This window comes from Crocodylus siamensis, chromosome 4, assembly GCF_052110815.1.
Source record: "Crocodylus siamensis isolate JL-2025a chromosome 4, ASM5211081v1, whole genome shotgun sequence".
NCBI classification, from domain to species: domain Eukaryota; kingdom Metazoa; phylum Chordata; order Crocodylia; family Crocodylidae; genus Crocodylus; species Crocodylus siamensis.
The window spans coordinates 105,995,205-106,067,293 of NC_143398.1; the positions used below are offsets into that span (position 1 = coordinate 105,995,205).

Consider the following 72,089-nt stretch of genomic DNA (forward strand, 5'->3'; position numbering starts at 1 on the left):
AAACAAACCACATGACAGATGTTCAACACACTACTTTGGGCATTACAGCAATGCAGTCAGTAAAAGAACCTCTATAAAACAGTACAGAAGAAAAATTATTTGCAGAATCAGGACAATAGACACATTAATTGGATCTACGCCAAGTCCCACTATTAATTAAAGAGACATTGTCGGACTCAAATTTAGGCCTCAATGCTACAAATATATAAGCATGCATACAGTTAAAACCCCTTCAAAAGGGTGGGTCTCTCTTTGGGTACAGGGTTCTATGCCTGTTGAACAATTGGCAGGGTTAGGAGCCTACACAATGGAGGAGTGGAACAAATGGCCATGCAGGAAAGACAAGAAGCACCAGCACACCACAACCAAGCTCACATCTTGAGCTGTGGCTAATATCTAACACTTCAGAGGCATAATCCCTCCTCCCCCTCAAAAAAATCCATAACAAAACCAGAAAGGAGTATCACTACCACCAGTCACAGAATCATGGACAAGTAGATGTAGAAAGGATCACAGGAGGTTATCTAGCACAGCCATCTGCTCAAGGCACAGTCATCCCTGTCTAAACCATTCCAGTCAAGTGTCTGTCCAACCCACTCCTAAGAGACTCAACTTCTCTAGGTATCCCATTCCAATGGTTAGCCACTCTCATAGTAACAGAGTTCTTCCTAATATCTAAACTAAATTTCCTTTGCTGCAATCTGAGATCATTGTACTTTGACTTGTCCCCCATGGACTTGTCCTCCAAGAAACAGTTTATCACTATCCTCCATATAACTACCCTTCAGTATGAGAAGATTTATCAAATCCCTCCTCAGTCTATTCTTCTCCAAACTAAATAATCCCAGATCTGTCCACCTTTCCCCACAAGTCATGTTTCCTAGACCCCTAATCATTTCCATTGTTCTTTGCTGGACACTACAATTCATCCACATCTTTCTTGAACTGTGGTACCCAAAACTGAAGACAGTACTCCAAATGAGGCCCCGGCAGTGCTTAAATAGGGTGGAAAGATTGCTTTCTTGATTTGCAAGTAACACTCCTGTTAATATAGTCCAATGGACTTTTTTTTTTTTTTTGCAACCAGAGCATACTGTTAGCTCATATTCAACTTACAGTTCACTGTAACCCCCAGGGCCTTTTCTGCTGTACTACAGGTTAGCCAGTCATTGCTCAGTCTGTATTTGTGAATGAGATTCTTCTGTCCTAAGTGCAGGACTTTGCATTTGTCCTTATGGAATTTCATTTGGTTGAGTTCAGATTACTTCTCCAGTTCATCAACATGATTCTGAATCCCAATACTGCCCCCTGAGAGTGTCTGCAACTGAACCCCACTTGATGTCATTTGCAAATTTGCTAAGTGTTCACTCAATCACATCTTCCAAATTAAACAACACTGAATCCATGATAGACCACTGCTGAATCTGACTCAATGCCTTCTTTTACTAGACATTGAGCAATTGATGACTACTTGTTGAGCATGATCCAACCAGTTATGTATCCCAGATGCTGCTCCTTCCGTAGCTCCTGCTAATACTACCACTGGGATGTTTGGGCTCCCATTCCTCCTCCAGATTCTAAGTCATGCCCCTCCGCCTGCTACTCAGAAGTTGGACAACCCAGGTCTAGACTGCATTTCCTTATCTTACTATTGAAAAAATCATGGGAGACAGTGTCAAAAGTCAAAAGATTGGTAAGAATCAAGGTACATTATAGCATGTTATCTTGTCACAGAAGGAAATCAGGTTGGTGACACAACTTGGTCTTGATGAATCCACACTGGCTATTCTTGATCAATTTGTTCCCTTCCAGGTTCTCAGAAATAAATTCCATGAGGACCTGCTCCATTATCTCTCCAGGTACTGAAGTGGGACTGATTAGTCTGTAATTCCCCAGATCTTCCTTCTTCTCCTTTGTAAAGATGGTCACTAAATTTGCACTTTTCCAGTCATCTGGGATGTCACCTAACCCCTACAAATTTTGAAGAATAATAATGGCTGTACAATTATCTCAGCCAATTCCTTCAGTTTGCTAGGATGCATCCCATCCAGCCCTGCCAACTTGAAAACATCCATCTTCTCTAAGTAATCCCCAACCTGTTTTTCAGTTATTCTAGGCTTTTTATCTCCTCCCCTATCTTTGCTACCAACTATACTTGTCAACTGATAGCTGATCTTATTTGTGAAAACTTGAGTAAAAAAGGCATTAAATACTTTGTGAGAGGGTGAGGTCAGTGAATGTCTTCCTGGGCCTTCTGGTGATCAGCAGAAGCCCTGAAGCATAGGATTACCAGACATCTTACAAATAGAAACTGATTTTCCTTTCAATCCCATCATAAGGATACCAAACACTCAGATCCACATATCCCTCTCTTTCATATTACCATTCCATAAACTTGTTAGGCCCCATCTTGACACAGTGTGAGTGCTTCCTCCCACCACTTTGTTAAGATCATTCTAAAACTTCACTCCCCCTAACAGTTAGAAACCTTTTTCTGCTTTCCAGCCTTAAATTGCTCATGACCAGTTTGATTCATTTTGATCTTGTGCCAGTATTGTTCTTTAGCTTCATTAGCTCTTCTCCCTACTTGTTATTTGCCCCTTTCATCTTACACAGATATACTATTTCATTTTTTTGAAGTTTTCTGATTGATGGAATGAAACACCATGACATTTCAAGATTTTCTGAAGGTAGTTCCCATGCCATCAGAACATCACTGTGACTGTTTTAGCAGAACTCAGACACATGGATAATCTGAATGCTTGATCACTGCCAGAAAGGGTATTTCATGATTCAGTAAGTTCCAGCTACACCTATTTGAAGGGATTTCCTCAAGTTGGAAAAAAAAAGTTAAACTTCCATTTAAAAGGTCGAATCTACTATAACTACAAGTAACGTCTAAGACTACTGTAATTGAAGGAAACTAGAAAAAAAGTCTTCTTTCTCATGTGAGGCAAGGATTTTGGGGTGATATCTTTTACTGGGCCAACTGGGTGAGACTTTAGACAAACTTTTTGGCATAAGGTGACCAGAGGAAGAATACCTTGTGCCCAGAGGTTTATCTGAGATCTTGCTCAACTAGATGGATGGTACAGGAAAAGATATCACCCCCGAAATCCTTGCCTCTTGCATAGTTTCTAGACCATTACAGCTATAACATCACTCCAACACTTCTTTAATTATTTGTTTGTGTCACGGAGGCACTGGGGTGCCCCGTGCCTGAGAATGAGGTACGGCGAGCTGCCAATCACCAGGGCAGCCCAGCTGCCAGTTGCTGGGGCAACCAGGCAGGTCATGTGGCCAGAAGGGGGCAGGGCCAGGCCTTTATAAACAGCCCAGGCCAGAGCCTGACTAGCAGTTCCCTTCTGGCAGCCGCAGGAGCTCTGTGGCTGAGCTGAGCAGCCTGAATTGGTAGTGGCAGCCTTGTGGTGCTGACTGGCTGCGATGATGCTGGGGATGAGAGTCCCTTGACAAAAGGTAGGGTTGGAGGCCCTGGTGGGGGCTCATTGTTTGTGTTGTGAGCAGGAGGCTCTGTGTTTTGTGTTGAAGCCAGGTGGCTTGTGTTGTGTTACAGTTACACCGGAGGACCGGGTGAGGCTGTAGGGGAGTGAGGAGGCCTCACAGGGATTCCCCAGCAGCTTGGGGGTTCCCGGTGCCCATTAGGGGCACAGTGCCACAGCGGGCACAGCATAAGGAGTGCCAGGAGGGTGCTCGCTGAGTGGGGGTTGTAGCCCCAGAGTGGGGTGGGAGGTGCGGCCCAGGCCCCAGAGTGGGGCGGGCTCTGATTGATAAAGACCCAGTAGAGTCGGGGAGACCAGGTAAGGCTCTGGCTGCCTGAGCCCAACTCGATATTTACCAGTAGCAGGACGCTGGAGTGAATAGTAAGAGCTAGGGCGGCGGCGACGCACCAGGCCCGGGGGCGCCGGGAGTGGGCTGGTGGATAGGAGCCCAGCCCAGGGGGTGCCAGGCGGGTGACGAGCCCAGGGTGCCAGGGAGAGAGCACCTGAGGGGCAGGGGACTGTACAACATCCCATGGAACAGCTGTGAGGCTTGGGGCATGCTAAAGGGGAGGTTTGGAGGCATGCATACTCCTTAAGGGAGGGGCGCACAGAGGCACCCCACTTGGAGTAGGGGCAAGAACACACATACTGTTCACTAGGGGAACAAAGGCAGCCTCCCATTTAACCTATTAAACAGCAAAGTCATGGCGGGCGAGGATTCAAGGGTGCCTAGTCCACCCTAACATTACAGTAGGGGGTGCTAGGGAGTTCACAGCTGCTCCTAGGCCCCACTTCCTCACAGTTTGCCTTATATAATTGTTGGCACTGTACTTAATCACCTTCACTAAAGAATCAGATAGACCCAGAGCTACAGAATTTGTGCATAATTAACTTCAACCCAAAAAAAGGAATTGTATTGAATTAAATAGAACTTTTAACATATGTGAGTACAATAACAGGACTCACTGTCTTCAGCCAGAATTTCACCTGCTGAAGAAGTCTGAAAGATACCAACAGGGTTGCAGCAAGAGCAAAACACATATTTATTTTTAAAGAAATTTTAGATATTCCATGACATAACACTGAAAAGATGCTATACCAAGCACTGAAACATTTTTATTAGCCAATTTGAAAAGTAATCATGTTGATAGTGTTTCTCTATTTAATTCTGAAATGCTACATAAAAGTTTTACAATGCAGTGCCTACTCTGAGGTCACCCATTTGTTAATCCACAGAAGCCTCTGAAAGATACTGAAAAACAAACCAAAAGTTGGAAAAGTACATTTTTTTTTCCTTCTTCACATTCTCCAGTAATTGCTCTATAAATGTTTATTAACCTAGTTATACAAGATCTAACGTATTATCTCAGGCAACTAAGTCATTGCAACTCCCTCTTCCTGTTGTAACAGGCCCCACCAATTATTCTGGGTTCCCTATCCAGCTCTGCCACAAATGTCTCATGTGATCTTAAGCAAATTACTTATTTTGCATATCTCAATTTCTTCATTTAAACTGCAAATACTATAACTTTATTCTTTATAGCTTGTGTTGTGTTACAGTTACACCGGAGGACCGGGTGAGGCTGTAGGGGAGTGAGGAGGCCTCACAGGGATTCCCCAGCAGCTTGGGGGTTCCCGGTGCCCATTAGGGGCACAGTGCCACAGCGGGCACAGCATAAGGAGTGCCAGGGTATAAGTTAACTAATTAATTTTTGCAGAGTATTTTGAGATCCTCAGATGGAACGCATTCATAAGCACAAAACTGTATATTATGTCGCAGCACAAGAGAACATGTGAGGCACAGAAAAATGGTATAGCAGAAGTAGCTACTCCTGATGGAGGACTGGGAATTAAATTGAATAAACCTATTATCTTAAGATAAAGATTAAAATGATAATACAATGTTTAGAATGTGACCACAGTCTAGTCCTCAGATCTGGAGAAAATCTGATCAGAAGGCATTGCAAAACATTTTGAAATTTCCCAATTATTTAGTTTGAACAAAATTCAGTGGTAAAATAAATAAAAAGGAAAACAAAGGGTGGGAAAGGGAGAGAGGCAAGACGGACATGCTTTTGTTGTTGTTGTTGTTGTTGTGTGTTAGTGGGGGGGAGAGCGGGAGGACGGGGACCAGGAAGGCCATTTTTTAATTTGAAAAAAAAAATATTGAATGAGAAATTTTGATCGGCTTTAGATATCAGGTGATGGTCAAGGAAGAAAAACCTGAAAACAATAGAAGATTCCACCTCTGCTACTGCCCAGGGTGATAAGACTCGGGTGTTTGAATGGAATATTAATGACCACACAAGGCAACGACCTTAGTGCTGAATAAGCTTCTCTATACTAATCATGCTTTCCTTAGTCACTGAATCTGAGGTAGCCCTCCTCAAAGACAGAAAGATGCCGCATGATGCAAGCCACATGAAATGTGCTATATCAAACAAAGCTGTGTTGCTTCACCTTTTAAAGCCTGTGAGCACTTTTTAACAATGGACCAAATATACTAGCATGTGTCAATGGGTACTAAACTTTAAAAGCTGTCTCTTTAAATTGCCAGTCTGCTTATGAGAGCACTTCCTCAATGGCAAAAGGCACTAGCACAATCTATGATGCTGCTTACCTCTGAAATCGTTGAAGTAGCCACAGGAAATGCTTTCAGTAAGAGAAACCAGAAGGCTTTCAAACAGACTTTATGCTTACCTGCAAGGCTTATTTTACAAGCCAGCGACTTCCTTCTACTGGCTTTGACCCAAGAACATTAAATGCAGGGACTCCAGGATCAGGGGCTGAAGTTGAATGGGAAAGTGCTGGGCTCAGGGGAAACTGAAAGCTTCAGTAGCCTCATAATTCAGATGCTTTTATCATTTTCACAGCCACTTGTACTAGGCAGAAAAAAGAGAAAATTTAAAGCGTTTTCTCATTACTGTTTTTTTGGGCCTCTTGTGCCAGGCATTTTACTGGGGACAGCAAGTTCTGACCTGTCTACTAGTTGTCGCAATAATAGCATAGGTAGGAACTTGTACTTACCGTTTAGTGAGAGTTCTGGTATGTTTATTAGTGGAGATAAGGAAAAGAAACATATGTTACCTCCCCCTCAAGATGCTTAAGAAAATCTTGAAGCAGAGAATATTGAAAACACTTCTATCTAGAAACACTTCAGTACAAGAACGTGGGGGACAATACATGGAAAGGCCACCCTAAGCTCAACCCAAAAGAATTATTCAATAGAATTATAAAGATGTAGGGGAAACATGGGGTCATGGCCAGTGAACAGGGAGTAATGCCTAAGCCAAAATGAACTCCCCTTCTTCCACCCCCAGCTTTGCAACAGAAGAATCAAGCTGTCTCCCTTAACTGCAGCAAGTGGAGTTCTGGTCATGCTTCCTCCTCTTTCTCAAGAGTCTCATATTTGTAATAAGGGACTGACATATAAGAATACCACTAGGAATGAACAATTCACAAAGTCTGTATCAGAGTGGCCAAAGTCATTACTTCAGCTGCATGATAATAAAGAGCTATTAACTGCAGTTGTAAACCATTCTTTTTGAAAATAAGACCTGGCCGTAACAAAACATGACCACCTCAAGTTGCTACCAATTGCCATCTCTGCACCAAAATGGCTCCAAATGAGTAACCACTTGCTCTCAAACAATTTATTCTGCAGGAGCAGCCAGAGCCATGTGTGTACTGCTCTAAGTGATTTCTGGTGAGACGCATGTTACTTTGGTCAGCACTGGGGCACTGGCAATGGTGTTTGGGAGGTTGGCACTTGTCTTCCAATGTTTCTCATAGAGAAAAAAAATGTTGATGATGATACGTTCTTCAGTTTGGTAGTCTGAAGTGTAACACCCACTGGACATCTCTATGTGTTCATTAAGGTGCTTTTGCTAATGCATGTTACATTTCGAACCTCATTGTGACGTACTAGAAAAAACCTCATTAGCCTATTTTAATGAGCATTAGTGGAAGCACTTGGGGTTCCTATGCACATGCACAGAGGCTGCTCCAATGTGCTGTAAATCCAGTGCATTGGAGCAAACTTGATTAATGAAGTCTGCTGGAGTGAAGAAATGAATGCACTCCAGCAGTCTCCAGCATCGCGTGTATCCACATCTTAGTGCTGAAAAATAGCAATGGGGCATTTTGAACTAAAGTTCATCAAACAAGTTTTAGTTCAAAGGGCTCTGCTGCCAGTTTTTCAGTGTGGGGATGCTGATACACATGATGATCAGGTGATTTTAAAAGTGCACATGTAGATGCACTCCCATGTGTCTAGAATCCTACAGTCTTTACCAACTGCAATGGGAGGCATCGCATTGTAGGATCACTTTTGTTCTATTTTTCTGTGATGAAGCTCCTTCATAATTATTTCAGAGACTCTCTATCTAACTTGTAGATATATGTTTAAGAGTCTTCCTTTCAGACTTGCCATAGTGCTTGAGAGGTACAAAAGCAGGACTTGATATCTGTGGAATTCTGGGTGGGGTGGACATTTTTGTCAGTGATCTGCTGATTTCTGGGGAATGCTGGCATCACCACAATGGGAGACTCCATGATGCCAAATAAAGGAGCTTCAAATCTGAACAGGAACAAACAGATTGGGTTGCATGAGGGAAGTCACACAGGACACACATCCAGTGATTAATACTATGCCCTACCCTATGATAAGAGTCTATATCCTGGAACTCCAGTAGCTATTATTAAAATGTTGGCTTGAGCTGGACTTGTGGGGAAAGAGTATGTGCTGCCCTGAGGCAGCAGAGGCAAGGGCAGTCAACATGCTCCAGCAGAAGAGGATGCGGAGCTAAAGCTGAAAGAAAGGAACAGCTGCCAGAAGGGAGTGGCAGTAGCACAAAGCAGGCTTGAAGGAAGCCACTTTTTTGGTTATGAGCAGTAGGAAATGGGGTAAGTCTAAACAACAATGTGTGGACAGAGCCCTAGACCTGGGATGAACTTGAGGCACAAGGAAAAATATTACCTCCAACTATTTTAAAAAGGATGCTTGTTAGTCCAGAAAAAAAATGCCATCATTCAGAAGATGTTTTGTATAAGGGCACAAGGAGCACTGAAAAACCACCTCTCCCCCTATAGAGGACAGCCCATCAAAGGCTGATTTTCATGTCAAATCATTGATGATCCCTATGGGCTGGCAGGGAAAGTTAGCACTCAGAAGACAAATGGTTGAAAGGAATCCCTTGAAGGGCAGCATAGTCCAATGGGCAAAGCAGCAGGGTAGAACTCCCTAGCTCTGTTCCCACCTGTACCCACTGACATATCGTGTAACCTTGGACAAGTCACTTGACCTCTCTTTCCCCCTCCATTGTTTCTCATCTGTTTAGATGGTAAGCGCTCTGGGGCAGTAGTTCTCTGTATCTGTACAGCACTCAGCCCAGAGGATGCTTCTGTTACTATAATAAATATTCAGCAAAAAGCAGCAGATGAAGCCATCTAACACGCACTCCCCACTCATATAAGCCCTTGCCAGGGCTATTCATGGATGACAGCCTGCCCTCAGCACAAGTGAACTGTGGTGCTGTGAGACAAGGAGGACTGCTGCATTAACACCAAGCTAGGTTCCATATGTGCAAGGGAGTATGCGGGTTCATTCCAGACCAGGCACATGGTTGCATCTATTACTTTTGCATTAGTGCTGTGTAGTGTGATGTGGTGGCTGCTCAGAAGAAAAGCAGAATACACATGTCTACTCCAACATTACTGTGAAAAGCCACTTCCTTCTCTCAACATTGTTCTAGAGCAGGAATAAGTCCTTCATTGCTTGAAGCAATGACAGTACAGCACACTTCATCTGTTGGCATTTTTTCTCCTCTCACCTTAGGTATGTTTCTGTGAAGCACAAGAGGCAAACTTTCACATTCCCCAATTCCCTTCACAGACACAGGTTCTAGCTATAATTCCCATTGCCTCTCCTGCTCCAGCCTGAGACCAAACGGAAACACTGTTCCATGGCTGAAAAAAATGGCTCAGGTGAAAACAGCCTAGAAGGCTGAACACTGGCTCCTTGGTCTTGCAGTGGGAAGGGGCAATTAAAATTAAGTCAACTCCAGAGTTGCTCAAACCACCACTGAGAGCATCAGCCAGAAGCAAAAGCAGCAACTGTTGCCAAGGTCAGCTTTTGGAGCCTTGTGATTTGCTCCTAACCTTTGGGATCAAACAGTGATTTAACTTGGCCTCACAAGAGTTTGATCCTCATTGCTGGACCGATTCTGCAGCTTCATTCCACATGGCTGTGCCTCTAAACCATGAAAGTCTATTTTTTTCTTGAAACCAGGCCTGGGTTCATCTTGACTGGGTTTGTGAATATTAGCAAGCTTTTCAACAAGCTTGAACTGAGGTTTCAGTTTGTCATAAAAGTAGGAATCAGCATGACATGAAGAAGAGTGTCTTGCAGAGTTCTAGAAGCAAAAGGTCTGGTTTACATTTAAACTTTGCTCGCAAAACTATCCTGGTTAGATGCATGCTAAAGAAATATCACACCTCCAAACCAACATCACTGTGCTAGGAGGGGACCTGCTGAAGATGTGATCCAAGAATCCTCCTGCCTTTCTTTATACCTTATCTTATACCAGCAAAAGGATTTGTTTGCCAATGGATGCTGTGTCTCCACTAGAAAAGCTTGCCAGACTCAAACAAATATTGAGTTTCCTTCCTTTTCTTTAGGAGCTGCTTGGTACTGATCAGATTATGGATCTGACTATTCTATATGGATAAAGTAGACAGCATGGGAGGAGTGGAGTGAAATGGAAGGCAGCTTTTGTTCTGCTGGATCCCTCCCTACTCTTTCCCTTACCTCTCCCATAGGTAGGAACTGCTTACCAGAGGTAAGCTCACTCTTTCCCTTCCCTCTCTTTAATATAAGCTGCCATTTCACTCCCCACCTCCCCGACATGAGAGGAGTAGTAGGCCTTGGTGCAGCCTGTTCACAGGCACGTAGCCTGCTGCTCTAAAAGGTTACGCTCTACTTTTCTAAGACCTTATCTGCATTGGCACTTTCACCTATCACTGAGTAGCTAATAAAGCAGTGGCATCTGTGCAGAGCTCTAGTACAGAAAGTTGCATATTAGGCTACCCCATGGTGAACGTACTATGTCAAAGGATGTCACAATGACAAATCTGCTGTGCGGATGTAAGTTTAAATAAAATAATGATCAAGTTATAACAAATAACAAAGCAGACATTTTGATTTTCAGTTGTCTATACTCCCCAAGAAGTCAGTGACTTTACCATGTAGTCTGCATGCAGTGGAAAATTTACAAAAGTGTTTGTGTAGAAGCAGCGTAGGAGGCCAGGTATATCTCACCTTTTAACAAACCCTAGGCTGTTATTGGTGCCATAATCAGCCACAGTGTGTAACAAATAATACACTCAAAGGCAAAGTTGATATGCATCCATGCATGAGTAAATCCTTAGTCATTAAGGGAGAGATTACACAGGCAAATATATAAGTTATCTCATTAAGTGTCCTTGAGACAGAGGCCACAATATAGGAGTAGCTGGGGTGGGGAGGATAGCTAAACTCCAAAAGGAAGGTTTCACAGAAGATAAAGCTGAAGTAAGAAAATACAAAATATCTATTGTAGTCTTCATTCAGTTAGTTTCTTCTTTGGGAAAAAGGTGATGACAAATTAAAGGTCTCATAAATTCACATTAGGCAAAAGGTTGTTTCCCAAAGTCTTTAAAGGTTGGGCTGGAGGCTGTCTGTCTCTGGAGATGCCATTTTATCATAAACTTTAATAGATTTTTATTTGTATAACCTAGATTTAAGAATCAGCTAGTGATCAGTAGGAGTGTGCACAACAAGAAAAAAACCAGGAACTCCTGTCATGAGCTGTAGCGCCTCCAGTCACAGCTAAAGAGCCCTCTCACTATCTGTTAAATGCCTGTTGATAACATGGAAAACATAGTCATTTAGTTTCAAAGTCTGAATTATTAAAATCTCAGTTAAACATTCAGATATGTAAAGCCAAATTTTAAATAACTAGTATCCAAGTCACAAAAATATACACTCCAGAGATGGCTATGCACAGAGTAACACAATATAGCATGCAGAAAGTGAAAATACAATAATGTTAAAAGTCTTCCTCTCCAACCAAAATGTATAAGAGTGTAAAGAACTGGTTTTAAATAAAACCAAAATTTTAAGCACTAAAAATTAACAACAGCCAGAAATCAACTATACTATTCTATGAAATGATGTATAAACACATACAAGACACTAAAGATGTTTGTTTTTCATTCATTCTCTCAAAACAGCAAGTTGCTTGAATCTCAAAAATATGAATCCCTCGAGACCTTTGTCAATACCTCTTGGACTCAGTAGCAGCCCCCCTTCATTTTCATGCGTCCCAGAATTAAGATGTATAATGGCTTGCTCCTTCGCATGCTCTTTTGGAGGTTAACTATATTCTGTTCAGATAAGGACATAGTAGGAGTATTTTCCTGGTGCTAAGTTCTCCAACTTGCTAACAGTGGGGAGAAAATGACTGCTCTACACTTTTTCTCTGAAAGCTATTAGGCAACACTAATCAATACAAGCTACTGCTCTTCATTGCCCTCTGACTGTTGCCTGATTTCTGGCTGTTCCTAAAATCCTGTTTTAAAATCCTTGTACCCATATTCTGTCTGGCTCACTTCCCAGTGGATTCTCATATGCATATTTTAAAAGCCTTACTGAACGGTTAACTTTACAAAAGTGCTGAAGTCAGCCTGAAACCCGACTGATTTATTTATTTAGGGAATAGACTGCACTGTACATGAGATACCGAATAGTTGTTGATTAGCAATGACTAGTGCTCAGACTTTCAGGAACTCTTACTACAGAGATCTTTACATCGTTTTCGGTCAGAAAAGTTAAATGCTGTGCTCCTTGGAAAATCTGACCAATGTATTTTGATCCCTACATTGGAATTATGCTCCCTTGAAAATTCAGTCCTTTAGTGCTACTAATCTGAACTATGTGGAAAGGATCCCAATCACATAAAGGTCGGTGATGATTTCTACACTTAACTCTGCCATCCTTTGTTTCTTTTAGATGGTATTTATGCCACTTTAAAGCACAGTATTCCATCTTCAGTGCACCAACAGGATTGTTGTTTGCCCCTGAATAGCCTGATAGCTTAGTTGAGAATTGCAGTTTTTCTGTCTTCCCTAGCTAAAGGTGGTGGCTGTAGTTAATCTATGAAGGCATGCAAAGAAGTAAGGTGGAGCAGCAGGTTACAAGCATACAGCTGCAGTGTATTGCAAAGTTTAAAATAAATAATACATGTAAGGGGGGGAAATATTCTTCAATATATTATATGGTTATGCCAAAAATGTAAATATCCAAATGTCTCTGTTTTCTTTGACCATTTTATTGACTGAAGTCTGGCATGCACAATACTTTGATGTTGGCAGATGGTCTTCTGATAGCAATACAGACCAGCTGTAAATACTGATAGCACTATTACCATCATCTGTTTTTGATATTCTGCTGCTGAGGTGATGGTGTTTGCAGTTCTGATAGAAATGGTCAGCTTGATTCTTTCTTTCTGGCTGAGTGATCCTAGTGGTTGTGATAGCTCTTTTTTTTGCTCCAAGTATTCCTCTGATACAGGGCATGACAAGAAAGTAGCTAGTTTTACCTCTCACCTGGAGCTACATAACTGACAGAATTATTGAGGCAAAACCAGCTCAATGACCTTTTCTTTTGAATGAAGGCTTAATCACTTTTAAGCTATGAGAGTGTTGTGTGCCTGGCATTATACCACACAGCAATATAGAAGATAAAACTAAAGTAAAATTCTTAAGCAAATTACCTGTGCTCTGGGACTGTGAACTGACTACCTGTTAACCTTTGAGTAGGGTTCAAGATGAATTCTGATCTATAAAGGCATCAAATAGCTTCAGCCTGCAAAGGCAACCTTACTGCCACAACTAAAATCAGCACAAATGCTTCTTTATGAGGACCTCTGTGCCCCTCCCCCAAATTCAAACCCAGCATGGCCCTATTGATTCTCAAGAATTACAAAGATACGCACTTATCTTGACAGACTCATTAACCGCACTAAATTGCATTCCAGCAACAAAGAAAATACGCGGAATTTAGAACAGATAAACAACAAAACAAACTATGTAGTACAGGCAAATCATTATGATCAAGGAATTAAGTTCTACTGGACTTAATTTTAATTTGATAGTGGAAGAGGTCTACAAACTGTGACTATGTCTAGTTTGTTTTTCATAGAAAGGGCAGAATGTATCTAGACTATAACTGTGGAAGATACAATATCCAGATGAAGCTGGGAAATCTATTTTCAGTGTGGATAAGGGCATAACTGGGAGCAAGGTGTGAGAGTTGAAAGGGAGTCAGGGGCTGGATTTCAGAAAAAAGGAGTGTCCCTTCAGGCAGTCCTCAATATGTGGAGTCATTTTTTATGCCAGAACAGGGACTGATTGTTAGGGTCTTTAGAATCCTGTGATTTTAAGTGGAAAATAAATCATCCTAGTCTCTATAATCAACCATTTGTTCATCTCCTGTACTCTAAACGTGTTCTGTTCTGATCAGAAACAGAAGCCTTCATCAGGCTATTTGGGGGGCGGGGGGGTGGCTGCAGGCATCTGTGACTGCAATGCCAACATTTCCTTATTGGACACCATGATCAATATCCAAAATGGTAAAATTCGAACCACCATATACAAGAAACCTACAGACAAAACATACATATCTACACAGAACTAGCAATCACCCTAAATACACCAAGAAAGCTGTAATTTACAGCCAAGCTCTCTGATACCACTGAATTTGCAGCGATGAGAATATCTGTGATCGTCACCTCAGAAATCTCAAAAGGGCCTTCAGCCAACAAGGGCACTCCTCCAGAGAGATAGATCACACTGTTGAAAGAGCCACCCAGATACCACGTGAAGATTTGCTGCACTACAAAAAGAAAATCCTCACAAATTGCACATCATTAGTTATGACATACCACCCTTCCCTGGAACCTACATGGAAAATCCTCAAACAATTGCAACCCATACTAGAAGACAACCCAGTTCTTACAGAGATCTTTCCAAAACCACCCATCCTAGCCTTTAAACAAGCACCAAACCTCGCTAACCTCATCACCACAAGCAAGCTCCCTATGACCCAAACTACACCTAATGGATCCAGACCATGCCAAGACAAGAAATGCAAAACCTGCAACATATCTCCACTACCCCGACAATAACCACACCCCACAACAGAGCCATCACCATTCCTGGATCTTAAACCTGCACCTCCAAAAATGCAATATATTTCACCCAGTGCACCAAATGCCCTGATGGAAAATATGTTGGAGAAATCAAACAACAACTGCGCACCAGAATGAATGCACACCAAAAAACTATCAAAGACAAGAATACCCAACTACCTGTGAGGGCGCACTTCTCACAAGACAATCACTCCCTCTCCAATCTCTCAATTTTAATTCTCAAAGGGAACTTACAAAACAGTTTTTGTAGATGACCTTTCATATACAAAAAATCATGGACTCAATATAGACATTGGATTTATGGCACATTATAACATGCCTGACATCTGATTCAGCAGGTACTATCAGACCTGACCTCTTACACTTCCCCACCTCCTCCTCTCCCTTCCTCTCCCCTCCTTTTCTGCACTTTGTCTTCCTAATTTCCAGCTATTTACTTTTTCAGACAGCCTCTTTTCTACCTTGAATTGTAGACTCTACTGTAGTCTCCCTTACTCACCTTCCCCCCCACACCCTGTCCCCTCCCCTTCTCTGATCTACTTTTTGTTTTTCTAATTTCTACCAATTTATATTCTCACTGACATCCTGTCACACTTTCAGCTTCTTTCATTGTTTGAAGTCTTAGAACACCAGACTTCCTATGCCTGAGGAAGGGTGATTGCAACCAAAATCTTGCAAAGAACTTTTTCCAACTACAATTCTCAGTTGGTCTAATAAAAAATATCCCATCTACCCAAAGAACCTTGCCTGTCTATGTCCTTAGTCTAGGATGGCCATCATAGAAGACACTCCGGTTGTGCTCTGTCCTCTGCTGATGCAAAACCGGGTGCCTTAATGTCCTCTATTTTTCTCTTGAAGAACATAATAGAGGACATAAAGGCATCAGGTTTTGTATCAATTGAAGACAGAGGACAGAGTAGCAGAAAACTGGAATTTCCTTCCAAACTTGGACCAACACAGCTACAACCAAAAACCCAGCAGCATGCCTTCAAACAGACACTTGAAGTGCTTAAAGCTAGGTATATAGAGCCATGTTTAGCCATCTAAGTATGCTGCCTAATGTTTCCCCCTGCAAAGCACTGAGCATGCAGCCCAGCAGCTCTCACCTGCATTAATGGAAGCTATCCACATGCTCTACACTTCTGAAAAACCAAGCTAATTGGGCACCTAAACATAGATTTAAAGGCCTAGTCTGCCACCCTTCAAACACCTCTGCCAACCATAACGGCCTTGGTCAGTGGCACTCAACCTTTCGGCCATGCAGGCCAGATGAATGGCATGTGGCTGGCCATGGACTGGACCTTGTGTGCCAGGACTGGGCCCTGGGGCCCTATGCTGTTGTGGGGCCCTGGGGCCACCCAGCCCCACAAGCCAGGATCAGGACCCAGGGCCCTGTGCAGTCTCCTCCTGGCCTCACCTGTCAGGATTGAACGCTGGGGCTTTGCACCACTCTCATCCATTCCCACATGTCAAGATCAGGCTGTGGGGCTCTGCGCTGCCCCTACCCAGCCACGTGCCAGGATTGGGCTCTGAAGCCCTACGCTGCCTCTGCCCAGTCCAATGCGTTAGCTTGGGTTCTGGGGGGCCTGTACTGAACGATCAAGCATACAAGACCATGGCCCACATGGTTCCCCATGGGCCCTTGGGTAGTTAAGGGGGTCGGATCTGGCCTGTGGGCCAGGAGTTAAGCACCCCTGGGCTAGGTGGAACTCCATGTAAGGGTACCCACATTGACTACTAAGAGGTATGGGAACTCTTAATCGCTGCTCACATTTTTCAACTAGTGTTTGGGCCTGAAACTTCCCCTTGGAAGGTCACGCCTCTTATTCTGCAAATAGGGATATAGGGTTTTCCTCACCCAGATGTGTGGAGGGCAAACCACCTGGACCTTTCTTTCTGGCCCTGATCCCCTATGGTTACCTTCTGTTTGTATAAGGACGGGTGGCTTGCAGCTGGACAGAGGCTTATACTCTGATTATGAAAAAGACTTTAATGAGATCCAAGGATAGAAGATTTGTGCATGGAGAAAAGAACAAAAAGTGTTTGTGGAAGTCTAGCTACAGAAAGGGATGGATACTGCATACATGTATAATGGGAACAAGTTAAACAAAGCAAGAGGGGCCACTGGTACAGGTGCAGCTCTCCTAATAACCTGAAGTGCAGGCCAGGCCAGCCTGGACAAAAGCTGCATCTGCAGCAGCAATAATAGGTCACGGGAGACACAAAGGGCAGATGTGGAGTTTCCAAATTATTCTGGCCTCAAGGTGAACTCAGGCCATTTAACAGGGATAGGGATAATCAATAGTGAGAATTGGGAAGCTCAGAGTCTATGGCAGTGATTCTCAACCTTTTTAGCCTCAAGGTACCCTTTGGGATAGAGTCAGTTTTTGACTACAGGATCATAATAGAGTAATGCTTCTGTTGCAAAGAACCCAGAAAGCCCACAACAGGGGAGGATGTTCCAAAACCTCAAGAAAAGGATACAGAAGAACTAAAGGAAGTCCAGAGAAGGCAAGGATGGCCAGCGATACAAAAGGGCTTCCACACAAGGAGAGACTAGAGACCAGATCTGTTTGGTTTAGAAAGGAGATGCATGCAAAGGGGAGCAGGATCTTTACAGCATCCTAAAGGCTGAAGAGAAAGTCAGCAGGGGTTGCTTATCTCCTCTCTCCCCCAGACAAGAACTGGGAAGGGGGGTCCACAGGATGAAGCTGGGTGGCAGGCAGCTTCAAACCAGGGAATAAAGCTCTTTTTCACACTGTGGGTCATTCGGGTGCCAGACTCACTGCCACCTGGCACTGGCACTTGTGCTGGATTCATCAGAGACCAAACTGTTCCAAACAGGAAGTGCTCCCACACCTCCGGCGCTCCCATGAGATACGTTCTTTTTGTTCCTACCTAAGAAAACTTTTACAATCTTGTCTCCTACACCTACACCTATAAGTTTATCAGGGGTGCTCATCAGGATCTAGGGGAACGTCTGTTCACCAGAGCGCCCCAAGGGATGACAAGATTGAACAGTCACAAACTCCTCCAGGACCGTTTCAAGCTGGACATAAGGAAGAACTTCTTTACTGTCCGAGCCCCCGAAGTTTAAAACAGACTGCCTCCAGAGGTGGTTCAAGCACCCACTATGAACGCCTTCAAGACACATTTGGATGTCTATCTTGCTAGGATCATAGTTTCATAGTTTGTAGGGTCAGAAGGGACCTGAGCAGATCATCGAGTCCGACCCCCCGCCATGGCTATGACCCCAGCTGACTTCCTGCCCCTCGGGCAGGGACTGGACTCGATGATCTTCCGAGGTCCCTTCCAGCCCCAAGGCCTATGAAATCCATGAAATCCATGAAGGATGCTTGTGCCTCAAAGCTTGCAAATAAAGAATCTGGGGGGGCTGCAAAAATCTAGCTGTTCTAATAAATAGGGTGGCCACCATAGAGGCCAGTCCGGTTGCCCTCTGTCCTCTATTGAGATGAAACCAGATGCCTTTATGTCCTCTATTTTTATCAATAGAAGTTTCATCTCAATAGAAGACAGAGTCGCAGAAACCCGGACTGCCCTCTACATGGCCACCCTAAAGATGTCACCCTTACCACGAGTCCTGAGAGACTGGCCACGCTCCTGGAGGATGAGGCTTTATTCTCCCTGGGGGCGGGGGGGGGGGGCACACCAGCCTCTGCCTCAGTTTTGAAATCTACGTTTAGGTACCCAGTTGGCTTGGGTTTTCACGAGTGTGGAGCTCGCGTTAAGGCGGGCGAGAGCCGCAGGCGGGAAGGGAGGCGGAGGGGGAGGCGCGTGTGGGGCAGCCGGCCGGGCAGAGCGGCCCCTGCGGGTCTTGCCCCGCGCGCCAAGAGGGGCGCGGGCGGCGGCTGCAGCTCAGCCCCGCGGGGAGGGGGAGGCACCTGCGGCCGGGCCCGGAGGAGGCGGGGGCGCCCCGGGCCGGGGGGAGGAGCGCGGCCCCGGGCCCGGGGGAGGCGCCGCCCCCGCCCCCACTGCTACTTCACCGCGCCGCACCGCCGAGCCCCGCTCCCGCTCCCGCCGGCCAGCATGAGTCTGACGGCCGAAAGCCACCGCGTGGCCCTGAGCGACGGCAACAGCATCCCGCTCCTCGGGCTCGGCACCTACTCCGACCCCAAGCAGGTCAGTGCCGGCCCCCCCCGCCGCCTGGGTGCAGCTGGCAGCGCCCGGCCGGCTGGGGCCCCCGGGCTGGGGGAGAGCCCGGCCCTGCTGCCAGGGGGTTATCTGGGCACCCTGGCTGCGGGTCCTGGCAGCCCGGCCCAACCCTCGAGGGAGGCAAGCGCGAGGCCGTGCCACCTGTGCTCTCTGGGCAGAAGATGTGCCAGCGGGCGCCGGAGGCAGGCAGAACGGCTGCACTGAGCTAAAGGCTGAGATTTGTGGGGGGGGGCTTTGGGGAAGGACTTGGCCCATGTTGCCGCCAGGCTGAGGCACTTTCAAAAGGCATGCTCCTGCAACAAAGCCCCAGATTTCTGCATCCTGACTGCTGTGGCGCCCAGAGCATCCGGCCAGCAGCAGCCGAGCGGGGCCAAAGGGGCTTTGTTCCTCAATGTCCCTGCTGCACATCCCCTCAGCTTGTTGCTTACCCTTGCTGTATCCAGTACCTTGAAGCCTACCCATTCTGCCTGTCTGCATGCTTTGCCTGAACTACTTAGCCATTTCCCCCGACCTTGGTTGGTGGACTCTTACTATTATCTGTCCTTTGAGGAATGTTTCTTCTGTTTGAAGAAGTAGTGGAGAAACCATGGGTACAATCCGGTGCCCCATTGTAACAGAACTGGAGTGAAGATCTGTAGCTCCCCTGCCATTAAAATATGCCTGAACCAAACTTTCTTTTCTCTTCTTTTCTTTTCTGCTTACCTGGCCAACAGTTGTAGCTTCCCTGTGGCACATGCCTACAAAGTAAAAACATCAAGTTAAGCACAATAGAAGGGGGAGTAAGCAACACCCTTGTGCACCCAACAGGAGTGCTCCTTCCTAGTTTGGAGACTTAAAGCAGATTTCCTTAGCTGAGAAGAACGGGTTTATGCACCTATTTGCAGAATAAGAGGTGTGATCTTAATCTAAGGGGAAATTTCAGGCCAACGCACTAACAGAAAGAATGCGAGCGGTGATAAGAGTTCCCACACTTCTTAATACCCAATGCTGGTGATAGCTCCTTAATGGTAAGTGAAAACAAGATCATATTTTCTAACCACACAATGCTGTGGCAAAGCAGGATGCTCTATTAATCAAAGAGAGCAACCTGGAAACTCTGATTAACTGCTTGTTAGATGTTTGAAATGCTGCTTGAATCTTCAGCATGAACCTTCCAAATGTCTTCCAGATAGACCAGCCTGGTAAAGTAGGAGCCACACCGAGATGTCTGTGGCAGGGAGTCAGGACTTGTGTAGACTATCAAAACACTTGGTAATGGCCAGAACAGAACTGAAAAGTGAGGTGGTATGAGGATAGTCTTGTTGAAAAGATTTCACTAGGTCACAGAGGATTTTCCCATCAACTGGATATAGAATAGAGAATACAAATTTATCCCTCACAGGAAACTGGAAATCCTCTGTGCAACAGGTTTTTGTTTTTCATTTTCATAATGTGTAATTTGGAGGGAATGTGTTGATTCATTATCAGCCAGGCTGTGGGTAGCAAAGAACGTTCCTCTTCACTGGAGTGTATGTCAAGTTTCTCTCTCTTTAATCCTGTTATTTCCTATATGTTTTCTCATTAGTGCTTTGCTATTTTAATTGATACTCCCAGTTCTCATTTTTAGAGAGGCTATCTAAAATAATCCCTTTAAAACTACAAAGATTAGACAGCTTTGTTTTGTGTGGCTGCTTAGTGAAGTGAAGGGCTACTGTAAAATGATCATAGCTTTGATCACCTGCAGAAAGAAGAGCAAAATGTACTGGAATCTTGCCTAATCTTGCACGTTAGGATGTAAGCTGATGGCCTGTCAGTTTAGATAATAAATCCTTTCTCCCAACCATTTAGAGCATAGTACAGTACAAGAACCAGGGAAAGTAATGGGCTCCCTCTTTCCATCCTGTGGCATTTGATAGCATCTGCTGTCAGAGACAACGTAGATGGAACAATGCTGTAGTCTAGCATAGCAATTCCCTTATTGTTTTTCTTATGGCTTACACATCAGAGTGGGTTACACACAGAACGTGCAACCAGCAGCACCCTTCATTCCATTGTTACTGATCTTTGTTAGCTTTTGTAGGGATCATTCTCCGGGTTTTGCTTTCTGATTGAGGTCTGCCAGTATTTCCTTTCCTGGGGACAACAGCCAGATCTTCCTGCAAAAAAGTTGGATATATTCTGCTGGTTGCATTTTCCAAGAAAAAGATGTACAGGACAGTTTCTCCTTTACAATATTAAACAATTCTAAGAATATTCCCTTATCCTCTGACTTTGTGGACTCAGCCGCACTTCCCTACAACATTTTGCTTAAACAAACACTGTTTTCTACCCAGCTTCAGTTTCTCAGACACTTGTTTTACCAACTTAAATCCAAAAACAGGCAAAGGAAAGACAGTTAGGCTTCTAGAAACCTTAATGTGAAAACCTGTTTGCAACTTCAGGACTACTGTGGGGGAGATTTTGAGTCTCTGGATATATCTACTTTCTCATTCCTATAGCTAGCTAAGATTCCTAAATAACTACTTTGAATTGTAAATGATTGGTTAGAACTAGATTATTTTATCCATAGCTTGGCCACCACAGTGTGTGTGGTGCCTAACATGAAATTCTTTTGAAAGATAGCTCTTTTATCCCCATCAACTCGGAGTCCTCCTCCAGGCCTCCCTTCTTCAACTGCAGTGGCAGGATTCCACTGCGTGGGCCAGATTAGGGAAAGGAACAGTCTTGAGTAGCCTAAGTCAAGAGTGCTCAACCCCCAGCTTGCGGGCCAGATTCAACCAATTAAGCCATGTCACCTAGCCCATGGGGTTCCACCCAGGTCTGGAAATTTGGTGGCAGGAAAGTGGTGGCACTGCCCCCCCTACATCCAGGTTTGCAGATCTGTCGGGAACCCTGGGACCTACATGCTAGATCTGGTGCCCAGTCCCACCAGCATGCAGGGTCTGGCAGAAGCAGTGCCAGGCCCCAGGGCTCAATCCCATTGTGAGGGGCAGGGCAGGGCAGGGGCAGTGCCTGTCCCTGGGATCCATTCCTAGCATGCTGGAGTGAGAGGGGGCAGTATCAGGCCTCCTGGGACCAAAGCCTGCTATGCTCCCAGCAACTGAGGCAAGGTAAGGGGTGCTGAGTCCCAGGGCCAGATTCTGGCATGAGAGGCTCAATCTGGCCTGCAGACTGGCTGCACCCCTAAGGTCAAAAGGTTGAGCACCATTGCCTTAAGTTTTACCTCCTGAGCTCCTAGCTGCTGCCAGTCTGTGTGAAGCTGGCAGCACTGATGCAACTCAAAACTAAGTGAAACAAGATGTGACAAGATCTGTTAATTCTCCTTTGGCTGGATCTGCCTTCAGCTCCTGATCAACCTAGTACCGTATTTAATCTAATCCAAGATGACCCTGAATTTAAAACAACCCCCCAAGAATTGGCTTCTGTATATTGAAAATTTATAAATTTGTTAAAATTTTCCAGGTATAGAATTTAATTGTTGGAACATTGTCTTGAATTTGTCATCTACTCCCCCCCCCCCCCCCACTGCTACAGCAGGGAAAGCAGTGACTGGGCAGGTCAGGTAGTTGGGGGGGGGCAAGTGGCCCCCTTGCCCTCTGCCCCTTCACACTTCTTTCTCCTGCAGCCTTCTTGACCTCCCCCCCCAGCCTGTTTCCTCCCTACTTCCAGCTCCTTGGTCTCTCCCTCCCCACCCCATTATAGTAAGATGCTACTCAAGCTATATTTCCTCCCTGAAACACAGCACTCGGTCTAAGTACAGACAGTCAAAAAGCCAGAGACTGAATCATTTCAATCTTTGCAGGTTAGTCTAAGCTGTGTAGATTGAACCAATAAGCAAGTGAACAGACATTCCCTTTTGATTCCAGAAATGCATCCACTTTCCAGAAATAGCCCAGACCAGAAGATGGGGGGGCACTAGAGCACACCTCCCTGCTCTGCTGGAGCAGGCAGCTTGGGCCAAGGCTAGCCCACCCACCCTGCAAGAGAGGTTTTGCAGGGGAGGTGCAAAGCATCCTGGGATGCCGGGGGACTGTGAGCCAACTTGAATTTGGAAGGGATCTAGGACAGAAGTTCAATAAACTGATTTACCCTAAGTCAGTTAAGTCTGATACTACATCCATCCAGGTTTATTTTAAATCAGTTTCAGACATTTGGAAGATGGTTTATGTGCACTGAACTTCTCTTAGATTGCAGATTCAAGCCAGTTTCTGATTACCTATATTAGTTTATGTGTAATTTCTGTCCCTAGCCTTTGAAGTGCAGCCCTTGCCAGGCCTTGCAGCAGTGACCACACTGTTGACTGGCCAACCAGGGGACAGTTTCCCTGGACTCTGTGCATAGGAGAGACTCCAGCCTGAGCCAGAACCAAACTGTGCCTGACAGTAAGGAGGAGGGGTGTGTGGAAAGGAGGAAAGGGGGGAGGCAAAAGCTGCACAGGGCAAATGAAGCAGGGGGTAAGCAGTTGCTGTGGATCTGACTCTGGCCCCTCTGCACTCCCATCCACTCTGTGAATTTAAAATGAGGGGCCTCCATTTGCCATTACTCATCTTAGATTTGAGGAAATCCAGTAAATGGGGAGTAGTGTAACTATGTTTAAAAGACACAGCAAAAGGACTAGCTCTGATGGTATAAGCAAATACAGGGGAAGAAATTTAGGCTCAACCTAGCAGTGCTCAACTTATCCAGCCCTGTGTGGATCTGCCTGTAGGGTCAGTTTGCAGGTACAATGCAGTGCACTGGGGCAATCTGGAAATTTGGCAGTGGGGGTATAATGGTAGCATTAATTGCCACAACTCTGGAAGCAAATAATGTTGCTACCACTGCCAAATTTCCAGGCTCGTGAGAAAAGTCCCACGGCCCAATGACATGGCTCCACAGGCTGGATCTGGTCCATGAGCTGCAGATGTAGTACCACTTACATAAGTAGCTACAGCTTGATGGGCAGAATAAAGGAGACACCTCACATATCATCTGGAAAGCTAATCACAAATAGAGCAGAAGAGTCACCCCAGACTTCCTGCTTAAAGGTAAGAAAGTGGAGTTGAAACAAGGAAGAACAAGTATAACAAAAATAAGAACTGTAATCAGTGGGGCCCCATAGTTATTGCTAAACAAATAATGCATTGATAAATACCAGTAAATTTTGCTGGTATATGTGTAATCCTCTGAAAACGAAAATGATTTTTTGGTTTGGGGAAGGAGAATAACATCCCCTCCTCCCCTGCCCAGCTTCTTGTATGGAAACTTTGTATCATTATCTATTACAAAAGCTATTACTAAAACTCAAACTGTTGACTACCCAGAAAATTGTTCTCCAAAGACTGTGAACTGATCTTGGCAAAGGAGACTGACACTTTCTCAGACTCAGAATTTAATCCCTCCATCTTCCTCACTTTTTTTCCAGTAGTTCCTCTAATAACAGGAAATATTCCTGACTTCTTCAGCCTACTCTTGCCTCTCCCCTAGATATCAGGTCTTCAGGCCTGATAGCCAGAATTTCAGGTGGTCATCAAGGAAAGGTGTGTCACTGTCTCAGGCATCTAAAAAAATATTTCTATTCATTCCTAGTGCCTAAAGCTGCAGGAATCAACCTGAACTTATTTAAAGTCAAACTGAAGCTGAAATTTTAGTCTTTTTATCAAAAGGGGAAAAATTTGTTGACAATTTAATTTCTTTTGACCCAAGCAAAAATGTGGTTTTTTGTTTTTTCAGCTTTTTTAAAAAACATTTAAACATTTAGGTCACTTTTTTAAATGAAAAATGCTATTTCAAAATAAATGGTTTTGTTTTTTAAATCATCTAAACAAATTTTTTGCCAATTAAATGCAATGTTTCATTTCATAATATCAAAATAAAATGTAACTTTAAAAATATGGTCCTTTTTTGGTCCAAAAAACCCCCCAAAAAACTTTTACCAGCAATAGTTTCTGTCCCCTGCCCCAAAAAGAACTTTCATTTTTCAGGAAAATTACTCTTTGTTGAAAAAATAGTGCTATGCAAATCTATACTAAAGATGCTACAACTGATCTCAATCAACATAGCCAACCTGAAGCTTACACAGGCTGAGCAGCTCTGTATTCCTTGGTTTCTATCAGCTTGCCAACAGTGGGGGCGGGGAAGGGAAGGGGACATATAACAGTGATGGAGAGCCCCACACCACCAGCTGAGAGAGTCATTTTTAATTTCCTGAGTTCTAGGTGGAAACCCTGCTTAGTGTAAACTTTGAGGTTGCACAGCCAGATTGCTCAATCTTCTGGAAGAAATGAGAACTGAATGAATTCATGAATTCTAAATTCTCTTGGCTTGCTAGTCAGCTTAGAGTCTGAATTTCACCCTAGAAACTATCTGCAGTGTATTCTAGCTCCTCTTCCTTGCATTTCTGGAGTGCGTTTTAACAATTACTTCCTATCTTTGCAGTGGCTGGACATTGACAGTGTCCTTGTCCCCCCTGCTTTGCCTGTGGCAGGTTAGGGTATTCTTGGTGTTTTGGGGTAATATGCCTGGTAAATGTGTGACAGGGTTGTTTGTGTAGTTTTAAGAATAAGTTAGATAAACCTTTGTATAAAATCATTTTTCTATGGTTATTTAAGCTTTGGGCAAGGGGTTGTACTAGATCAGTGTTTCTCAACCTGTGGGTCAACCCAAAAGTGGATCATTTGGACATGTCCAGAGATTACTTTCTTCCTAGACTGTAACCACCAGAGACTTAAAAACCCATTAAAAAATTAATAGTAATATTGTTTACTACTTAGTCTGTACAGTGCAAATCGACCCTGCCTTCTAAGTACAAAGTAGATAGCTCACTTCATCAAATTCAGACTAACACTGCTAACTACAACTCTCTTACTACTACTACTTAGCCAGATTGCAAAAATATTTGAAAGGGTCACAAGCAAGTCCCAGAAAAACGTGGGAAAGCATGGGTTTCCCCTTGCAGGCTGGCAGCATTTCAGCCTGCAAGGAGCTGCCTGGGGCAATTGGAGGTATCAGGCGCCTGTGCATCTGTGCATGCACATGCATGTGGCTGGCATCCTGCCAGGCAGGGTCATGGGAGCAGCCCTGGCAGCTGGATACAGGTAAGTGTATGAGGAATGGGGGTTGGAGGTCCAGGACTTGGGGACTGCCTGTGTGTGGGGTGAGGGGGAATGGGGTGCCTGCTGGCTCTGAGGGAAGGAGGCTGGGTGCCAAGGCTGCATCAGGACAGGGGAGGTTAGAGGGGAAGGCACCTGCCCCTCCAGTGGGGGAAGGGAGGAAGCTGTGTGGCTGGGTCAGTTGCACTGGGCCCAGTGCCCATATTCACAGGGGCAGGGCAACCAGGAGATGCTTCTCAGGGGGCAGAAGGGGCCATGACCAGGCTGCCTGTCACGGTGCAGCAGCCCCAGCCCAGAGCGGGGGGGGATGGTGTCACAGGCCTCTCCTCTTCCCTCCAGCCCATGCTGGGGCCAAACTCACTTCAGTGCCACCTGAATGAGCTGGAACAACTGCAGCCACTGCACTCTGGCTCGAGTGGGACAGAGGCAGCAGGTTGGGAATTAGGGGCACCAGCATGGCCGAGGGGGGGCAGGGCAAGGAACTGTGGGTCAGGAGTGAGGGCACCGTCAGGGCCGGGGGACTGTGGGTCAGGACTGACCATCAATCTTTACAAAGGGGTCCTGGTACAAAAAAGGTTGAGAACCACTGTACTAGATGATCTCGTGAGGTCCCTTCCAACCCTACTTTTCTATGATTCTAATAATGTATACCTTCAAAGGACAAAAATTGCAAGTATACCAGTTTTGGCTCATGACTTCATTAAATGCTGCCCTTGCAGCTTTAGACAGCATACAGTGCGTGTTTGAATATGCCATTATTCCGTTTGGGGCCCCTGAAGCACTGACTGATTATACTCATCATAAAAAAAGACAGTTTGACCTGTTCTCTTCAGCTTTGATTTCTTAGCAGATGACATCTTCCCTGTGCCCTGGCATATACAATGCAGGAACAGACTGTCCCTTTGGACCTTCATCTGCTTAAAGACTTAAGCAAGTGTTTCTATGTCTATACATCTTAAGGAATGTACATCTTCTGTGCCTAAAACATTTTTGGGTTATACCGAACAGTCAAATTCGGCTCCATTATCCATCCCTCAAGTTCTCAACCAGCTAGGGTAAATTCTAATTGCTAACTTCTTGCATTTAATTATGTTGAAGTTCTTAAAGTCTCCTAAATCTCACATCACTTAAATATACATACATACGTACATATATACATATACGTACACATACACACACACACACACACACACATATTTATATATTTACAACACGCACATATTATATATATTTAAGCATCAGATACAGTCCAAAGGTGAAGTTAAACTGTGTCAGCAGAATGACATGTGCATCCTTTGATCCACCCCTTATTACACAAAGTGTGGCAATAGTAAGCCATCATTCAAAGCTACCAGCAGTGATAATCTCTCTCTTTCACCTCTCACTCTTAAATGAACAGCTTGCTTAGTTTGGTTTAGGTGCATTTTTAATGCCAAATTGGCAAATGGAAAAAGACTGAACTATTCTGAAACAAACCCAAACTTGGTCTGAGTTTTAGCCAGAGATGAGTAATCATAGCTGCTCACAGGCAACAGGAGGCTCAAAGTAGAGCCAAGATGTAGCACTTTTTTCATTTGGACATGTCCAGAGATTACTTTCTTCCTAGACTGTAACCACCAGAGACTTAAAAACCCATTAAAAATTAATAGTAATATTGTTTACTACTTAGAAGGCAGGGTCGATTTGCACTGTACAGACTAACCAAAGTAGATAGCTCACTTCATCAAATTCAGACTAACACTGCTAACTACAACTCTCTTACTACTACTACTTAGCCAGATTGTGAATACGCTGCCCACAAGTGCTATGTTAATCACAGGGGATCAAATTGTTCTCAACCCAGAGTTATGGGATAATTTCTAAGCAGTTAAACTCCAGAGGAGTTTAATGAGGGGAACTAAGGCTATATCTAAATGCCTTTTCTCCCCTCCCCATTAAATCGTACATGTATATGATAGACTTCAGAGCAATAAGAGTGAAACCCAGATTAACTCTGGTACTAGAAGCAGTCTAGATGCAGAAGTGGCAGAGCTCTGTGCCAATCAGTTTACCCTGAGAAGAAGCTCCACACACAGAACTCTGTGCTGCCCTGGCTGGACTACTTAAAACCTCCTAAGTGCAGGTAATGCAAAGCCGGCTCAGAGATCCTCACTATACAGCAAAGTGCAATGTAGATATATTTTAAATATTCCAAGAACACGTGGAGAAAATGAGAGTTTTGTCAAGTTTTTTTTATATGTATATGGGAAATCTTGATTTTTTTTTTTTATATGTATATGGGAAATCTTGATATTTTTTTTGGACAGATTGGGCTGAAATCTCTTCTATTTGGTAGTTTAGTTTTGATTTTTGAAAACATTCGGACATCTCTCTCCTTTACTGCCTTCCAGAGCCAAAAAAAGTGCCCAGTGAGGTTTCCACATTTCCTTCTCTTTGGTTTCTACTCTATTCAAAACTCACACTAAATTTGAAAAAGATAATGGAAAAAGAAAACTGTCATATCAGCTTTTCAGCTTCTGAAAAAAATATGTATGAGGGGAAACTTAGGCATGATTCAGTTATGTTCTGTGGTGAAATAGACATTAATTTTTTTCTGGTCTCAAATAAATTTCTCTTTCAGTTGCTGTGCTGTCCTGTCCCCACCACATGTACTTTTTGCAATCTAAGTTCCTGGAAAGCAAACAAACCTGGTGAATTGTAAACTATAACTATAAATATTTGTGTTTTCTCTCTTTGGTATGTTGTAATGCCATTCCCATGCAGATAAACTGGTCTGAAATTGGAACCATGTTGACAATCTCTCTTGGCATATTACAGACTCGCAAAGGTGCATGTGCAGAATCAGTGAAAATTGCCATTGATGTTGGATATCGTCATATTGATGGAGCCTTTGTTTATAAAAATGAGCATGAGGTGGGGCAGGCCATCCGAGAGAAGATAGCAGAAGGAAAAATAAAGCGTGAAGACATCTTTTATTGTGGCAAGGTGAGAAATTGCATCAAATTACTTACTCTAATTAGTCCTGCAACTTATATTTTGTGAGTGTGCTGCATTCGTGCTTTTTGTAAACATGTCAGTTAAACTAAGCATTCTGATATTCTTCCAGATCCACTCTTCTCAGGATTTTTTTTGTCTAAGAACCTCCTATAGTGCCTAGGAACCATAGTCTTGGATCCAGATCCAGTTGTGCTAGACTCTGCACAAACACAGAACACAGACCCTCTTAGCCTGTTGTTAATCCTGTTTCAAGTTTAAACTGAAACGCACACTGTAACACTTCCCATGCATTGCAAATGCATGCTAGTTGCTTTTGTAGGCCTGAGAGCCGGTTTGAATGAGTAGATTGTTGGGAGACTTCATGAATTCACTTGAAGCATGGGGCTATGAAAAGAAAGTCTGAACATTACATGGGCTTTTTTTTGGCAAAGAATTTTATAGATAATTTTATACAATATTTCAAATCCCATTACAAAATTTGTTTTCTCTCAAAGTATTGAGACAGAAGCCAGTGCCCATGATACCTTAAGAGACCAACTGGTTCAGAGAGATGCAAGGTTTCATAGGCAACAATCTCTATAATGAGATGCAGATGCAGGTTGTCTACAAAAGCTTCTTCCTCTCTGAACCAGTGAATAACCATGGTGCCACCCTCCTTTGCCTTCTGTATGACTTCAGATTAAGACAGTTTAAAGTATTTAACATATGGAAAACTTTATCTTGCCTTTGACTTTTTACCTTTTGAAAAAGTTGCTAAAAATTACTCATTCCTAGAAAGTAAAAGAAATAAAAACTTAAATGTTTTACCAACAAAAGGAGTAAAATGGAAGATATTGATGCTAGGTATGAGTAAAAGTGATTGAGTTCGACCTGTGAGTCAAGAGTTAGTACCCCAAAAGAGGGCCTATCTAATAGGCAGACATTAGCATTATAACGTCAGACACACCATACATATGCCCTTATAAATATGCCAGACAAATAGCTCCCGTTCTCTGAACAGAGAGAGGTAGTTAGCTGTGTTAGCTTGAGGTCAGGTGGGCACCTTAGAAACTAGCTCGTTCAGAGAGGCATAAGCTTTTGTCAGTGACAGCCTAACAAAGTTAGCTGTTGCCTACAAAATTTATGCCTTTGAATTGGTTAGTCTCTAAAGTTTCATCCTATCCTACCTTCTGCCTTCTCTGAATGGTGAAGAGGCTATGTCAGTAAAATCCGTGTTTTAAACTGAACAGTTTTTCTCTGAGCACTCTGCAAACTGGGTCACTAGCCCTAAAACCATGTAAATCTGTGGGTTAAGTAAATTGTCAAAATTATGGCACAAGTCACTAACATTCCTGTAGTTTCAGCTGAAACATGAAACAAACTCCTTCTTGTGTCATCAGTAGATCTGTGCAGGAAACCATTCTTCCATTCTGGAAAAGGTCTGGAGGCTGAAAATTCTTACCACCCTGAAATGAGGACCATAACTCAAATTTGACAAGCCAAACACTTTGCTTTGGGTTGAGGAAATGTTTTTTTTATTTTAATTTTTTAATAGTGCATTTGCATTGCTGTAGCTTTAAAAAAAAAACCCAAACTTTGTATCAAATGTTAAAATAGGACTCCACTTTGAAAACCATAATTTAAAAAAAACCCACAAAAACAGGAAATCTGCCAACCAGTTCTCTCAGACAGCTGCAGATTTGTGAAATCCCTATCTTTTGACAGAAACATTGTGTTAAGTCCCAACTATCTCCATTCATCAAGTCTTCAAAACATCCTGGAATTTAATTTAACCATTTAAGGCACTTTGTCAAGCTGCATGTAAAAAAATCTAATTTAAATTGAATCAAAGAAAGTTCTTCTTAAGGAAGGTCAGTGCTATTAATAAGGTTATCCCAAACCTATTTAGAATATAACTTCTGTTGAAAGACACAGTGGCTGTTGTTGGTCAATAGTTCGGCCCTTGGGTGCAACAACAGGAGATTGGGAAGACCTCTTCTACAACTGTCTCTCTCATGTAGTATCTAGTCCCTACTTGATAAAATGAGGATTAGCTTGGATTTTAGAGATTTAAATAGTTCGCTAGTAGATTTACGCTACAATCCTTCCTCAGTCCTTGGGTCAGAAAGAAATACTGCAGTGATTCCATAGTTGCCAAGATTTTTATGGCTGTCATTCTGCATTTCTCCAACTCCTCAGAACTTTGCAGCAAAAGTGGGACTAAAACTCTGCCCCCATTGTTCCCAAAACACAGCTTTACACCAAGTGAGAAAAAGCAAATATCTGGCTAACCTTAATTCTTTGCATTATCAAAGAGACAGTAGTAAACAAAGGAGCCTACTCTTTACAACAACAGCATGAGAGGAAAAAAGTTATGCTCGTTTCCAACTGAGCAAAAAATAGTAAGTATTAGAAATCCCACAAAAAAGATGGCTTCATTATGCAACCTCACAAAGGAGCTCAGATAAAACCTTAAACATCTAAAACAATGACCCATCAGTGGTGACTAACAAGAACAGGCTCACTGAGTGGTGGCATTACTGAAATAATTACTCTGTATAATCATACAGCATGTGCTAACTGAAATCATCAGCACTTGAGCTTGGTCTTTGCTGTTGGCTGGTTGATCAGACAAAGTAGCTGGGTATCCAACCATTTCAAAGGTTTTCTGAAAATTGCCAACAACTTTTTTGGCATATACAGTAAGACCTTTTTGGTCTCCTCTTTCATCCCCAGATTATTCCTCCATTAAGCTAAAATTAGCATTTCCAGGGAATGTTATGTGACAGAAAGCCAAACCCAGCTGGCAGCTTTCTATCGCGTAAATATTAGTGTGTTCCAGTGAAGAAGATAATACTATAAACTTATACAAATTGTGAAAACCGTTTATATAACAATTCCAAAACCTTGGCCTCTGTATACCAAGATAACACAATTCAGAACTATTACTCCAAGGTTTTTCCTAGAAACTTTTACCACTTTAAAAAAGCAAATACTTATATACCAGTAAGTATTTATGCAGTATGATCTCACTGGGCTAGAAAGGACATTTTGGGGGCGGGGAAAAAATGCATTGTTACCAAGTGACCGCTCAAACATTTTTAAGACAGTAAACTGTTTTTCTTCATATATATCTATAAAAAAAACCAAATCACTGTTTTCCCCCCAAAAGAATAATGATCTCTCCTAAAAGTCTTGGCATAGACTTAGTTAGAAGTGACTTGCGACCTCCTGGTGCCAAACTTGAAATCCCTGGGAGTAGGTGCATGGGACTGACTGAAAATCTGGTTCCTTTGAAGTATCAGTTTGGACACTCATCACCCCCCTGTGCTTTTGAAAATTTTGACCAACATGTTAGCCCTTCATAGGATATGAACAGATGTACCTTTAACTGTTTTAAAAGGGGAGGGGAGCTGCCACTCCAAAGTGTTCATCAGCTGTTTTCACTTTAGTATTATGTCTGCATCATCTTGTAGTTACAGGTGTCACTAAATCATCCCAAGTTTGCTCATGAAGGAAGCAAGGTTAAAATTACAACAGTTTTACTACATTTGTATTGTTACAGAATTACACAGACCTAAGGGTCACATTGTAACAACCTGTGTAGGTATCCTTTGATATTAGCCAACATCCAAAGTTAGATATTTTAAATATGTGGCATGCACATGCAGTTTGCAGTGCCACAGACCCATCTGCAGCACTGCAAACCATACGTGCCACACAGGCAGGCATTCACCGCACTAATTTGCAGTGCAGCAGGAGATTCCAGTATCAAAAAAAAAACATGCCAGAAAAAAGTGGGGTGGCATACGCAACAGCAGCATGCACCACCTGAAACCAGAGCCTGGCCAGCCAGAGCTACACTCCAGCTGCTGGCCAGACTATGTACCTGGATCACTGCTGCTGGAGCCCTGAGAAGCCCCTGGGACTTCAGGTAAGGCTGCTGGGGCCAGTCCAGGTGCTGGTCCCAGCCTCCCCTACCCCAACCAGGGCAGCTTGCCCTGTGCCAGAGCACACATGCAGGGGTGTTCCCTGGGGACAACTAGCAGTGGCACAAATATGGACATTCCCACGTTGCCACTTGTGGGGACATGCCTTCTGAGTCAGGTAAGTGATGGTTAATCCAGTAGCCCAAAGTTTATCAATAAAAGTGGCAAGAGTTCAGCACAGCTTAAATTCAATACTACATACTATAAAATAGGTCTATCCCAAGCTATCTTATCTTGTATTCAGTGCACTTCATATTGTGTGCAAGTAAAAGACATTGCTGACTTTTTTTGTAATCTAATACTGGCTTTTGTATGACTTAACATGTGTAATAAAATTTATGAGGAACTCTTTGGTATCAGCACTATAGTATGTGAGTCTGTTGCAAGCTTAAACACATCACCACTACCCCTAACTGTTAATAGATGTCTGCTGAAAAAGGTCTTACCCCAGGCAAGCCATGCACCAACTGACCTCACTTCATAGAAACTGCAGGTTTTCCTTCTGGGCATGATACTTCAGTGAAAGAAGCAGTCATAATCCCTAATAAAATAATCTTAACTTAACTTGCAAATAAAACCTCTGTCCTAGAAAACAGGATTTGGTTCTGCTTCGACTCAAACCACCCTTGTCTCACAACACCTTAGTATCAACATAGCAGATCTTCCAATGAGGCTTTGAGTTTTAAATAAAATGTGGCCCTGGCAGCATCAGAAAACCCAAGATTTTATTTGTGCCTAGTGCTTGACTCTTAAATCATTAACTCAAATTAAAGAGGTTCTGCAGATTTTTTGTGGGAATAGGCAAAGTTTTCCAATGAAAGTATATTTCTTTTCCTTCTCATATGCTTCAAAAACTTCAAAAACAAAACAGAACTTCCCAAATTTATTCAGTTTGATATATGCTAAACTTTTGCTAAAATTAACTTGCCAATCTCTGAACAAATATTCAGAGGCTTCCATGATAGCAGATCTACAAGTTCAGATTAGTGAGAGTTGTGGATAAAGAATTAGGTAATTAATTTATCTGCTTATGTAGATTCATTCTTGGGGGCTGAAGAGATGGGAGCCATGGCCCTTCCATTTATATAGGTAGTCAAATGATGTGCAGATTGACTTCATCCATGTCCACTGCAATCTATTGTGGCCTCTCAAACTGGGAAGTGTTAGGGCTCGAAATCAAGCCACTGCATTAATTCCAGAAGGGTCACTAATTTATCTCACTGGAATAAAGACTGTCTTATGTGCTTCTCCCCCACAGTTGTGGAATACATATCACCCACCTGAGCTGGTACGTCCAACTTTAGAGAAGACATTAAAGACTCTGCAGCTAGATTATGTTGATCTCTATATTATTGAGCTGCCAATGGCTTTCAAGGTAAAAAAAAAAAAAAGCAAAGTGGTTTTTAATGCTTTCTTTATAACATTTGCCTCTATGGACAATATTCCCTGACTCAGACAAGTCTAACGCTTACAAATCACTGACCCATTTTTTTTTTTTTTTAAGTTGTAGGGCTTGCCTGTCGGTTTGCCAATATCTTGCCTAGCATTTGTTACATCTATGTCTCTTTTCAGTGAAGGAATCAATGTATATTAAATCATCTTTGTACAAAGGGACTTGTAACCAGAGTGACCATGTTTGTTAGCTGCGATGAAATAGGCTACCACCAGTGGGTCTTGGTGCTTCTAGCCAAACATCAGTAAAACAATTTCCAACGTTTTCTACCTACCAGTTGGACTAGGCAAACTCCCTTAGTTGTGGTGAAAAGTGAGAGCAACAGTCTGTATGATATGAAACTAGTGAGAAGAGAGATGTGATGCCTCAGTCTTTAAATCTCCTAATCAGAGTTTCTACTTCTAAGTTACTAACCCTCATGTTAAAGAAAAAAGTAACAGATGGCTCAGAAACAACTCAAAATGTGTATTAGAAAACAAATCACATTTTAACCAATAATTGCACTTGGGATGGGGAAACACCTTCTCATTTTAGATGCTCTGAATTGACAAAAAATACACTTTCCTCTGAATAAGATATTTTTTTGCTTATTATTCGGTGGCTGATGCTCTTAGTTGCCAGCACCCCTAGAGGGAAAACAGATTCACAGGATTCTCATGTGAAAGGTCCTATAATCTCTCCTTTCTTATGTAAATGGTATCCTGCTCAGAGGTACACAAGAGTAATTGGCCTCAGATGCTAAGGACTATATAAATAAAGCTCTATCATGGAACCTTTTTAGGTACATTTGAAAAAACAATTCCCATCATGAGAAATTTCCTGTTTCCCTTATTTCTGCTTCTTCCTTCTACAGTTCATTCTCCCACATGTTGAAGGTCAGTGTCCCACAATATAAAGATATTGACTGCTGCTTCTTAAAAGAAATGTATATCGGACTCCCTGCAGCCTACATCAACAAACTGATTTATTATTAGAGTAATAATCCTGCAGTTCTGTTCTCTTTGAGAGGGGAAAATCACTTCCTTCTGACCAAATATACATTGACCTATAAAACAGTGATAGGACAAATCTGAGTAATATCATTTGAAAAGAAAACAGGTCTACAAAAAAGGCTACTTCTGGTGAGACAAGCTTTTAGCTTTCACCAGGTTCTACTACTATTCTTGGGACTGCTGTTTCACCACCCTGAGAACTCTTAAGTTGTTCCCCCCGCCCCCCACCAAACTACCAGTAGCATACAACTGACATGCCAACCTGTGAATTTTATATTAACATCTGTTCCAGCAGTCTCGTCATAGGAAATGCTGTCATATTACAAAATGGGTCTTTTGCCCCTAACGGACATTGGCTATTTGCAAGAGACTTCCTGTTCTGAAACTGAAAGAACCCTCCACCCACAAAAGTAGCCCCTTAATAAGGTCTGAAAATAAAAAAGAACTTGAGGCAAAGCCTGTAATCCTGCCTTTCTCCAAGCTGTAAAAACATCTCCTTGCTGTTTGTACTCCAGGCACTACTCCAGGCAAAAAGAACCAAAAGTGCAAATACAGAATGGGAAAGAACTAGCTCGGTAGTATCACTGAGAAGGATCTTGAGGTTTTCGTAAATCACAGACTCAATATGAGCCAATGGTTATGACAGTTGCAAAAAAAATACAATTTTAGGCTGCATCAATAGGAGTATTGGGTGTCAGATTTGGGAAGTGATAGTGCCATGCTCCTCCGTGCTGGTTTGGCTTTGTCTAGAGTATCTTGTGTAGTTCTAGGCTCTGTATTTAAAAAAGGATGTGGAGAAGTTAGGGAGGGTCCAGAAGCAGGTGACAAATGTTAAAGGGGTTGAAAAGCAGACTACACAAGGAAGGTTAAGAGAACTACGCATGTCTAGCTTGGGGGAAAGGTGATTAAGGGTTGCATGACATGATAGCAGTTTTCTAAAACCTGAAAGACTGCCATAAAGAAGAGGGAAAACAACTACTCTCCCTTGATGTAGAGTGGGATATGAAGCAATGACTTCAGATTGTAGCAAAGTAGATTTAGATGAGGTATCAGGAGAGACTTAAGTTGGAACAGCGAGGTAGTGGGATAGACTGTCTGGGGAAGTTGTGGAACCTCCTTCATGGGAGGCTTCCCAGAAGATGCTGGATAAGCAGTGGTCAGGGGTAATGTAGGCATAGCATTCCTGCACTTGATCAGGGGTTTGGACCAGATGACCCCTGAGGTCTATTCCAACCCTAGGAGTCTACAGATATGAAATATTTAGAGCAGAATAGGACACTTTTGCTTGGATGAGGGATAACAGGTTTTGAAACTTCGTTCTTAAATTAGGGAGATTTGTAGGCCTTATTTCTTCTGACAAAGAGTTCTACAGCCTAGGCTGGATTGCTAATGAAACTGTTAGAGACAGGGCTTTTTTTCTTTGACATGACTAAGGCCCCACCAAGAATATACTCTATGGTATCTTAGGATAACTGCAGGAAGGGCCTCAAAATACAACCAGGCAGCCGGGTGGAATGCTGGGCACTGTGGAACCTATTACTGAATCCTTTTTTTTTTCCTTTTCTTTCTAAATGTGAATACTAGAAGGATGGGTAATCTGGAGGGAATATCCGAGATGCTAATGGGGCATATTTAAGGATTTGGAAGCTGTAAAATTCTGCTAAGCATTAAAGTCTATCCTAGGAAAAGACATATGGCATTGAACAAAAAACATGGATTCAGATCCAACCTGTGAACTCTGGGGAAGCTGTCTGTATTCATTTCTGATCCTTATCATTATAATGGTCCATGTAGAATTCCCTAAACTTTGGAGTGAGGCATCCTAAAATCCTGAAATGTTTAGGGTCTCACTTCTTAATTATTACCTCCCAACAACTTCCTCCTATAATCTGAGATGTAGAAAAGGTCCCCAGAAGTGTTTTTTCTTTCTAGGTAGTGTAAGATTCTCCCAACGAGGCATAGTAGCTGCGGTAACAATAGCCCTGCCTAATGCAGCTTGTTTTGAGAAATTCTGCTCCTTTTTGAGAGGAGCCTGCACTTAATTCTACATCTGACCCCAGTCTCTGAACTGTGATTATGTATTGTACCAGAGATTCATTTCTACATAAAATGCCTTGTAGTTCAACTTACCTTGAGTGAGTATGGTGGTGCCAGTCTGATCTCATTAGTCACAGCTACGTATTCCCAAGGAATTGCCTTGCTGACATATGTTACTCCTTCTTTTGAAATGTAGCCATCTGAAGTTATATTAGGTATCAGCTGTCACACAAGGGATATATGAAAATAAAGTGCAATTACCATCATACAAATGAGTATCATTTCTAAATATCATTTGTAGCAGCTGCAGGGTGGCCAAAAATGAAACAAAGCTGTACACTTATGCACCAGACCTAGGCTTGAAAAAACAACTGAAATAGTGCCTGGTAGGATATATCAAAAACTAAGAATACCTGTTAGCAGTAGCATGACTGTGAACTGGTCCATCAGTAACCTACAAAATCTAATGATTGGTGGCATTGTTTTTCAATGCCCTTAAATATGTAACCCTTCAAGGGAAATTTGAATTTTGTGGTAGTCAGTGAGGGGATGTTTCACTGTACAACTAATGACTTGAGAAGGAACCGGTCCCTTGGATGTTGTGCACACTTGTGACTCCAGGCATCAGAGGCATAATTCAAAATGAGGCTTTTGTGGAAACTTTAGTGCATATCCATGTGAGTCAAATATTTCAGAAAACGCACACCAGAACTACAGTAATAAGGGGCTCATTGTTAAAAGCGTGGATGTGGCAAACTCAGCCTAACTGATCTATTAAGAACATAGAATGCTATAGAAAGCCTCTGATTTTGTTCCTTGGTAGGGGTACAGAGACTGTAAGGAACATATTTTTTCCAGATAAATGAAAGTTGAAAACCATGGGTTGTTTGTTTTTTTTTTCAGCCTGGAGATGTAACCTACCCTTTAAATGCAGCTGGAAAATTTTTGTATCATAAGACAGATTTATGTGCCACTTGGGAGGTAAGCTGCCAAAGACTTCCTACACACCTCATGCACAGCTGTTAAGGGAGTGTCTCCACCGTCTGGCTTGAGACACATTGACAAGGCAGCTGACCAGACTCCACTGACTCCATGGATAAGTAGGATTTCTGCTAGCATTGTTGTTCAGTCTGTGTCATGCTCATTAAAAAACTGTTGCTTTAGAATCCAGCTTTTTACTTTTCCCCACACAGATAATGCACTCTCTTGGTTTGTTGGCACTTGTGTAACTTTTTAGTCAACCTACTGCAAACTGAGATCACTGCTTCCATTACACTTGTGAAGCTGCACTTGCTCTTGCTTTCAAAGAGCAGAAAGTGAGCCGTGGAGTAAGAAGCGACTAAATCCTCCTTGGAAACAGATTGTTATCATTTCATGTTAGGACCAAATCTTCCCTAATGTTGACTCTTTCACCACCACCACAACCACCACTCCTTCCCCAGTAACAACAGATGCTGCTGCTTCTCAGATGCTGGTAGTTACCACCTAGAAAGTGCAGCATCTGATGAAACTTCATTATTTCAACATGGTTTTGACAAGGAATTGTAATGCAATGTGGCTCTGTTTGCTGACATCAGCACTGAATGACAAAGCATGTGACAAAGCCAACCAGAAGTCCTATAACAAACAGAACTTCTCTCTCCTCTACTTTTTTTCCACTTATTAAAAACATAAAGAAGTAAGAACACTGGCAAGCAGGACACTTGGTATTACTGCTCAGATGTAAAAATGACCAGGATAAGGTCTGCTGTACTTCACTTTGGTCACACCATTTAACAGCCTCTACATCATTCATTTGTGGAAATTTTTGGGAACAGTGAAGGAAACTAAGAAAAGGCACTCATGTAATTCTAATGATGCAGAACCTGGGCTAACAGAGAGGACCAAAGCATCTACAAAGAAGCAGTTGTATATTTACAAGGTCCCTAAGTCTACATGGTTATATCTATTGTCATGAAAAAGTAGGACTGGAAGGGACCTCAGGGCATCATCTAGTACAACCGCCTGCAGGTTGTTTAGTCAAGAAAGAACCATTCTTGACTAAACAATCCCAATTAAGGGTCTTTCTAACCTGCTCTTAAAAACTTACTAAGATGAAGAGTCCACAAGTTCTCTGGCTAACGTGTTCCAACACCTAACCACCCTCATAGTGAGAAAGTTCTTCCTAATAGCCAACCTAAATTTCCCATGTTGCAATTTGAGACCATTGCTTTTTGTTCTGTCCCCTTTGGCCACAGAGAATAGTCTATCGCCATCCTCTTCATAACCACCCTTCAGGTATTTGAAGACTGTTATCAGCTCCTCCCTCCTTTTTTCTTAGTGACACTCCTACTAACACAGCCCACTATTGTTCTTGGTCCTTTTTGCCACCAGAGCATACTGTTGGCTCATATTCGTATAGTCCACTATAACCCCCAGGTCATATTCAGGAACCTAGAATAATGCTATTAGGACTCCTTCTGATGATCTCATTTTTCTTTGTAGGCTATGGAAGCATGTAAAGATGCAGGCTTAGCAAAGTCTATTGGAGTATCAAATTTCAACCGCAGGCAGCTGGAGATGATCCTGAACAAGCCTGGCCTCAAACACAAACCAGTCAGCAACCAGGTATGGTCCCAAACGGAACCCTTGATTCATCTGAAAAATGTAGAATAGTGAGAGTGCTGAGACAATGCATATACTTCAACATATAGGGGATTGTGTGCACATCCATGTGACTCTGCAGTTAATACACCACTCATCATACCACCAGACTTTCCTACCTATCCTGAAAGTATGCTACTTTTACTTTCTGTAACTAAAACCAGAATCTGTCTCAGATTCTAAAACAGGGTGGAGTGTTGTGTGAATGCTGGGCCAATAAAAACCTTGTCCATAAATCTTAGCCATATACCTCAATTTCCTGCCTTGATTCAGGAAGGCTCCCAGCACACAAGACAGTTGTACCACTACCCAGAAACTAATAAGCCTTGCATGGAGCTAGAGATTTACCTTGTTTCAAAGCACAAATACAAGCATAGGGGATACTGTGCTATCATGAGCTCTTTGTCTGGTCAAAGGATCTATCTACTGCTAAAAAGCCAAAACATTTCTATGCCCTTCCCATGCTCCCTGTATTCTGTGGGGGTAGAATAACTGATCTTACTACTGAAGTCAGTGGACAGGTCTGAGCAAAACTGACTCTATGGCCTACAGATGGAAACAAATGGCTAATCAGTGATGAATGTAAAACATTGCCATCTAGTGCGGAGAGGGAAACTTTGAGTTGAGTGGGTTGGGGTGGAAGTTTTCAGTCCATCTCCTCAAAGAGATACCCAATGACTGCTCTCTCACACAGCATAGTTATCCCTGCTAGTAGCATCAGAGGAGAGCTCAGCAAAGACTGAATGAGAAGGGGATAGCTAACCCTTTTAGCTCTTGGGGAGGGGCCCAGATATGCATACTTAGTTTGGAGTGAAACTGGTAGTACAACATAGGTGAATTTTATTATTGTCCTTGTACCTGTTCTTTACCTGCATTGTAGTTTTATTCCTGATTAGGGTTGTCATCCTAAACACCTTTCACCAGCACTAGAATTCAAGTTAAAACATCAAATGCTACCTTTTTCTGTCTGGAATGCCTATTACCTTACCTGTTAAGTCTACATCAGTGCTGCATTCTCCCTCATGCCACAAAAAAAAAAAAAAAAAAGTGAAAAGCACAAACCCTTAAGCAATGTACTTCAGGATGTTATTATCACCATATTAAAACAGCAGCTGATCTATTACAGTCTGTGGGAATGACTCCCAGAGGTTGAGAATGTAGCCAGAAAAATTCTGTGGGAGAGTGATACACAGTAGTAACAACATGGGAGGTTAGAGTCTGGGTAGATTATGATGATTGTAGCATGGTGTGGTGTGGGTTTTCCCCCCCCCACTCTTCCTTCCTTTCTGTTGCTGACATAAGCTATTACCCTTTTCCCCAGTGGCAGTCTAAGCTCTTTAAAATCTTGGATATAAAGCGGAGAGAGAGAAGTCCTTCTTTGTCAGAAGGACTGGCCTGCCTTTTGGCACAGCAAATTGTTAGGCAGATTATACAGGGAAGGTAAGCTAGGTCAGCAGTTGCCCTCATTTTCTCAGTCTCTTTCAGATTCCAATTGCCTTGTCTCCTCCAGGGTTTACAAAATTATTGAGCAATCTGAATTATTTATGAGAAAAGACATTGCCCATCCTTTAAATAGTGCAACTTTTTTTTTTTTAACCTGGACCTGTTCAGGATCTCCTGCCACTTTCTGCCTGAAGAAAACCACAGTAGGATTCCCCCAACCAACTGGCCCTGGATTTGAACCTTTGACCTAGGATTGATAATTGCCACAATTCTAATGCAGATTTTCCCCTTCTTTTCTATCTTTAATTCATTTCTGGGACTATGGTTTCCAAATATGTAAAATAATCTCTCTTACCTGCCTGTTTTTGAAACTGTCTTTCTATTTGTTGCTTGGTCTTTCTGTTTCACTCACATAGGTTGAATGCCATCCTTATTTCTCCCAGCCCAAACTGTTAGAATTTTGCAGACAACATGAAATTGTTATTGTTGGATATAGTCCACTGGGAACCTCAAGAGATGAAACATGGTAAGCCAGAACTTCCTTCTCTTGGAAATACTAGTGTTGTTTGTAGCAGTGCTCATCCTATAAGAAGGTTGCAAATATCCACACAGATCTAGCAAAGGGTAATGTGGCTAAAAGATTACAGTGGTGACTCCCATCTTTCCACCCCTCTAGGAGTATTTGGAGCAAGCCTTCTCTCCTGGTAGTATTCAGGCTGAGGAGCCAAAGTTCCCATTTTGGAATATGGGTAAATTAACAACACCATTGCTTTCACTAAGTTCTTGCCTCTTGGCTTGAGCTTGGGAATTCAAGCTCTGAGTCCCAAATTCATAGAATAATAGAAGTAAGTTTTGGAAGGTCATCTAATCCAACCTCTTGCTCAAAGCAGAATCATCAGCAACTAGATCATCCCAGCCAATTAGTCTCCCTTCTCAGTCTATCTATGTGCTACCTCTGAAGCAAAATGGTCCCTTCACCTCACTATGCCACTAAGGAATGCCTGGGAGTCCTACAAGGAACCACCTTAGCCAAAAAAGCCCATGATTGTAACACAGAGCATTTGAAATTGAAATGAGGCGGTGCAGGGTAGCCAAAATGACTTCCAAAAGGCCTTTGATCTAGTATCCCACAATGTCCTCACAAGACAATTGGAGAATTGTGGGCTTAACCCCAGGACAGTCGGGTGAGTGAGAAACAGGCTTCAGGATAGGACCCAGAGAGTTGTAGTGAATGGATCTGTGTTATCCTGGCGAGAAGTGGGCAGTGGTGTCCTACAGGGTTTGGTGCTTGGTCAAGTACTTTTTAACATCTTTATTAACTATTTGGATGTGGAGGTGAAGAGCTCACTGGCCAAGTTTGTGGACAACACCAAGTTATGGGGAAGCGTGGTCATGCTTGAAGATAGGTTACAGATACAGGTGGACCTAGACAGGCTGGCAAGTTGGGTGGATCAGAGTCTGATGAAGTTCAACATTGAAAAGTGTAAAGTGCTCCACCTCGGGATGAGCAACCCCCAACACACCTATAGGCTTGGTGGCACCAAACTAACTAGCACCATGAATAAAAAGGACCTGTGGGTAATAATAAACACAGTATGAACAGAGTTGGCAGTGTGATGCTGTAGCCAGTAGGGCAAATAATACTCTGGCATGCATCAATCAATGCATCTCCAGCAAAACGAAGAAGGTGATTCTTCCACTCTACTCAGCACTGGCAAGACCACAGCTGGAGTACCGTGTCCAGTTCTGGGCACCACACTTTAGCAATGACATGGACAAGCTTGAGAGACTCCAAAGAAAATATGATCAGTCTTACATGGCAAGTCATACGAGGAAAGGCTGAGGGATCTGGGACTCTTCAGCCAGAAGAAAAGGCTGAGAGGGGATCTGGTAGCAGATGACCGCTACGCTAGGGTAGTACATCAAGGGCTCGGTGAGGAACTGTTCACCAGGGAACCCTTGTGGAAAACTAGGAGTAATGGCTCAACATTAAGAAAAACTTCTTCACAGTCAGGGTGTCCAGGCTGTGGAATAAGCTCCCTCCAAATGTGGTGCAATCACCTACCCTGGAAATCTGTAAGAGGAGACTGGACAGTCAGCTTGCTAGGGTCACCTGACTCTAGGTGTCTTTCCTGCTTGGTTCAGGGGGCCGGACCTTGATGATCTTGGAGGGTCCCTTCTGGCCTTACAATCTATGAATCAAACAGTAGCGGCCCCTGTACACATGTGCGGAGCCTGCTCTGACATGCTGGAAATCCTGTGCATCGGAGCGGACTCAATTAATCAAGTATGCTGCAGCACAAAAATTGATGTGCTCTGGCAGCCTTCCAAGTCATGTATCAGTATTGCCGTGTCTGCACTTAAAAAATGGTGGCAGGGTGTTTTGAAATAAAATACATTCAATGAGGTTTAGTTCAAAGCATGGGGATGCACATGACACATGAGCGCTTTTAATTAGTCCAGCTCGCTAATTAAAGTACCTGGTGCCACATCCCACAACACACATAAAAATGTCCTAGAAGACCAAGTACTACAAAAATACCTGACACATGGAACTTATAAAAGTTGGGAGGAATTTTTCTTCTAGCCTTTATCTTGCTGTCCATCTCTTCTTCTTTCCCTACACAATTGTCCTTACAGCAACTATTCAGTGTCTGACTTGGAAACAGATAGCAATTACAAGGAAGCAGAGGTACAATGTCAACCCTGTTAAGCAACAGAAGCCTCAAAATTATTTGAAAATAAAATAGGAGAGGTGTGGCAAGTCCTCTAGTTACAGTGTCGCTCAACCCGTGGGTTACAACCCAGAAGTAGGTCACAAGAACATTTGAAAGGGTCACAAGTGAGTCTTAGAAAACCACAGGTTTCGCCTTGCAGGCTGGCAGCGTTCCAGCCTACAAGAAGCTGCTTGAGGCAGTTGGAAGCAGTGGGCACATGTGCGTCTACATGCACACACACACGTGGCCGTCATGGGAGCAACCCCAGCAGCTGGATGCATGTAAATGTATGGGGAGGGGAGTGGGGATTGGAGGCAGGTCCAGGGCTTGTTGGGGGGGGAGTGTCTGCCGGCACTGGGGGAACATGACTGGGCACCAGGGCTGCATCAGGGCAGGGGTGGATGGTGGATGTGGGGGGAAGACACCTGCCCCTCCAGTAGATGTGGGAGAGTTGTCTTTCAGGAGTGATGGGGATCTGTGTGCCAGGGCCAGTGCCCATCCTTGCAGGGGTGGGGCAGCCAAAAAGACTACTCGGGGGCAGGTGGGGTAATGACTAGGCTACCTGGCACAGCATGGGAGTCCCAGCCAAGGTAGGGGGATGTCATAATCCTCCCCTCCTCTTCCTTCTCCCTCCGGCTCATGTTGGGGCCAGACTTGCTTCACTGTCATCCGTATGAGCCAGAGCTATTGCAGCCACCATGCTCCAGCCCAAGTGGGATGGCAGCAGCTGGGGGCCCCCTCTGGCAGGGCTAAGGGGAGGGGGCAGAGGGCTGCAGGTTGGGAGTGAGGAGCTCCAGCATGGCCTGGGGGGACAGAGACTATGGGTCAAGAATAAGTTGCAGGGCCAGGGGGACCATGGCTTGGGAGTGAGGGGCACCTAAATAAAGAAGTTCTCTGTTTTGTTTCATCTTTTATTCAAGGGTAAACGTGTCTTCTCCTCCTTTACTGAAGGACCCTGTGCTAAATGCCATTGGGAAAAAATACAACAAAACAGCAGCACAAGTTGCTTTGCGCTTCTCCATCCAGCGAGGAGTGGTGGTCATTCCCAAAAGCTTCCATCCAGAGAGGATCAAAGAGAACTTCCAGGTAAACATTTAAAGATATAGGGACAAAAGAATTCTCTCTGTGCCACACTAAGGCCTACCAGGCCTGTAAACTTTGGGTACGTCAAAACACTTCCTACCAGCAAGCGAAAGAGCAATAGAGCTGAACACTAATATGGACAGGACACAAGGGTCTCCATGACAGGTCAAAAGAAGGTTGACCACTATATTTAGTCAGGTATAATATGACCCCCCCCCCCAATAATTAGATTATATATATGGAAACTTTATACAATGGATATAATTTTCCAGGTATAAAATCTAATTGGGGGGGGGGTTGCCTTGAATTTGTCCCCCACCCACTGCTACAGCAGTGAAAATAAATATGGGGAAGGTAGGAAGTCAGGCAACCCTCTTGCCCTCTGCCACCACAACTTCTTCCCCCTGCAGCCCCTTCCCCTCCATCTTTATTGTCAGACCCCACTTCCCTGGACAAATTATGACAGATACCCATAGATTTAGTTTATTCAGAATTAATGCATTTTACCTTTTTTGAAACTGCTGCATGTTTTACCACAGGTGCTCCATAAATACACTTTTAAGCAGGACTTTTGTATCTACTTATGTATGGTACAGACTGTGCATGATACTAGTCCAAAGGCAAAAGACTCATGATTTAACATAAAGGTCATTGGGCTGGGCCCCACCAGAGTCAACAGCATTTCAAGCCATGGTGATCCCATAGCTCAGTACTGCTCAATATGTGCATGTGTTCCATATACCCCACACAAAGGATCCAGGTGCTAATTACCCCCCACATACACATGACTGGAACTGGGTGTTCTTGTCATGAGTCCTGGGATTCTCCAAAAATGTCTATGCAAATCATGTACAGGGCAACCTGATCCACCTTTACCGCATACAGAGCAGTATTGACACCAGATTTGTCACCCAGCTACCTTGTTCCGGGAAGACCCAAACCCCCAGGCTGATCACAGTTTCTCTTTTTGATAATAGGCAATTTTTCTGATACACAGGCAAGGCAAACAATTCTATATCTACCAGTGATAGTGCTGTCATAGAGAGAAGGCAGATCTGGCCAGTATGAGAACTTCACCCTATGGTTTTTTCTTGAATATTGGATGTGAGCAGTCTGGAGGTTGAGGGCTGAGGCCCACCTTGAAGCATGTTGTCTAGAGCAAGGATCATCAACATTGGAGTGGGGGGCCACTGTAACAGGGCTTAGCTCCAAGCACGGGCTGCTTCCAACTGAGTTCTCACTGCAGCTACTATCACCACTCCCACTGTGCCACCACTGCCATTGGCTCTGTGGACCAGATAAAATGGCTCTGTGGGATGAACCGAGCCCACAAACTATAAGTTATTGACCATTGGTTTAGAGGAGCTGGCAGGACTGCCATGTTGTCCTTATGAGATACTGAGCTTACCCAGCACTCTAGAAATCTGAGAAGTCCTCCCCAAAATTCAAGGGTGTCTTATAGCAGTGCAAGTGAGAACAGATGCTTACATTATCTCTATGTTTCTGAACCTTGAAATATTTTAATTTCGGGTTTCTCATTAAAAGAATGATTTCATCCTAATCTCTTCTTCACTAGATCTTTGACTTCTGCCTGTCTGATGAAGATATGAAGGAAATTTTAGCTCTGAACAAAAATGTCCGCTATGTGGAGTTGCTAATGTAAGTCCAAGTAGAATTTGCACTTGATGTGCATAACAGAAAATTATTCACTTTTTACATAAGCCCTGACACACCAACATTTCGACACACACACCACTACCTTTTTAGATTTTCTGTCAAGATGCCGGATGTACATGTGAATGTCAAAACACTATATAGTGTAGTAGGCAACTACTGATTCTTCTGGATCATGGTGTGCATGTGAGAGGTCACCAGAATCTTTGATACATATGCCTAGGCAGGATTATGGAGGAGAAGTGGAGGCTGCCCAGACCTTCCATCCCTCTTTTACATTGTCAAGATAGAATCCAAAGGCCAGACCAAGTCTGGATGCTCAGTGCCTGTGGTTACAAGTGCATCTGGTGGGAATCCAATCCAGGTCTCCTGTGTGGCAGACAAGGATTCCACAACAGCTGGTTTATATAGCTCAGAACACCCTTACACTACAGTCCTAGAACACCCATAGATTGTTTGCAAGATTTAAACGTGCAATATTTCTGTGTGTTTCAGAGTTTGGGTACACACATATGCTTGTATCTTGTTTTTTGACCCAGGCCCATCTGTTCTTCAAAACAGGCTCCTCTTATATCATGACATGTTTTTCATAGACATTTAGGCTGGAAGGGATCATCAAGTCAAGCCCCCCCACCCCAGGGGCAGGAAGTCAGTAGGGATCATAGGATCCCAGCAAGATAAGCATCCAAATGCATCTTAAAGGCGTTCAAAGTGGGCACTTGAACCGCCTCAGGTGGCAGTCTGTTCCAAACCTTGGGGGCTCGGACAGTGAAGAAGTTCTTTCTTATGTCCAGCCTGAACTGGTCACAGTGGAGTTTGTTACCGTTCGATCTTGTCATCCCTTGCGGGGGGGGGGGGGGGGGGGGGGGGGGGGGGGGCCTCTGATGAACAGTCGTTCCCCCAGATCCTAATGAGCACCCCTGATAAGTTTAAAGGTGGCCACCAGATCACCCCTGTGCCTGCGCTTTTCCAGGCTGAATAGTCCTGTGGCTCTCAGCCTCTCATCATATGGTCTGTTTTCCTGCCCTCTGATTATGCACGTGGCTCTCCTCTGCACCCTCTCAAGCTTCTCCACTTCCTTTTTGAATTGCAAAGCCCAAAACTGGACACAGTACTCCAGCTGAGGCCTCACCAAGGCCAAGTACAACGGGAGAATGATGTCCCGGAATCTGCTTGAGAAGCATCTATGGATGCAAGCCAGTGTTTTGCTTGCTTTACTAGCCACAGCATCAAACTGCAGGCTCATGTTCATCATGAGCCCCAAGTCCCTTTCATCTGTAGTGCTAACCATCATAGCACTGCTGAGCCTATATGCATGATGCAGGTTTTTCCTCCCAAGGTGGAGAACCTTGCATTTTTCAGTGTTGAACACCATCAGGTTCTTGTCCGCCCATTTCATGAGTCTGTCCAGATCCACCTGGATCACCCTCCTATCTTCAGGTGTGGATGCTTTACCCCAGAGTTTGGTATTGTCAGCAAACTTGGCCAGTCCACTTCTGACACCAATGTCCACATCATTGATGAAGATGTTAAACAGTATAGGCCCTAGGACAGAGCCCTATGGGACCCCACTGGTTACAGCACACCAAAACAATTGGCTCCCGTGGACCACCACCCTCTGGGTCCTACCGCAGAGCTAGTTCTTCAGCCACCGGATCATGGTGACTTCAAGGCCACAGTTAGCCAAGTTTAACCAAGAGGTGATCATGGGATACCAGATCAAAGGCTTTTTTAAAGTCGAGGTATATGACATTGATCTCTTCCCTCTTGTCCAGGTGACAAGTCACCTGGTCATAAAAGGAAATGAGATTGGTCGAGCAAGACCTACCCGCAACAAATCCATGCTGGGTATCCTCAGGATATTGCCTTCAGCTAGCCTGTTAAGGATGGCCTCCTTGATGATATTTTCCAAGACCTTCCCCAAGATAGAGGTCAGGCTGATGGGCCTGTAGTTTGCTGGATCTACTTTCCTCCCTTTCTTGAAGATAGGCATGACAATGGCCCTCTTCTGGTTATCGGGCACTTCACCAGAGCGCCAAGAGCTCTCAAAGATCCATGCCAGGGTCTGAGCTATGATGCTCGCCAGCTCCCCGAGTACCCTTGGGTGTAACCCATCAGGGTTGGCTGACTTGAAGGTATCCAGCCTGTGGAGGTGTTCCTTCACAGGGTCAGCTTCGATGGAGGGCAAGGAATCTCCCTCAACCGGGCCTCCCCATGGGGCTGATGGAAAACTGATGCAAAGTATCCATTTAGCAAGTTAGCTTTTTCCTGGGCATCAGTTGTCAGTTGTCCCATCTGGTTTAGCAGGGGTACAATGTTGCCCTTGCTTCTCCTCCAGCTCCCCACATATCTAAACAAGGACTTTTTATTTTCCTTGATATTTGTAGCTAGCTAGAGTTCAGTCGCAGCCTTGGCATTCCTGATTTGCTCTCTGCAAGTCCAGACTAATGCAGAGTATTCCTCCTTGGTGGCAGTTCCAGTCCTCCATCCTTTATAGGTCCTCCTTTTAAGACACAGGAGATCCGCCAGTTCCCTGGAGAGCCAAGGGGGCTGCTGTGCCCTCCTGCTGCCTTTCCTCCGAGATGGGATGGACTTTCTTGCACATCCAGGATTGCTTCCTTGAGGAGCATCCACGTGTCCTGAACTCCCCTCCATTCAGTTGTGGCTTTTTAGGGCCTCTCTGACAAGCCTCCTTAGCTTGTCAAAGTCAGCTTTCTTGAAGTCGAGGACTTCTGTACAACTGACTGATTTGCCAGCTTTATGGCAGATGGTGAAGGTGATCAGTTCATGATCACTGTCACCCAGCTTCCCTTCAACTGTTAGGTTGCCAATTAGGTCATCCTCAGTTGCCGGTACAAGGTCAAGCAGCGCTTTACCTCTTGTCAGCCCATAGACTTCCTGCGTCAGATAGAGGTCGTCCACACATGAGAGAAAGCTTTGCCACTGCTCAGATTAGGCCAAGCGCTCCTCCCATGAGATATCTGGGTAGTTAAAGTCTCCCATGACAACCATACCTCAGGATTGTGCAGCCTCAGCCAATTCCCTGATGAACACCCAGTCGAGGTCTTGACTCTAGGTAGGGGCTCTGTAGTAGATCCCTACCATAGTATCCCCCGTGCTGTGTTCCCCACGGATTTTAACCCAGAGGGTCTCAAGTTGTCCACCATGGGTGCCAATGTCAGCTTGCAGGGACGCATAACTTTCCTTGACATAGAGAGCTACGCCCCCGCCCCTTTTGTCCACTCGATCCCTCCTGTACAGGGTATAGAGGTCCAGTCATGGGCAGAGTCCCACCAGGTCTCTGTTATCCCAATGACATGGTAATTATTTGCATTTAGGAAGAGAACAAGTTCCTCCTGTTTATTCCCCAGGCTCCTGGCATTTCTGTATAGACAAGCAAGTGTCCCCATAGGGGCTCTTGCCTTGCTTACATTTTGTTCCAGGTCTGGGATCCCTTACGTGCCTTGGCCTGCTGGCTTTGCAAGGGCCACTTGGTGGGCCAGCAGCAGCAGTAGTCTCCCCATCCCCCGGCAGGCTTAGTTTAAAGCCCAGTGGAGCAGGTCAGCCAGTCTAGCTGAGAAGAGCCTCCTCCCCAGTGGAGAGAGGTGGAGGCCGTCCCTTTCCAACAGCTCGCTGCCTCTCTCTCCAAAAAGCAGGCTGTGGTCATGGAAGCCAAAGCCTTCCCGATGACACCAGTGCTGCAGTCTTTGGCTGACTATGTGGATCCTCCTCTCCCTCCTCAGCCCATAGCCCAAGACTGGGAGGATCGAAGAAAACACCACCTGTGCCCCCAGACCCTTTAGCCTCACACCCAAATCCCTGAAGCGCCTCATGACCCGGCTAGGAGCACTCCGAGCCGTGTCATTGGTGCCCACATCGATGAGGAGCATGGGATAGCGATCTGTGGGCTGGAGAAGTTTAGAGGTCTTGTCCGCAATGTCATGGATGCAGGCCCCCGGGAAGCAGCAAACTTCCCAGGCTAAGGGGTTGGGGTGGCTGATTGCCCTCTCAGGATGCAGTCTCCCATGACAAACACTTTGCGTTTGGTCTTGGGGAGAGTGAGGATGGTAGCTACAGTTTCCTCTGTGTTGCCTGTGGGAGCTGGCAACTCAGCAGGCTCAGCTGGGGTGCAAGAGGCTCATACTTGTTGCAAAGCTCCAGCAGGGCAGGGACCTTGGTACAGCAGGCCCTGGGGCCCTGACTACCTTGGTCCAACCCCATGCCTGGACAGAATGGGTGGTCCCTGGGTCCGCCCTTGTCCTGAAGGGAAACCGTGGTCTACCCTCTGCCTCCCAGGGGAGAAGGGCCTGGCAGTAGGAGTCCATCTCCTGCTCACAGTCCCTGATGGCACAGCAGTCTCTGGACTGTGACCTGGAGCTCCTCCAGCTGGTGCGCCAGAGACCCCAGTAGGGAACAGACCCCACATGGGGAGGTGGCCATGCTCCCGGCCCCAGAGCCTGAAAAAGGGACAGGCAGCCTCTGCAGCCAAGAGCCAAAGGCTCAGTCTGCATGGAGCCTGGAACCATGGGGTCCGTCTGGGTGGCCGTCTCTGAGGTGCCGGGAGGGGGGGCAGGGGGGGCTGCAGAGCCGGAGGGGACCCTCAGGGTGCGGCGCATGTCCATCCACATCATGCCACTAGTAGGCTGGCTGCGGCTGGGACTGCTTACTTTGGGGGGCGCACAGCCAGGGCCTCAGGCCCTTCCGCTCGCCCTTCTGTGCTAACTCATGTGCCGTGCTCAGGAGCATGCCACTTTCCACAGCCTGTTCGCGAGACTCCGGTCACGTGGCTCCCTGGGGGGCTGGGCAAGGTAAGAGCCGGGGGTGGGGGGCAGGGGACATGATCCTCCTCGGTCCACTTAGCCCACTCCCAGCTGGCTAGATCCCTCCCTCCACAGGTCCCTGCTTAGCTGCTGGCAGGCCAGGGCTTGTCAGAGGTCCTGGGGTCGCTGCTGGGGTCCCTGGGCTCACAAGGGCGCAGCAGGCTTACACCCGGGTGATTGTTCCAGTTGGGTAAAGAGCACAGGACAGTTTACTTGGGAAGGGAGCCACTCAGAAATTGTCACAGGAATGGGTGTCAGAACTCAAATCTCAATCTCAAATTCATAATCTTTCCATTTAAATGGTGGTTTTTACTTAAAGCATCCCAAAATACTTTGCACTTCAGTCATAGATGCAATGTGTTGTCACCTCTAAATTGGAAAACTATTGTTACTGTATGCAGTTAAGCCACTGTAAACAACAGGTTAGGACAAAAAGGAATTAGGAATTACTGCTTGAAACTTGGAATGAATATGTATAAATCATTCAGACTAGCATCAGGCTGGAACATGAATATTTGCTAACTCTAGCCTTTGTCAAGTACAGTAAGGGGTAAGAAATTTGGTTGCTGAACCTCCTGTGAAATTGATTACTTTTCGTGCTGTCCAGCCCTGAGTCATACCTTCCTGTGAGACAGAGCAGAAAGAATGTAGCTTGCTAAACCTCTAAAACCATGTCCTCTTGCTCCCCTCCAAGTGCTGACCATGCCTGTGGTCTGAAACTTAGCACCCAAAGTAGTATTACTGTAACTGTCAAGTTTCAGACAGACCCAATTCATAGGAAAGTAGGGCTGGAAGGGACCTCATGAGATCATGTAGTCCAACCCCCTGCTCAAGACAGGCCCTTTCATATCGACTAAACAAGCGTCTGTCTAGCCTGCTTGTGAAAACTTCCAGAAATAGAGATTCTGCAATTACTCTAGTTCTATTTTTTTTATCCCTCCATCCTTTTATTATCTTCTTGGATTAGCTCTTTTTCTCTTGATAAGAATGATGCGACAAAGAGCAATACAGACTTTAGGACTGCAAGATCTATAGAACCTTCACAAATGTTGAACAAGCTTAAGTCACAAAAATAAAACTGACCAGTTATATAAACATTGCTATTACCAAGATGTCATAAAAGGTAGGGCAGTGTGACACTGCCTCATTCAAAGAGGTATGAGCTTTCATAGGCTGCACTTCCCTTTGCCGTTTCATAAGTTATAGCTCACCCTCTAGGAGTAAGATAGTCTATAAAGGCACCCCACTGCGCTGCCTTCTGTCCAGCTTCAGATAAACGCAGAGGACTGCCTCTCTAAAATGTGAAGGGAAAGATGAGGTAGATTAAAAGTGCCCCTTATGCAGTTCACGTTGCACTAAAATCTCAGCAGTGTTCTTTACTCGTTGAGATACAAATCACTGAATCTGGGGATAGCCATGCAGTTGACTTGCAGGACGTTTCTAATGAACTGTTCTCTCCCCACAATTTGTCCTGGAAATTCTTAAATGTAAACCACTATTAGAAATTGTTTGTAACGGCTATTAGATAAAAATCTTAAGTTGTAGACATAATTCTCACTAAACGCTTGAACTATCATGAAAAGTAAACCTTGGCTCAAATGCTCAACTATTTTTGATCAGTAAAGTTAGGGATGCCCATGAAATATGCAGTGCAGTTAACATCTGAGAAAATCAAAACTGACAGAAGTACGTATGTGTTTCTCTGTGTGTATAAATATTTATTTCACAATGCAGAAATAAATGGAACCCTTTGGAACATTCAAGAAAAACTGAACGCTTATGACCACCGTAATATTATTCATAAAATTACCAGATTTGGGGGGGAAGAGGCTAAACTTCAAGGTTGAATAATTGGAACAAAATGAGCCTAGCGTAGAAAGGGTGGATTTACCTCATGTTCACCTGGTAAGATTGTTCTTACACCTTCCTGAAGCATCTGAAGGCGAGTCCCATTTCAGCCTACACATTGGACTAGTCCTGATCTCATCCAGTACTACAGTTCCCGTGTGAAAATGTCAAACAAAAATTGAAAAGACAGGTCTTTTTGAGATCATTTTGTACAAGCATCTTCATTCTGTTGTCATAAGTAAACCTATAGTAATAAGATACTATGCTAACTTACCTTTAATTAGAACTTTGCAGGTATTTGGCAGCAAATCTAAACCCTATTCAAAGAAATTTTCATCTTCTTAAAAAAAACCTTTGTTTTTCTGCTGGAAAATTGCAGTTTTTTAGGGTCATTTTGACATGAATGCAGGTCTGCCTGAGATATCTCAAGCTCCCATTCTCTTCCCATTCTTTGCTATAGACCAGACTTCCTGACTGCATTAAGCGTCAGATGTTGTGCTGCGCTGTCAATTTTGCTGCAAAGTCATCACGTGACCCCAGAGCACCCTCAGAATTTGGCAGCTGCCTAAACGTCATGCTTTTACCGCTAGGAATTGTTGGTTAGGCCAGCACTTGTGGGTCATTATCCACTTTGTTCTGAGGAAAAAAATAATAATTTTTATAGAGCCAGCAGGAAGACAGACAGTGTAGTCTATCCTCCAGATTTTCTGAGACTAAAAAGGGAAACTTAGAAGATACTTGTGCTTACCTACAGTTGACTCTGCTGTTGTTGGGTTGTTGTTTTTTTTATAAAGATCCTGGACCTGTTTAACTTTCCTAGATATACACCATTTGTAGTGGCCTTGACAGTCAAAATAGACTTAAAACTAACTGCAATCCCCCTTCATCTTAACTGGGTCACTTCAAAGTTTTCTTGCAACCACTCCATTTGTCTCACGATTAATTAAGCAGGGCTTCCACACCCAGGCTGAGTCACTGCAATTTAATTAAGACAGCCAGGTCTGCTTTGGATGCAGAAACCCCGTGGAAAAAAGGACAAAGCCAAACCAGGCCTGCCCATGCCAGTTCAAACATCATAAGCTGAAGAAATGCAGATTTTTTTTTTAAAAGAACTGTTGTTTTTGACTCTTCCCCAAGTTTGACCAGTATTTAGATGCCAGCTGAGGGGCATTACAACCATTTATCAACCAAGCACTGAAAGAATATTTTCTGCGTAGAACTGGAATAATACAGATTTGTCCCTATTTTCTGCAAAATTCATAGAATTAGGCTCTCTTAACACAAGTACAACAACAAACTGCCAACCACAAGACAAGTAAGGCAATCTTCTGAGTAGCTTGCCCTCCTCTAATTTAGAGAGACCAGCTGTAGTGGCAAAAAAGGGTAGTTCACTTTTTCCGTGTCTCCAGCTTGCCCACCAAACTGTTAGTGCCAATGTTGCATTCTTTGGAATGAATACTGGCCCACAGCGAACTAAGCAGACACATACATGCTGTCCTGCAAATCATTTTATACAAGTCAGTGAAGAGCATGCAATAACTTCCCATTTGTCAGCTTCAAATTTTAAGGTCTCCATTAGTACATTAACCATCCTTTTTTCTTAAGCCTATTTGTTTGCTCCTAGTAACACTACATGCTCCATTAGTGCCCAAGTAACTGCAACCAGATCTGTGCAAGTCATTATGTAGCTGCAGCAAATTATGTTAATATTTTGTTTCACCTTGTATCTTTTCTCTTTTTCTTCTTTTATCTGAAATCTCACTACAGGTGGAAGGACCACCCAGAGTATCCCTTCAATGATGAATACTGAGAATAAAGCATACCCAAAGGCATTCTCTCAACTCAGTAGTGGGGATTTGTTCAAACTTATCTAGTATTAAATGTGGAGCTTTCATTTCAAGGGGAGACTTTTTAGATAATATGAATTAAAGCATGAATTGTATTACCTCTACCTTGTCTCTTTAAACTTTGTTTCCAGTTATTGAAAGATAGTTGCATTTAAACTACTAATGTGTCCAAACCTTTTCAGCTAAATATCCCATTCCTTGAGAGTATGAAGTCTCTAAAAATAAAATGGAGTTATTGATTTATATATCTTGAATGGCAGTTTAGGCCTCCTTCTAGATCAAAATGTTTGCTTTATGGTAGACCATTTTCATTTGGCTTTGGAGTCTCAGATTTGGACTTGTGGCATTGGAATAAGTTCTGTCCCAACAAAATACCGTGAAAGTAGAGTGAAAGATGATTAGTGGATTCAGAAGTTACTTCAAAAATCTCTTTTCTTTTAAGAAAAAGCTTCAAAAAAATAAAGTAAGTTTCTTATGTGCATATGCATTCTCTTCTGCTTTATTCCAGTGAGGAAAAGCCCTCACTTTTGAAGACTGAAAGTCTCACTCCTTACCTCAAGCTAAGAACATGCCTCTCAAGAGGATAGCCATTCACTTTAAAGTCCTGAAAAACCTCTCAACTATTTGTAGTATCTTGACAGATTCCTAACCCAGACTTCCTGCTTAAGGAAACATGAATTTTAAAGGGGTGGTTGTTTTGTTTGTCATTTTATACTGTACTTCCCTGTGAGAGTGCAGAAGATTTGTAATTACAGCAAATAGATTACAGAAAAAGAAATAGAAAACAGATGGACTGAAAAAAAAATCTGGTTTTATATAGGGCCCTTAGTAGAACAAAAGTTCCTATTATCTCAATTTTTGGAAACTGATTGTAGAATGGTGGCCTGAGTAAAAGGATTCCCCAGTCCTTTCAGTGTGGATTATTGTTTCCAAGGTCAGTTCAATTAGGAAAAATGCAAGCCACTTCAGCTCCACATGCATGTAAAAGGAAGAGTTTTCTTTAGGTAGCACAGAAAATTAAGGTTGAGGGGGGAAATAAATTTAAATATTTTCATTGCTTTTTTTTTTAAATAAGAATCTATAGATTTCTACAGGAAAATGCTTTGACTTAATATGCAAGATGTATATTGTACATGCATAGGGCTGCTAATTTCTTTTTGTGTGGATTAGAGAAGCAGTGACAAACTCTGTGTAGAAACAGTTCAGAAATAGAGAACCTGTGCCACAACCAGTGCTCAAGCCACATTTAGCAGGATTCTGTTTTTTGCATTTTGGAAGAGACTTGAAATTGGCTGTGAGGTGCTAAGGGGTTTTAGCATTCTCTAAAATCCTGGTGATGAGGCCCGTCTAATAAATGTTTCATCTGACCTCATTCTCACTAAATCATCATTCTTAAAAATCAGTCTGAATGCAGATGATGTTTGAAATTCAAATCTTCCATGGATTGAGAGTTGGTAAAAAGATAGGAAGGAAAGGGTAGAGCTAAATAGTCACTTTTCAGGATGGAGGAAGGTAAAAAGTGGGGTTGCCCAGCAATCAGTATAGGTTCAACATTTTCATCAATGATCTGGAAATGGGGGTGGCTCCGTGAAATCTCCAGGTTTTCAAATTATAATCAAACTATTCCAGGTAGTCAAGATAGTTCTCAAAAAATGTCAGCTCCATGTGCAGTGGCTACCAAAGATGTTTGGCGCCACCAAGAGGAAAATTGAAAACAAGACTGAGAAAATCATCATGCTGTTATATAAAAAGCACCCACATCTCAAGTGCTGTGTGCACTTCTGGTCTCTGCATCTTTAGAAGACTAGTAGAGTTGGAGAAAATACAAAGAAAAGCAACCAAAATGATCAGCGGTATGGAGCAGTTGCCATACGAGAAGAGACAGGTTTAAAACAAAAGAAAGTACATTTTAATGCAACACCCAAGGTGTGTCTACACCTGTAAATAAGTGCAACTAAATGTAATGAGCATTGAGTTTTGACAAGAGTCCCAAGTCTCTGCACATGTAGACAAAAGTTAGTGCACTTGGTGCTAAAGTTAGTCCCAAGTCCCTTCAGCCCTGCCATGTGTTCCTGTGGCCACCAGGGGGAGCTCCAGCCACAACACTACCAGCACTTGGCAGTCATGTTGAAGCCAGACCCAGCTGCCAGCACCTGGCAGCCATCATAGTTTCATAGATGTTAGAGTTGGAAGGGACCTATTAGATCATCGAGTCCAACCCTGTGCCCTGGGCAGGAATGAGTACTGGGGTCAGACGACCCCAGCCAGGTGTCTGTCCAATTTCCTTTTAAACACCTCCAAGGAAGGGGACAGCACCACCTCTGTTGGAAGCTTATTCCATATTTTGACAACCCTCACTGTAAAGAATTTTTTCCTGATGTCCAATCTGAATTTGCTCTTTTCCAGTTTGTGGCCATTATTTCTAGTTACCCCAACAGGCACCCTGGTAAACACTGTATCCCCTATTTCTTACTGCCCCCCACCCCACCCCCGATGAATTTGTAGGCGGCCACAAGATCACCTTGCGGAGGCTGAAGAGGTTCAGGTCTCCCAATCGGTCCACATAGCGTTTTTTCTGTAGGCCTTTAACCAGACGAGTGTCCCTCCTCTGAACCCTCTCCAGGCCATCCACATCCCTCCCGAAGTGCAGTGCCCAAAACTGGACACAGTACTCCAGCTGCAACCTGACCAATGCTGCATAGAAGGGAAGTATCACCTTCCTAGATCTGTTTGTAATGCACCTACTTATGCAAGGAAAGGTGAGGTTAGCTTTACTTATTACCTCATCACACTAATGATGTTCAGACTCATGTTCATTTTGGAGTCAGCTACAACCCCAAGATCCCTTTCCGCAGCTGTGCTGCTTAGAGGGGTGACTCCCAGGCTATAGGAGTGTTGATGATTCTTCCTCCCCAGATGCAACACATGACATTTATCCTTGTTAAACTGCATCCTATTCTGCTAGGCTGACTTCCCCAGCCTGTCCAAATCAGCCTGGATTTGCTCCCTGCCATCTAGTTTGTGTACCTCCCCCCATAGTTTGGTGTCATCAGCAAACTTGGACAGGATGCTTTCTACTCCTGTATCCAAGTCACTAATGAAGATATTGAATAGTACCTGTCCCAGGACAGAGCCTTGAGGGACTCCAATGTCCACCTTTCTCCAGGTAGTAACAGACCCGTCCCCTACCACTCTCTGGGTAGGTCACATAAACCAATTTCCTACTCACTGGACTGTGTAATAATCTACATTGCAACTGTTTAGTTTATTTATAAAAACTGGGTGTGACACTATGTCAAAGGCCTTTTTAAAATCTAAGTAAATAACATCTACCTCTATTCCTTCATCCAAGCATTTTGTGACCCAGTTGTAAAATAAAACCAGGTTAGTCAGGCAGGATCTGCCTGCTGTGAACCCATGCTGGTTCCCCTTATCATCATTTTACCCGCTGGTCTCCCACAAATGTGACCCTTAACAATTTTCTCAAAGGTCTTGCCAAGGATAGAGGTGAGACTAACCAGCCTATTGTTATCTGGTTCCTCCGTCCTCCCCTTCTTGAAAATAGGGACCTCACTGGCCCTGTTACAATCCTCTGGGACCTGTCCTGAGCACCACAAGTGCTCAAACAGTTGTGCCAGAGGCTCTGCTATGACTGGCTAATTCCCTAAGTACCCTAAGATGAAGATCATCAAGACCTGTTGACTTAAATACATTCAGCCCCTCCAGATACCCCTTTACTAGGTCAGCTCGAAAAGTTGGTGGGTTGGTATCTATACCGGGCTTACCTAAGGCCCCAATGAGATGTGTATTTGTATTTGTGTCCAGGAACACAGATGCAAAGAAATCATTTAGAAGCTCCACTGTGGCCATCCTATCTGTTACCAGTTGCCCTAGTTCACCCTCAAGGAGCCCTAAGTTACCCTGCACCTCTTTTTTGCTTCTAAGTACTTAAAGAATGACTTTTTGTTATCCTTAACTTTTGCTGCCAGCCTAAGCTCCATTTCTGTTTTGGTTCTCCTCACTGTTTCCCTGCAAGCTCGAGCCAAGCAGGTATACTTCTCCTTGGTGACAGCCCCCGGCTTCCACAGCCTGTAGGCCTCTCCCTCCAGGCTCTCCTGGATTTCCCTGCTCCACCTAAAGGGTTTCTTTGCTACCCCCAGTCTTGGAAACTCTGATCCCTGGCCAGGCTTTTCCCTGCCCAGGAGCCACATGCCCAACACAGGGGCAGCACACACCAGGTCCCTCTTTGCCCACCCTGCCTCCCCACACCAGGGCTACTCCAGCCCCTGCCAGCAATGCCCAGTGCCCCACTACTCCAGCCTGGCCCCTGCTAATGATGACCAATGCCCCGCACTCCTGCTGGCCATGATGCTGGTCCTGTTGACCCCAGCAGGCAGCCCCTGCCCAAGGGCCTGAAGAGCCACACACCCACTAGTGGGAGCCAGGGCACCAGCTGCAGAAGGCTCTGTCCAGCCCTCTCCTCTTGCACTCCCCACTCCAGCCCAGCTGCCCACCCCCAGCAGCATGCTCATTGCACACGTTAGAAGAACAACACTTTTTATTTCCCTCATAGCCAATAGACCCCCCTCCCTCCAACAGTGTCCCTCCATGACCCTCCCTACCCACCACCAATAAAAAACCCATTTCCCAATGTGGAACTATATACAAGAGTCCCAGTCTTTAGATGCCAAAATGGGGGGCTATGGGGTGGGGGGCAGCCTAGGTGGCAGAGTCCAGGGGCAGGTGCCTCGCACCCTTGATGCAAGCAATTCCCCTGTGGGCCTGGAGGCAGTAGCAGCAGGTGGTGTGCTCATGTCCAGTGGCAGGTGGCTCTCCCTCTGGCTGCTCAGGTACAGAGCCAACATCCCCCTGTGGTCCCACGGCTGGCCCCTCTGCACCCTTGTCTGCATGGCCTCCAGGCAAGTGGCAAGGCTAGTTCCAGGCTAGGGGGTGCAGTGGCCAGGAAGCACTGGACAGCCTCCTGGTGGGGCCAGTCACAGACCAGCTATGGGGTGGCAGGCGGGCAGGACCCTGGGGCCCTGGGCCAGGGCTGGGCAGTGGGAAACATGGATGCGGCTGCCAGAGCCAAGAGGTTGTTCAGGGCCTGGCAATCAGTATCCCCCTGCTGCCAGATCTGCTCAAGGCACTCCCACTCCAGAGCCTTCATGTGGGCCCAGTGCTCCCATTGCACCTGGTCTTGTGCCTCCATCTGGGCACCATCCTCCACCCTCCAGGCCTGCTCCCATGCCTGTTCCTGTGCCTCCTGTTCCTCTGCCACTGTCACCACCCACTGGAGCAGGAGCATCCAGTCTTGGATTCACTGCTGGTGTAGGCAGCACATGCAGAGGGCTCCAGCAGCAGATGGCAACACTGAAGCAGCATCCCCGCTATGGCTGGTGGGCTCTCCCCCATGTCCAGATGTTGGCCCTGCAGAAGCAAGAGATAAAAGGCTTTTATGAGAGTTTGCAACATTTCAGATAAGATGCTCTGCGCATCAGGAGTCACTCACTGCCCGGCCTCAGATCAAGAGTTGGCTGTGCACAAGTGCCCAGGAACCATGGTAAGTTGGGTCAGGCAGACCCAGGCCCAGGCCCAGACAGCCACCAGTCGAGCACCCCCCACCCCCATCTCCACTTACTCCTCTGGGCCTGGCAGCCCGTTGGGTGCTAGCCACAGGCAGCCTGCCTCCCCTTCCCTCTTCCCAGGGAAGGACAGACCAGGCTGCTGGCAGCACTTGCTGCCACAGCTTCAGACGCTGCTGCCCCTGCTCTCTCCCTACAGGCCAACTGCCCTGCTGCGCTACCACCCAGCCCACAGCACCCAAATTTGGGGCACATTGGGCTCCCAGACAACTGGGGTGAGGAGCTGGCTGCACCCCTGCCCTCTCCACCTAGGGGGCCTCTCCAGGAAGGTGCCCCAGAGCCAGCCCCCTGCCATGCCACCACTGTTCCCTGAGCAATCCCTGCTACATGTGCCCTGGGCAGTGTATGTTGTGTTGCTCATGCAGGCTGAGGGATGCCCAAGCCAGTACACCCTGCTGCTGCTGCTGACCCTCCTGGAGTCCTGGGCACACCTGTACTCCTGGTTTAGGACCCTGAGCTATGACCATTCAGGGGCAAGCCCTGCAACTTTTGCTGCTGCCTGGACAGCTACTGCTAGCAGCACAACATGCCCCTGCCCCCCACTGCCAAGGAGGACATTGCCACCAGCATCAGTTCCTTCTTCAGCATGTGAGAAGCCTGTGCCCGCCTAGCTGTGGGGACACAGGTTGCTCAATCAAGTTTTGAACTGTGTCTTACCTGTCTGTATATGGTGTGGGAGTACCCAGGACCAGGGGAAGGGACTGGGAGAGCCCTACCCACAGTGCAGGATTTACCACATGTCCAAGGATGGAGAGCCTGGTAGCTCAGTGCAGGCCTCCCCATCAATGACAGCAACCAGCTATGCCTGGTGTCTTTGGCCTGCAGTTTGCTGTGGGCTGGCAACCAGCCAGGGCAGCCCTCCCCCCCCCCCCCCCCACCAAGGAGGGCCTGGTGCTTGTGATGTCCTGGCCAGCTGCTCCTTGTGGTAGGGCCTGAAGGTGTAGAGACAGAGGCAGCTGCTGGCCAGAGCTCCCCAAGCCGCTAGTGGGTGCAGCAGCTGGGGAGGTAGATGGGGCAGGGTGCTGAACACCCGAGGGCCCCTCTCCTCCACGGAGGTCAGGGTGTGTTGGGGGTCTTGGCCAGGTTCCCCTGCTGATGTAAACTGCAGGGTTGCAGCCTGGATCCCAGGGTGCCAAAATCTGGGTCAGCTTCTACATAAAGGGCATGGTCTTGCAGGCATGACCGAGCTGATGATTGTGGACAATCACAGCTACCCATTGTGGCATCAAGGTCTTGACCTTGATGCAGCACTGCTGTGCTGTCTGGAAATGCCCTTGATTGCACATCCTGCCTGACAGGGCCTCATAGATGTGGGCATTGGGGCACCCACCACATATGAACTGCCTCTGGACCTCCACATCCCCCCAGAGGGCCATGAGGTCACCAACTTCCTCCTGGCTCCAGTTGGGGCCCCAGGTAGAGAACTCAGACATGCACACATGGGTGAGGCCAGTCTTCAGTGGTGAGGACCATCTCTCTAAGCCCCTGTGCAGCTGATCCCACACAGCAGCCACAGGATCTGCAAACAAAGGACAGAGTGCTGGGAGTGAGCAGCAGCAGGGAGCAGATGCTGGCCCTGTTGCCAGAAACAGCCAGGCAGCAGCCCTGGGGAGATGTCAGGGCTGGGCAGAAGGAACAGCAGGCTGCAGCCCTTTACAACACTCACCCATTACCATACATAGACTCCTGGTGGCCCTGGGCAAATTTTTAGTATTGGGACCCCCTTTGCCAGAGCAAATGATAATAATAATAATTGGAAAACAGAAAAAAGTTACCATTTTAGGATCCCCTTTCTGTCTGGGCCCAATTTGCTCATGCCTGTGTCCAGCAGGAGCTCCAGCTAAAGGACAGGACTGGCCATGGCAGCCTGTGTCCTGCCCATGGGGGCACACATGGCCTTCAGTCCTCAAAGGTCTTCTAATGCATGCCCCAGGGCACAAAATAGCCACAGGCTTTTTATAGCCTGCGAGTAGGGACTGCCACAAACCAGCCCAGCCCTGCAGCAAGAGAGGCTGGCCCCTTAGTGGCTAGGTAGATGCAGCACTAAAGTTAGTGCCAAGTCACGTCTATACATGCATTAATGTGCTTTAACTAAATGCACCTAAATTTGATACCTGCATTTACATTAATGTACATTAGCCTAACTCAATGTGCATCTCATCTAGATGCACCCACAGTTAACTTGTTGAATTTATTGCCACAAGAGGGGTAGAGGCAGATAATGTGCCCAGCTTCAAAAAAGGGGACTAGATAAGTTCATGGTTGATAGATCTATTAATACATGTTGAACAGAATAGTTGGAGATGTTACCTCTGGCATCTCTAAGCCAATAATGGTGGGCATCAGACAGGGTAATAAATAAGGAATCGATTGGTCTAGATATAGCTGGTTCAGTGCTCTCCTTATAAAGCATCCACTCTCACCAGCATCAGAGACAGGATTATTGAGCTCAATGGACTATCAGTCTGAGCAAGTATGGCATTGCTTATATTTTTTATCAGGGTCCATTCATTTTGCATAGTAAATGGCAAAAGGCAAAATGGCAAGGCAGTGGATACGCAGATGCCTTCATCAGCATGGAGTCACAGATGTGGATGATTGAAAGCTCCTCTGGTCCCTATGCTGCCAACACAACTTTTTCCTACAGCAGAATTCTGCTGTTCTCTAGGCTTTGCCCAGCTAGAAAGGGTGCCTGTAGATGTGTGGCAGCCTGTAGCATGCTGCAGCAGCCTCCTTGCCTCATGTATTCAGGGTCCCCATACTTTGAAGTGGCACAAATGAGCTTTAAGGCACTCCCACTGCCATTTTGAAGTGTGGGACACTGAATACAGGAGATACTGTTGGCCACTCTAATTAAACTCCTCCCCCCCATACACACCCCTGGAGCATGTGTAAAGACATCCTAAATGGCTCTGATGAAAAAGACTGTACTTCTTCCCAGGGGCAGACTTCCACAATTTTCATTAGCTATTAAACTCATATCAACATCTCGGTTCAGCCTTCCCTTTGCTCAGTTTCAGAGCATTGCTGCCCATTATTCTATATTTTGCCACAGAAATAAAAAGTTTAGAGGAGGGAAAGCAACTAGCTCTTCAGGATGGGAGCCTTGGGAATACATTCTACCTGCAGCTGCACAGAGAGGAAAAAAACCCATGAAGATGGAGTCCACATTCACATAGTAGATTTCAGAATATTATTTAATTCCTTGCTTGGTGTGAAATAGGTTTCTGCTACACAATCCATGGAGCTCTGCTCCAAGTGTAAAGTGTAGCCCTGGAAAAGCAGAATTAAGTGCCTGCTATTCCAGTGACTATGCATGACAAGAATAGACCAATTATGTACCAATAAAACTTGCTTTACTATACTCAGTAAACTGACTAGTAACTCTTCCAGTGTGTGAGGGGTGGGAGGAAATGACAACCAGACCAACATCTGCTTCCACTATTTGTGTGTTTAGTGGTTTTTATGGCCAATAATACACAAAAGAAATCTAGTCCATGTTATAAAATCTCTGTATAAACCACTCTTATGTAGACCAGACCCAACAGCTGCTCTGTGCTGGCCAAAATGAAAAAGGACATGATCATGGATTTCTTTATTGGACAAGTGTTCACATCATTTTTAAGGGGCTAGACTCATGAGTATCTTCACGATAATTTGCACGGCTTTTGTATGCTTAGGTAAACGATACCAGGACCTGGGGTGGACAGATGATCATTTCTCCCAAGGCAGCTTATGCAGTCCTTTCCCATCTCAAGTGGTGGGGTACCAGCCTGTTTAACTTTGAGTAAACATCTACCATGGTGTAAATGGCAGACATGACATCTACACTAGCGTAATTCAGGTTGGTGTAGTTTGACCCATTCCTTATCCTGGGACACTTTTATACCAGATTTACTATTTCACTGAGAAAGAACTCTATTAATCTTCACACGCTAAAATGAAGCCCATCTATCAGGTCCTTCACATGTGCACAAAATGCCATCGTATGCACTAGACAAATTAGTAAAAGACTCATGGTCCATGGGATGTGCTGCATAGGTACATCCCATCCACTTACGTATCCATTAGTGTTTGGTTACATTAGTCTTTGGTTACAAATTGTGGCATTTGTTACAAAGTTCTCTTAAGATCAAAAGTCCTGTAATGAGTGCCGTTCATGTAGCAAGTGCAGAGGAGGCAAAGTTCAGAGAATGACAATTAGCATACAGGCTGAATATTTAAAAAAACTGTTTTGTTATAACAGGAAAGATGGGTAACATCAGTTACCGACTTCTACATTGTGATGGAATCCAGACACTGCCGGGGTTCAATGGTGCTGAACACAGGCAGGCACGACTCCTCCCCAGACAGTTCACACGTGCTACATACCGATACAGAAACTGTTTCAAAAAAGGAAATGTTTCAGAAGGGCAGCAGTCCTTGTATTCAAATTGTTACTTGTGGACAAACTGGGAACAATCCAAATGTAGCAAAACCACTCCAGCTTTAACCCTGGATAAAATAGTGTTAACACTGAAGCACCTTTGCTCTGTTTGCATGCCCACACAACAATTAGAAGGTAACAGCTGCTGCTCTATTGTCTGTACCCAAACACAGGAAGCCAACAGGATAAACAATAGAAAAAAAACAAATATATGATCATTTGCTTATATGGACAATTGAAACATTGAAAAAGGTGAAGCATTTTTGTGGGGAAGGTTTGGTTTTTTTATCCGATTGGTTGGTTTGGGGTTGTCTTGGTGACAGTGCTTTGGTTTGTTTGGGGTCTTTTTAATAAATAAAATGAAATCAGCAAGCCCAGATTGCTACTCAGTCTGAGTACTGCTGCTGGCTAATTTTTTGTAGGCCTAATTAGCATAAGTTGGTTTAGAAGAAGAGCTTGGTAGAGAAGAGAGTAGTGATCATTATAATTAAGTGAAGATTTTAAAGAAAGATGCTTTGAGAGCTCCTCGCATCTCAGTCACTGTAGAAGTTCTGCCATTTCCATGATGCTGCATTTTCCATAGATAGCTATGGAATAGCATCAGATATCCTTCCCTCCTCACCCCTCAGCCACTTCGAAGGACTATTATAATACCAGTTAAGATCTGAATCTTTCCTCCAGCGGAATAATTTAATATACCTCCTCTCCTATTAATGTGAATGTGCTTCAAGCGTGGGGGTGGAAGTCTCTTTCCCTACTACACACAAAATGAGGAAAGCTGAATTTTTTGCAGCAGTCGCTGGGCTCAGCCGATGGAATTGATGCCCAGCTCCACAATCTCATATGAAGTTTGAGGTGCATAGATGTATCACTTTGATATAGGTTCATTTTCAGATAGCATCTTTTAAGGCTAGCCTGTCCCTGTCCTTGTTCCCTTTTGTTGATTTATAAGCACACAGGGTTTGGCAAATGATAATTCTAGATTATTCCCCCTTGAACAAGTCACCATAGTGCCAGGCCTTCCTGGTACTCGTCAAAGGCCTTATCAAGGCCAGAAACACAGTCTGTGCTGCCCAGAATGACGGGGAGAACAAGGCAAACAAATGCTTGTTACCAAGATGACACATAATCAGGGGTTAAACCCATTATTCTCAGCCAGAGTGCCAAGGTACACTGGGGGTACTATGAGACCTTTTTTAAGGATGACTAGGCACAATTAGGTGTACACACACCTCCACACAATTTACAAAATAAACCCAGAGGTTTCACATAGGAATCCACTGTGTCAAAAATATTCTGACCTATTGTGGTCTTTCCAAGTTCTCTGCAACAGAACAATTACTCTATTATAATTTTCCTATAGTCAAAGAATGAGCAAAAGCTAAGGGCTGGCATTTTCTGGGAAGTGTCTGGAGTTTCATGAGGTTGAAAACCACTGGCTTAAGCACTGAGTAGAACATGCCGAGTATCTAGGACAAACATAAAGGATTCAATTCCTAGCAAACTAAATGGAAGCATATATGCCTCCTGCCAGGACAAAGGCTCAGCCAGATTCTTAGTAGGACAAATTCATCTATTCCTGGCAAGACAAACTATTGTCATTTGTTCCAAGGCAATTTGAGGGAGAGAGAGAGAAAGAGACAGAGAGAGTCTGGGAGATCAGACAAAACCCCAGAGTGGCTAAATCAGTGGGAACAAGGTATTTCGCCATTAGGTATTAGCCATCAGTGTGTGCATGCATCCGGGCATGTGCACACACACAAAGAAGCATAGAAGAAGCCCCTAAAATATCACTTTTTCTTCAAGTTAGAGTTTCAAGATCACACGGTAACAACACAAGAAAAGAACTGCAAATAAGTGATTTTTTGGGTTCAAGTGGCTGAATTTTTTCATAAAAGGAAAATTGAAAGCAATGATATAGAGTTGTAAAGGGATTTGGACACCTAGGAGGTGCTATCAATGCCATCTTTATACTCTTCAGTCCAGGGTTTTGCACATATGCTTTCTAAGAGAAAAACCAAGGTTCACACCCAAATTGAGCAGCAACAGGATTTGAATCCCAAATTCCCACCCTCAGAAAAATGTCTTGGCAGCTGGAATATGGGGAGATACCTCAAGTACTTTTTCTTCATTTTCTGAATGGGACTAAGAGTCCCTCATGAGTCTCACACACACACCCCACCACCACCGGTGCCCCATATCAAAATGGTTTATTTTGGAAGTGCTGAAACAAGTGGTTTGGCATGTCCATTTTTTTTTTTCCTGAAACTGCCCATTTTGGTAACTACATTTTGCCCAACTCTAAATATAACATATTTGATTGAGCTTGTGTAATAAAGAAGCAATGTCCATGAATGCTGTATTTTCCCAAAAGGGCATATCTAAAGGCCTCACCTACACATTACATTTTATGCCACACTCAACATGCTAACTGTGGCATAATAGCAATGGGCATTTATACACGTACCTTTGTCTGCTCCCACACACAGGAAATCCAACGCGCTGGAGCAGACTCAATTAACTGAGTCTCCAGAGCAGGCGAGCCGATACACTGGACCCTGCGTCGCATGCATTTGTATAAATGGTGAAATGCGCATCAGCATGCAGAAAGTGGTAGCAGTGTGCTTTTGAACTAAAACACCTTTGATGCCTTTTAGTACAAAAGCACATTGCTGCCATTTTCTCAGCACTGACATGCATTTCACCATTTACACAAATGCACGTGCTGTGGCTTATGCATGTGTACAAAGGGCCAATGGTGCAACATGTGCACTCAATTTAAAGTACCATAAAATGGCAAATGAGCCATAAAAATATTCCACATATTGTAGAACATTTTTATAGCTGGCTTGTATGGGACCTTAAACTGAATGTGTGTCGTGTCCATGCACCGGATTCAAGCCCAACAATCAGCTGATTTTTGGTACCAGCCCCCAAAACTATCCTGGATCCTCACCTGGGCCCAGGGCTGCCCTAGCAATGGGGGGTGGGGAGAAGGGGTTCAGAGGCTTCTGACACAGGCTTCCCCCACCAACAGGCTCTGATCCCCTGTGCCTAGCAGATCTGCCTGAGCTACAGGACAGCATGTGGAAGCCCATCAGCCCTGTCCGGCCCCCAGGCTGGAAAAAAACCCCAAGCAAACAAACAAACAAAACTACACATACACAGCTGATTGCTGTGAACCTAACACAGGACCACCCAGGCCAACAATCAACTGATTATCAGCCTCAGGCCCAAGAGAGCACAGGGTCCCAACCTGACCCCAGACTACCCCAGGGCCAGGACCCACCTTCGGTTTCTAGCTACTGCAAATACCCTATCCCCAATCTGCTACCTTCAGGAAACCTTCCTAAACTTACAGCTTAGATGAGCAGAAGCTCCTCTTAATCCAGAAGTCCCAGCCAGAACACCTGCTCGGGCCTCAGCACTAGATTTTCCAGGGACTGAGGTGAGGCTGACTAGTCTGTAGTTCCCTGGATCCTCCTTTCCCCACCTTTCTTAAATATGGGCACTATGCTTGCCCTTTTCCAATCATCCAGGACCTCTCCTGATCACCGTGAGTTTTCAAAGATGATGGTCAATTGCTCTGCCATCAAATCAGCAAACTCGCTCAGCAACCTCAGGTATATCCTATCCAGCCCCATGGACTTGTACACATCCAGCTTTTCTAAATAGACCCTAACCTGTTCTTTCACCACTGTCTGCTGCTCACCTCCTCCCCAAACTGTGCTGCCCAGTGGAGTAGTCTGGGACCTAACCTTGCTTGTGAAGACAGAGGCAAAAAAAGGCATTGAGCACTTCAGCCTTTTCTGCATCCTATCACAAGGTTGCCTCCCCCATTCAGCAACAGACCCACATTTTCCCTGATCCTCCTCCTGCTACCAACATACTTGTAGAAACCCTTCTTGCTACCCTTCATGTCCCTTCCTAGCTGCAACTCCAATGGTGCTTTTCTCTTCCTGACTTCATCCCTGCATGCCCAAGCAATGCTCTTATATTCTTCCCCAGTTACTTGTCCAAGTTTCCACTGCTTATAAGCGTGGCAATTTAGTTTACTGAAAAGTTCCCTGCTAAGCCAAGCTGGTCTTCTGCCATACATGCTAGTTTTCCTGCGGCTCAGGATAGTTTGTTTCTGCACTCTCAGTAAGGCTTCCTTAAAAGTACAGCCAGCTCTCTTGGACTCCTTTCCCCCTCAGACCAGCCTCTCAGGGGATCCAGCCCATCAGTTCCCTGAAGGAGTCAAAATCTACTTTTCTGAAGTCCGGGGTCTTTACTCTGCTGCTCTCCATCCTTCCTTTTCCTGAACTCACTCATCTCGTGGTCACTGCTGTCCAAGTTGCCACCCACTGCTACATCCCCCAACAATTCTTCCCTGTTTGTGAGCAGCAGGTCAAGAAGAGCACAGCCTCTAGTCAGCCGCTCCAGCACTTGCACCAGGAAGTTGTCCCCAACACTCTCCAAAACTTCCTGGAGTGCCTGCACACTGCTGTATTGCCCTCCCAGCACATGTCAGGATGTTTGAAGTCCCCTATGAGAACCAGGGGTTGTGACTGGAAAACTTCCACTAGCTGTTTAAAGAAAGCCTCATCCACCACATCCTCTTGGTTTGGTGATCTCTAGCAAGTACCCACCATGACATCACCCTTATTGCTCTCCTGTTGAACCTTGACCCAGAGACTTTCAACAGGCTTATTGCCAGTTTCATACTGGAGCTCTGAGCAATCACATGGCTCTTTTACCTAAAGTGCACCTCCTCCTCCTCTTCTCCCGTGCCTGCCCTTCCTGAACAGTTTGCAGTCACCCATGACAGTGCTTCAGTCATGCAAGCTCCAGCAAGTCTCTGTTATTCCAATCACGTCATCATTCTGTGACTGTGCAAGGGCTTCCAGTTCTTCCTGCTTGCTCCCAAGTATCCCCCTACAGTCTTAAGCTTCCTGTCTCTGTACTGCTGTTTCTCCTGGCTAATCTGAGTATTGCCTCTCCACACTACTACAGTCTGAGGCTTAAAGGGCATTTTTTACACATGCTCTGGGGGTGGCAGGGGTGGCGTTCTAATCAGAGAGGCTCCAAGAGCCATTCTAATTAAAGCGCTGCAGCATCTCGTGTATCAGTCTTAAAAATAAACTGTATGCCTTTCTCCAGGATAGGTAGCTCAAACAGAAACCAGGGACCTGATTTTTAAAAATACCAAGAAAGGTGCATGGAAAGCAACTGATTAGCAAAGGGGGACAGCCCTCACCAGGGCCCTGTGGATAGAGGGATGCTTTTCTGTTAAATATCCTGCAGGCTGCAAGGACAGTAATTGTTATACAAATCCCCTTTTTTAATGTTGATGGGCTGAGGTACAAAAAGGACCTGAAGAAGATGATCCACTGCCAAAGACTATTCCCTCCCAAACTGTGGGCCCTCGACTCAGGCAGGGTGACATTTGCAGGCTGTTGTGAAATGTAGAGTGGGAAATTATTCTGCTCATGCCTGGAGCAGACTTCTAGATCAAAATAAAGGGGTTTTGAATTTGCAAAAAGACACCAAGTGGTCATTTTTTCAGTACCCAAAGCCCAAAGGAACCCCAACTCAAAATAATTACAAGCAACATTCACAACAGGAGAACGCATCTCAAATAAGATGTGGATTGAAGCAGAACAATAAAGAAGAGGGCAAGGGAGATCCAGAAGGAATGCACATATACACAGCTTGACATGGCTGTCTGCTTTTGTCTGCAATTTCCAAAGCTAGCTGGACAGAAATATCAAGCCAGAATCCACTGGCAAAAGATGGTACAAATCCTGCCTTGGGACAAACACAATCATTTACAAGTAACATGAACCTAAACTCTCTCTCAAAGTGACCACATGCAGACAGCAAAGGAGAGGGGGAAGGGTTTAAAAAGACAGTGCTTGCAGTACCTTGGATAGGATGCCACTCTCTCAGGAGTCAGATGCTGTGGGCACTCTCACCCCAGTCCAAACTTCCATACTACATGGCCAAAGAAATGCTGCGCCTCCCCTCCTCTTTTATCAAATAGCTCACTGATTAGAGCACTTCCCTAGGATGCAAGAGCGCCAGGTTCAAGCATCTCCTCTGCCTAGGAAACTTGAACCAACCCAGGATCCTCAGGAGTAGGTCTCCCTCCTGCCTCCTTTAAAGTCGTTCCATTTTTTCATGAGATTCTTAAATGAAATCCTTAAGGAAGAGAGAGTGAAAATGAGTTTACACAGCCATGGATAGGGCACTCGAGACGTGTACTCCAGTCTTTGCTCCCATTAATCTTTAATATAAAATCCTGAGAGCTCTGCCTACTAGAACGGACAGTCACCCTCGCACAGGGTCTCTGTATCCTTACAGAGAACAGCAAAAATACCACAAATTGCAAGTGCCTGTGAAAATATTCATTACTTAATGCAGACTTAATGCTAGGGTGAAAAGTGGTAAGTGAATTTACAGTTTGTTTCTTCCCGTGATCAGAGAAGAAACAGGAAGAAAGCTTGCATTTGAAAAGCTTGCATT

At 44.6% G+C, this 72,089-nt stretch overlaps 1 protein-coding gene across 1 annotated transcript; it reads left to right on the forward strand.

Annotated features, from left to right (window-relative positions):
- The first annotated feature begins 18,548 nt into the window (after positions 1–18,548).
- Positions 18,549–55,995, forward strand: AKR1D1 (aldo-keto reductase family 1 member D1). The gene is made up of 9 exons (XM_090043267.1): positions 18,549–18,889; positions 28,810–28,977; positions 34,216–34,332; positions 38,343–38,420; positions 39,924–40,046; positions 41,942–42,051; positions 45,163–45,328; positions 46,902–46,984; positions 55,435–55,995. The coding sequence occupies exons 1-9, from the start codon at positions 18,797–18,799 to the stop codon at positions 55,475–55,477; spliced, it is 981 nt and encodes a 326-aa protein (XP_089899393.1). The 5' UTR covers positions 18,549–18,796; the 3' UTR covers positions 55,478–55,995.
- Positions 55,996–72,089: the final 16,094 nt, after the last annotated feature.

Excerpts from the sequence above, each read along its gene's own strand:
- AKR1D1 (XM_090043267.1), top strand. The coding sequence starts at position 18,797 with ATGAGTCTGACGGCCGAAAGCCACCGCGTGGCCCTGAGCGACGGCAAC. Across the intron at positions 28,978-34,215 it reads ACATCTTTTATTGTGGCAAG|TTGTGGAATACATATCACCC; the intron begins GTGAGAAATTGC and ends TCTCCCCCACAG. Across the intron at positions 34,333-38,342 it reads AGCTGCCAATGGCTTTCAAG|CCTGGAGATGTAACCTACCC; the intron begins GTAAAAAAAAAA and ends TTTTTTTTTCAG.